The 72,089-nt window shown below is 44.1% G+C and overlaps 1 protein-coding gene across 1 annotated transcript; it reads left to right on the top strand.

The window, feature by feature from the left end:
• Nucleotides 1-29,479: 29,479 nt before the first annotated feature.
• On the top strand, nt 29,480-70,482 carry clmna (calmin a). Its single transcript, XM_080750334.1, has 13 exons — nt 29,480-29,542; nt 35,980-36,075; nt 36,487-36,570; nt 36,791-36,883; nt 43,516-43,706; nt 48,621-48,814; nt 51,300-51,382; nt 54,752-55,228; nt 55,725-57,665; nt 58,451-58,647; nt 62,064-62,151; nt 63,528-63,583; nt 69,763-70,482. Exons 2-13 carry the CDS (start codon nt 35,992-35,994, stop codon nt 69,899-69,901), a joined length of 3,627 nt encoding a protein of 1,208 aa, XP_080606460.1. The 5' UTR covers nt 29,480-29,542; nt 35,980-35,991; the 3' UTR covers nt 69,902-70,482.
• Nucleotides 70,483-72,089: the final 1,607 nt, after the last annotated feature.

Here is a 72,089-nt window from a genome sequence, read left to right as displayed (position 1 = left end):
GTTATATTGCAGTATTGTTACTTTTTACTTAAAGGGGTACTGTCACCTAAAGGGGTACTGTCACTTTAAAAAGTAATCTTAAAATATGAGTTAATATTTTTATGATGTCATTGTGGGAATGCTCAATTATAAGCCAATCAAATTAATTGACTGTACTTAGACTACTTACTGTACTGGTCAGCTGTTGTTGGGGAGCAAGGGGCAGATTACACTGTGACATGAGTTTCAGACTGTTTCAGACCGTTTTTAGAGAGACCATGTGACCTACTGTATCATACTATTATAATTTCGGGGCGTGTCAGCGGGCCTTTAAGTGAAACATATCAGTACGTTTTCTGACACGGCGGCAGAGCCATTGACAGAAGATCACTCATTGAGAGCGTAGGTTTTTATGGATGTGTGTTTGTATAGTAGTTCCCCCTCTGGGGGAATCATTTCCACCCTAATTATTTGCACACACTCCTACGGTGCCTCTCCCCGGCTCCACGCTTGTGAAATGTAATAAAACAGAGACGTGCTGTTAAACAGATTACTCACGTCCCTGTCAGAGACTCTCACGGCCATGCTGTATCAGTCAGTGGTGGAAGGTAACTTAAGTGCACTCACGTACGGACTGCGCTTAAGCACAATTTTGAGGTACTTCTGCTTCACCCGAGTATTTCTGTTTTTCGATCATTCCAAGTCTCAGAGGCAAGTTTTAATTAATTGATTATTAAATTAATGTGGAACTTTGTTTTCCTCACTCAACAGTAAGCAAACAAACATAAAGTTTAAGTGTATATAGGGCATCTGCACATTTCTAAAGTGTCAATTTAAGCACTTTTTAATAAAGTCTCTAAAAAAAGTTAAACATTGGTCAATTTGTCAAATATTAGATGCAGAAATTGTGAAAATAGCCGTTGCGAGGCATTGTGAGCATGTAGATCGGTTATTTTCACAATAGAACCGTGTTATACAAAATGTAATGCCTCAACTCTTAGTGCTCGTCAGGGTGGGTGGGGGGTCCCCAGTTAAAATATGATTATTTTGGGGGTCGCGGCCTGAAAAGGTTGAGAACCACTGTACTATGTGATGTCAGGGGAACCACTCTAACAGAATGGGTTTACCGCTCTGACATCACGCTCTGGCTTCACTGTGATGTCACACTAACAGAATTCCTTTTATGCCCATATATGGAGTTCCCTGATATTATCAATATTAAGCCCATCTAACAGGACTTCATATGGGAATGCCCATATATGGAGGCCACATCGCCCACATACCACACTAACAGAATCCATATATGGCCAAGACAGTGTGGCTGGTTCTACAGACAGGGCTCTCCATGTATGGGCATAAAAGGGTATGATGTACTTTTAACTACTTTAACACATCGGACGCCCACATGGTTTTGACGTCTTAATTTGCTGGTGCCCATGGCAACGCGTCATTTTACCTACCGGCGAGAGTACTGGCGAGAAAAGTAATCCGAGTAAATGTAATCCGAGTATGTCCTGTTTATTTCGCGAAAATCTTTTCTTTCAGTCAGGACCGTTTTTTATAATTTCTAAGCCACAGTGTTTGTTTTACGGCATGTAGAAGAGGCTGCCGTTTTGAGAAAAAAATTAAAAAAGGAAGAGAATCCGGAGAAAACAGCATTTTTGTGCAGCCGCTAAACAGGAAGTCAACGAGACACTAGGGCTGTAATCTAGCCCTGTTTTAGGGATTCGAACTTCGGGGGGATTTCCCGAACGGACCTTCGAACCTTAGATGGTTCGTTCAATTGAACAAAAACCGAACGTTCGAACGTTCGAACCTCCGATGGTTCTGTACATAAACCACCTGCATTCATTATAACCAGCTGCAATTCATTATAGAATCCTACGGGGGGCGACATTGCATAGTCTTATCGGTAAAAACGATTAGTTTCATAAGGATCAATTACACAAAATACACGTTTGCACAGGATTTATTGCACAGTCTGACAGTCAGGAGCAAAGTCGTTCTTAAATAGGCCTACAAGCAACTGAAGCAAGCAATGCAGATCAGATCAACAATAGCCTAATATCACAGGCTCACAGCACAGTATTTTCTAGGTCACTCTTTTTTTCTTTTTAAACTGTAAAACAATAAAATACACCATTAAATAAAAAACGGACACAATAAAAATAGTCAGACAAAGCGCACTCTATGTCCAATAGACAGACCTCTGCACAGGGCTACAACATTGCAAACAAACAGCTTCAATATAAGTATGCATGTAACCAAATAAACAAAGTTACAACGACTATTAGTGCAACCAAGCCAGGCTTGTAACAAAGCTCACCTCTGCGCCCTAAACCCTCTTCATATTGTGTGCCAAGAAAATCAGTTTGTCCACATTCTCAGGGAGGAGGCAGCTCCTCGTCTTGCTAACAATATTCCCTGCTTTGGAAAAGATACGTTCCGATGGCGTGGAAGTTGCTGGGATACAAAGACACCGTTTGGCTGCCAATGCAAGTTTTGGGTAGCGGTGGCAATGCATCTTCCACCATCCTAGTGGGCCCACTGGGTCGGATTTCTCTTTGGACTTTGACTTGTCGCCGCCGGATTTCTCTTTGGGCTCGGATTTTGGCACTTTGGACTTGTCGCGAAGGTAATTCTCCATCTCTTTTTGGGCACCGCCGTCACCTTCCTCCTCATCTTCATCACCCTGTAGCAACATTTCTAGGTCACGCTCTTTCTTTTTTTTTTGCGGTGGTCCCCCGTCCTCAGTCTCCTCTCCCAGTCCCTCCTCTTCCTCGCGTGCACCGTCTTCCTCGATTGTGGGTGTGTCACGCTCGTGTAAGTGGTCAGCGAGGTGAACAATCTGAAAATAATGTAATATTTTAGTAATAAATCAAATCGGAGAAAATGTTGAGCTGTTGCAGGCTAGTGAGGCTACACAGTACATATGTGTCATTAAGAGTTGTATAGTTAGTTAAGAATTTAGATTTAATATAGACTATATTAGTATAACTCTTATCTCGGTGTATACGTTGTCCCTCATCTCGTCATCGAGGAATTTGAGATGCTTATAGCGGGGATCCAGGGCAGCAGAAAGCAGATAGATACTGGTAGGCTCAAGCTTTTGTAGCTCCCATCTGTTGTCGATTTCGGTGACGAGGGACTTTTTCAGTTCTCTTATCGCAGGGCTGTCAGCCTCGTCTGGTGACAAGCTTTTCTTCAGGTTGGTTAACATCGGCACGGTTGCTGACAGAGACACTGTTAGGGGCCCTGGGGCTCCGGCCCGGGACCCCAAGAAAGTGGCACCCAGGCCCTTCAAGCCGTACCAGCATGACAACCGCCACAAGGACCGTCAGCACCAGGAGAAGCGCAGAGGGTCTGTGGGATCAGAGAGACAGCCATCTCCAACTCCTGCTGTTGCTGACAAGGCTGACCGCCAAGCCATGCCGCCACCTCCATCTCCACCAGTTGCCCAGGTGCCCGTGGGCATGCCACAACTTGCATATTATCCGATGCAAGCAATACAACCCCTATATCCAAACCCAGGCTGCCCCCAGCCAGCTCCAGCCCCAGCTCCCACTCCACCTGTGACCTCTGCCCCCCAGGAGGGCAAGAGTGGGAAGCGAAAGGAGAAACGACACTACACTTCTCGCCGCTAGAAGAAGAAGCCAAGTAAAGTTATGTCCTGATATAATCCTTATATGTTAGTGTGGAAAAAGGGCATAAATATATATTGAAATACTTGGTTTAGTAGTATAAAATGCATATATACATTGTTGTTTGTGTAGAAAAGTTCTCATCATTTTATAATACATGAGAAGTAGGTTTTTAGTCAAAAGAGCTGCTGTTTTTCTCATATACTGTATGTAATGTGTGTTTGCAACAAACATGGGACATTCTCACAAGCACGAAAGTATGCCTTGGCACACTGCCAACACAGCTGCATCTACAAGACGCTCTCTGTCTGGGAAACCAACCTGGGACTGAGCGTGAGTGAGACAGGTGCCCGTCCCTCCCTAACGTTCGGGCCGTGCTGTTATCTCTTATCCGAGATAAGAGATATGACATCCTGGGGGAGAGCGTGTTTCCCAGAGGCTTCTGAAACTAGGGCGGACACTCCCCAATCTCGAATGAATAGGGGAGCCCTAGCCTCACCTTGACCGTCTCCATTGCGTCAGGCTGTGCATGAGAGGGCATGTACGTGCACAGATGCGTGACAACGTGTGTGTGCTAAAATATGTTCTGTGTGTAAATCACGTCACTGTGACTGCAACGGACTACTGTTTAAAAGAGAATGCTCCGTGTCTATTGTTCAGTTGTTTTTTAGTTGAGTTGTTGCAGCTATCCCCGGCCCGTTAGGGGTCGGGGATGGACCTGTTTGTACTTAGTGCAATTTCTGCACCACTTGTTCCTGTACTTAGAGAGAGTTTGACTCTGTTTAGTTAAGTACACATACTGTACTTCTTTTTGATTTTCATTACCAATTACTGTATTGGTGGTTTTATATTTTGTAACTGTTTTTACCAGTAAAGCTTTTTATTATTCACTTTTATCTGGTGTCTGTCTGAACTCATTCTTTAAGAGTTTACAACTTTTTAAGGTTTGACTTTCTCTCCTTCCCTACGGGGAAGGCTGCACTCATGGGAGGAAGGTTTTGAACACCTTCAGGCACTCAAAGTAACTTCTGGCTGTGGAGCTGAGCTAGACTTTTGGTAAGAATCAACAAGTATATTTTCTTAATTTAAAAGTCTTTTCACCTTCTCAGAGACTGACACTGCGCGGGCAGGTGTCAGTTGGGTATGCTTGGCAGACAATAAAATACAAATTCCCAACCCTAACCGGACGGACAGTTTGTCCGCAGTGGGCTCTTTGTATTAAATAAGTCAAGCTGCTTCTCTCCATAAAACAGCCCTTGGTGAGATAGCTACAAGGATAACAGACTCATACTTTTCATTGTCTTTGTGGTTTTGCATTCTCCATTCAGACCTAAGGTCTACATTTCTAAAGTAAGGTGCATATCCTGGTCTCTAAAATAAATAGTCGCTGTAGAAAGTAATAATATTCACCAGTTAAAGAGGGTCTCATTGATAGCTCAGCTTTCATTCAGAGAAGTGTATTTATATTAGTGTTAAATAAGTATATGTAATGTATATATGTAAATATGTATATGTATATGTGTAATAGTAGGTTTACACAAACAAGGAAGGTTATTAAACCTGTTTGTGAACTTACATAGGTTTACACAAATGGGAAACTATTTGTGAACTTAGTACACCTACATAGGTTTACACAAATGGGAAACTGTTTGTGAACTTAATACACTTAATGGGTTTACACAAATGGGAAACTGTTTGTGAACTTAATACACTTAATGGGTTTACACAAATGAGAAATTGTTTGTGAACTTAAAGGTGTAGTGTAGTGACAGTGTTTCATTTTAAAAAGATCCGGTAACTTCTTGGGCTTAGGACCTGGGAAGGGTTCCGGGCGGCGTGAGGAGTACATTAAAAGGTGGAAGAGTACTCAGTAACTCAAGCTCATTACATGGCGTCCCTGGGTGGGCATTGATTGATTATTGATTATTGATTAGTAATTGATTAATTAAATTCGTGTCCACTGCCACATAAAGAATAGCCGAGAGACCCTTGGAATATAGTTATTTACTACGGAAGTAAAGGATAGTTAATATTATCAAGGCTTAAGTGTTTTTATTCACAGAACTCCCCAGAGCGTCGGAGATTTTGAACAGAGTGAAGTGGAGGTCTGTGAGCGCAGCAGACGGCCAGTAATCGGTATCTCCATCAGGAACTAGATAAACTAGCAGTTGAGAACATCTAATAATATTATAACGACTTTGCGACCAACCTAAGTTATTTGGGCATGGACTCCGCCAATCCCACCGCCGCAGACAACGCTCCCTCGGGAGCGGTCGGCGGGGCGAGCCCACATCGGCTCAGCTTAGGTTGGAGAACTCGGGAATAGTGCATATAGACCAAGTTCGCAAGACCAGGTGAGCACTGAGAAATGGCCGAAGCTTCGGGTTGTAAACCCCTAGTTAGGAATGGAGAGGTTACGCCAGACATGGGGCAGGTAACTGTTGGTTCTCGTAAGGAGATGCCCTTTGCCTTGGAGTTGCCAGACATGAAGTGTTGATCTGTGTAGCGCCAGGACGGTCCCCTCCAACTGGGGACAGTGGAGTTGGAAAGAGTGCCAGCGCCTGGTTAGGCGTATCCTATGGTGTGGTGAAGTTGGCCAGGGAAGGCTTCATGCAAGCCTCTCATTCGCCCTGGTGGCGAGGCCTTTACCTTTGGCCCCAAGGAGGGGCCCAGGGGATGTTGAGCATTGGTTTGCCCGCGGTGCTACGTCCTGTATGGACTGCATCGTCCTGGCAGCCTATCCTGTTATGGCCGCTGAAGCTGTGGTCAGATGTTCTTGCTCATGGTTGGGCATTGCCCTGGCCGAATGCAAATGCCAGAGGGGGTGTTAGGGGTCCTGACTGTGACCCCAAGAATATGGCCCCCCTGTCCTTTTAATCCATATGCACTATTTGTACTGCATAGAGAGAGAAATACATGCTTTTGCACACTGCTGACAAAGCTGATCTGTGTTCATGCATCCAGCTAGACAAGGTGGCCTTGAACTAGGGTGACACCTCAACACAGCTGGCCGGCACTAATGAGCTCTTATCTCTTATCTCTCAACGGGAGATATATTTCCCGTGGGAAGAGAGAGGAGGAACCCGGAGGGAGGGGCACCCGCTCCCTAGGGAGGAGCTATGGCCTGAGGCTCTGTATATAAGGAGCTCCTGAAGGCAAGCTCTCGTCACAAACGTCTGCTGACCATCATATGGGACACTTCTCAAACCTTCCTATTTCTTTGTGGAGAATTGGAACCTGACGACGACCTAGACATGGCCAGCGAAGGACAAGAGCAGATCATCTCCATTTGCCTGGACGACATGGATGATGACAATCTTCTTGCTAATAACTCTGGAGATACAGGCTGTCCAGGCTGTGTCAGCGGCTGCCCAGCCTGTCCAGATGAGCACATTATTGATTTGCATAATAGCAAACACCCGGAGAACCAGATCTCTGGATATCTCCCAGAGGAAGATCGGAGTGGTGCCTCCACCCCGGCTCCAGTGGATCAACCAGCGGAGTCCTCTGTGCCCATTGCGGGTGCTGTCTGGAAGGTGGTGTTTCCCTCACTTCTGGGGGACCTCGCTGACGATGAAGACTACGAGATGCCCAGGATGCAGCTATATGGCATCAAAGGCAACAAGATCAACGACGATGCCCTGAAGGTTCCTCAAGTTTGGGAGCAGATCGCGGGCATCAGACGAGGACACCTGTCCAACAGAGAGCCGTTCCTGACACCTACTTGGGAAGACTACGTGTTACTGAAAGGCTACTCCATCAAGAGATTGGTGAACTATTCCCGCCTGATAGGAGACAACTGGCGCTCTATCGTGCCTGCATGTGTAACCATCTACAGGGTGATGGTGAGTTCTCTGCGTTACCAGGCGGGCCAAGTGTGGGCCACCATTGAAACTCAGGGATCAGGGCAGAATCGCTTTGGTTGCCTGGAAGCCATTTTGGGAACTCGCATAGTTCGAGGAAAATGGGAGAATGGACAAGCAGGAATCCGGGATGCCTACCGAGATCCTGCCATATACCCATCTGATGCTGTCGCAGCTGCCATTGAGGCGAAAGCACGAGAGGGGAGCCAGGGTGCCAAAGGGGGTGTTAGGGGCCCTGGGGCTCCGGCCCGGGACCCCAAGAAAGTGGCACCCAGGCCCTTCAAGCCGTACCAGCATGACAACCGCCACAAGGACCGTCAGCACCAGGAGAAGCGCAGAGGGTCTGTGGGATCAGAGAGACAGCCATCTCCAACTCCTGCTGTTGCTGACAAGGCTGACCGCCAAGCCATGCCGCCACCTCCATCTCCACCAGTTGCCCAGGTGCCCGTGGGCATGCCACAACTTGCATATTATCCGATGCAAGCAATACAACCCCTATATCCAAACCCAGGCTGCCCCCAGCCAGCTCCAGCCCCAGCTCCCACTCCACCTGTGACCTCTGCCCCCCAGGAGGGCAAGAGTGGGAAGCGAAAGGAGAAACGACACTACACTTCTCGCCGCTAGAAGAAGAAGCCAAGTAAAGTTATGTCCTGATATAATCCTTATATGTTAGTGTGGAAAAAGGGCATAAATATATATTGAAATACTTGGTTTAGTAGTATAAAATGCATATATACATTGTTGTTTGTGTAGAAAAGTTCTCATCATTTTATAATACATGAGAAGTAGGTTTTTAGTCAAAAGAGCTGCTGTTTTTCTCATATACTGTATGTAATGTGTGTTTGCAACAAACATGGGACATTCTCACAAGCACGAAAGTATGCCTTGGCACACTGCCAACACAGCTGCATCTACAAGACGCTCTCTGTCTGGGAAACCAACCTGGGACTGAGCGTGAGTGAGACAGGTGCCCGTCCCTCCCTAACGTTCGGGCCGTGCTGTTATCTCTTATCCGAGATAAGAGATATGACATCCTGGGGGAGAGCGTGTTTCCCAGAGGCTTCTGAAACTAGGGCGGACACTCCCCAATCTCGAATGAATAGGGGAGCCCTAGCCTCACCTTGACCGTCTCCATTGCGTCAGGCTGTGCATGAGAGGGCATGTACGTGCACAGATGCGTGACAACGTGTGTGTGCTAAAATATGTTCTGTGTGTAAATCACGTCACTGTGACTGCAACGGACTACTGTTTAAAAGAGAATGCTCCGTGTCTATTGTTCAGTTGTTTTTTAGTTGAGTTGTTGCAGCTATCCCCGGCCCGTTAGGGGTCGGGGATGGACCTGTTTGTACTTAGTGCAATTTCTGCACCACTTGTTCCTGTACTTAGAGAGAGTTTGACTCTGTTTAGTTAAGTACACATACTGTACTTCTTTTTGATTTTCATTACCAATTTCTGTATTGGTGAGCTTATAATTTGTAACTGTTTTTACTTCACTAAAGCTTTTTATTCACTTTTGCTTGGTGTCTGTCTGAAATCATTTTCTAGAGTTTACAACTTTTAAGGTTTTGACTTTTTAACTTCCCTTCGGGGAAGTTCCGCTTCCATGGGAAAGAGGTGTTAGCATCTCAGGGCACTCAAAGCAACTTCTGGCTGTTGGAGCTGAGTTAGACTTTTGGTAAGAATCAACAAGTATATTTTCTTAATTTAAAAAGTCTTTCACCTTCTCAGTGACTGACACTGCGCGTGCAGGTGTCAGTAGGGTATGCTTGGCAGACAATAAAATACAAATTCCCAACCCTAACCGGAAGGACAGTTTGTCCGCAGTGGGCTCTTTTGTATCAAATAAGTCAAGCTGCTTTTCTCCAAAAAACAGTCCCTGGGAGAAAGCTACAAGTTCAGACTCACACTTTACACTGTCTTTGTGGTTTTGCATTCTCCATTCAGACCTAAGGTCTACATTTCTAAAGTAAGGTGCATATCTTGGTCTCTAAAATAAATAGTCGCTGTAGAAAGTAATAATATTCACCAGTTAAAGAGGGTCTCATTGATAGCTCAGCTTTCATTCAGAGAAGTGTATTTATATTAGTGTTAAATAAGTATATGTAATGTATATATGTAAATATGTATATGTATATGTGTAATAGTAGGTTTACACAAACAAGGAAGGTTATTAAACCTGTTTGTGAACTTACATAGGTTTACACAAATGGGAAACTATTTGTGAACTTAGTACACCTACATAGGTTTACACAAATGGGAAACTGTTTGTGAACTTAATACACTTAATGGGTTTACACAAATGGGAAACTGTTTGTGAACTTAATACACTTAATGGGTTTACACAAATGAGAAATTGTTTGTGAACTTAAAGGTGTAGTGTAGTGACAGTGTTTCATTTTAAAAAGATCCGGTAACTTCTTGGGCTTAGGACCTGGGAAGGGTTCCGGGCGGCGTGAGGAGTACATTAAAAGGTGGAAGAGTACTCAGTAACTCAAGCTCATTACAGACACGTTGTCTTCTTTAGAAAACAGTTCTGTCAGTGTCTCTAAAGGGTGGAGCACATCTGCAACATCGGCTGCCAGAGTCCACTGATCCGAAGTGAGGTCCAGTGAACGATCTGCCTTTTTGGTGACAGTGGAGTCGGACAGCACCGCAGTTATTGGCCATCGTTGCTCTACCAAGCGGTCCAGCATGTTTAGTGTCGAGTTCCAGTGAGTGGTTACGTCTGGGATTAGTTTGTGTTCAACGACACGTTGTGCAGCTTGTTTGGTTTTCAGAGCAGTTGTAGCTTTTTGGCTTTTTCTGAAATGCGACACCAGATTCCTGGCCGCTCCAACCATTTTGGTCACAGTGGGATGTTTTAGGGATGCATTAATACAGAGCTGCAGTGTGTGTCCGGAACAGTAGACCCCCTGAACCTTGCCCCAATGTTCTGGGTCCTGTTTCAGTGTTGCAGTGCAGAGCTTCATGTTACTAGCGTTGTCGTGTACAACAGCGATTCTCTTGTAGTTGGGTATGTTGTAAGCGTCAGCCACTTCACCGAGGCGCTGTGCTATGTTTGCTCCAGTGTGCACGACATCCAATTCTTTGGTTTCCAAGACGTATCCCTTTAGTTCCCAATCGATGGAAATAAAGTGAAGGGTGACCGCCATGTACGCCTCCATCACTATGGACGTCCAAGCGTCGGTTGTGAATGCTACAGCCGTAGCGCTGTCAATTTGAACCACAATCTTCTCCCGCACTTCACTGTGCTTTATAGCTAGGGCATCGGTGATGGTCTGTCAACATGGCACGGTGTAACCTGGCACCATCAGCTCAACCATCTTCTTAAACCCCTGGCCCTTTACCACACTAATGGGTCTCATGTCCATAGCTATAAATTCAACAATGCTGTTCAGAATCGCTTTCTTTCTCGTTTCAGTTAATGGCACGTTGAATGACAGCTTGGCCTGCTTTGTTCCCGTGGGCCCGACGTCCAGATCCATTTTGTGTACCTAAAATAAATGTGATAATCTATTAGCAAATATAATTTAACTTTTATTACGTTTATTTGAGGCCCAACTGCTTAATATGTGCGCAGCCTACCCTGCACATGGCTATAGTTCTAATATAGCGTTCATACTTACATTGGTTAAATGAGCGCTCAGATTTGTTGTGCCACCGTGGAATGCCAAGGATTTCTCGCATATTTGGCACAAAGCTTTAGTTTTATCCTCAGATAGTTTAAAGTGTTTCCACACTGGTGATTTCTTAGTGGCAGCTGCCATGATTGATTCATTTATGACCCCTCACCCCTCTTCACCTGACTCGTTGATTGTGTGGAGTGTGTCTGTCTGTGTATTCAGTGCGTGACTTTCCAATGATTTTGTTAAGACAAAGACAACATAGTATAGGCAGGTAGGCATGCTACAGCGAATAGGACTATCTATCACATTCTGATAATAGGCTATATTTAACATGGAAAAATATGTGTCCCAGCACCCCTGAGAGCCAGTCATCTCGGGGACTGTCATTATTCCCTGCAGCAAAAATGATTTTTTTTTTTTTTTGCTCTTTTTTTTTTTTAATGCCACAACAGCATCTCATAATATCTAGGCTACATTTCACTTAAACGCCAGAGCTTAACTCTGCATGTAAATAAGACTTTTTTTAATTAATGTGAGAGATCGGTACATAATTCTGTTAGTCCTCCCAGTTTATATTAGCTAAAATGCTAACTAGCCAGCCTTTGTTAGCCGTTTGTAGCCAAATACGGTAATATCGGGACTCCATTACTTAGCGAAGCAACCCACAGTATTTATCCCATTAATTTAATGCCACGTGTGTTCCAAATGAACAATTATTAACCACGTAATGTATGATTTTGTGTATTATTATTTATTATTCTTCCGCCGTTCTTCCGCTGTTTCTTCTTCTACGCTGGTGAAATGATCCGTTCCTGCCTGGAGGCGTCTGTGACGTATGCGTTTGTCTTCTGTGAAGCTCCGGTGCGGAAGCTTCCTTTGTCACTGAGTTAGCTTAGCATTGAATAGATCAGTGTCGTCCTAAACTATCTAATTCTAACGTTCAGGGTGTTTGTTTTTTTGGACAATAAATTGACAGCCAAGAAAACATGGATGGAATGCAATCGTTCACTCGCCGTCGGAAAGTTGACTTTAGAGTAGACTATTCTGGTTGACTGGCTATGAGTGGCTAACGGCTAACGCTAGCTAGCGTTAGCTAGCGCTAGCTGCAGCGCTAGCTGCAGGCTATAAACAAATAAAACGTGACCCAACTCTATTGTTGCTCTCTTCTACAAGCTCACAACGCGAGGCGGTTAAGCCTGTAGATTGTGTTTTATTATCAGGTCAAATAATCCTTCTGACTGAAGTTACACAAACACTGATTATGCTACATTTAGCACAGTTAGCCCTGTTGCACACGTAATAAATTCACTTCAACCTCGTGTTGAGCAGTTAATCCTATTTGCTACGTACGTCTACAAAAACCTTCATATTTCAAAGATAATGTGCTTACTGAAGTCTCACAGATGTCACAGTATGGTACGCTCAAGCAGAATTAGAGAGACAGCCGCTGATACGAACGACCTACGGCCTGGTCGCGACCTAGGCCACGACCTGGAGGTCGTAGGTCCCGGTTCTGGAGGTCGTAGTTCGCGGTACATACTTGTTAGGTCGCGGCCGGTCTAGTTTCGCGACCCCCGGCCGTGGTTGCGCCACCTCGGTCGTCCCCGGGCCGTTGTTGCGCGATCGGGCCGTTGTTCAGCGACCTGGGAAGTCCGCGGTCGTATTTAAAAGGTCTTTTTGCAGAATATTCTAGAGCAGCAGCGCTATTCAACCTTTTGAAGCTTGTGATTGGCTGAACCGGAGGTAGGAAGCGCTCCATTGTAGTCACTTGGACCGCGCGAGGTGCACCAAAACCTATCCTTAACCCTAACCCCAACTCTAACTCTAACCCTAACCTTAACCCTAACCCCAACTCTAACCCTAACCCTAACCCTAACCCTAACCCTAACCCTAACCTGCCGACACTGAGTAGCTAACCTGCCGACGCTGTTGAAAACGAGCGCTCCTTCCCTTAGCAAGCGTAGAGTTTCTAAACTCGCGTCCCTTCCCTTAGCAAGCGTAGAGTTTCGATCGCGGCGCTCCTTCCCTTAGCAAGCGTAGAGTTTCTAAACTCGCGTCCCTTCCCTTAGCAAGCGTAGAGTTTCGATCGCGGACTTCCCAGGTCGCTGAATTACGACCGAGATCGCGCAAAACCTCCAGAACCGGGACCTACGACCTCCAAGTCGTGGCCTAAGTCGCGACCAGGCCGTAGGTCGTTTGTATCAGCGGCTCTTGCTGCAGAATTACCCGTATCTTTCGTATTGTTTAATAAACTGCATTTTAATCCGATCAGATGCCATTTTCTGTTGTTTTTCAGCCATGCGACCCCATCGGTTGCGAGGTGTACTGCACTTAGATACATTAATACCTTTTTAAGGAAACGACGACCGATCGGATTAAAATGCTCCTCATTAAATAATACGATCATAACGGGACATTCTGCTGGAGCGTACCCTATGGTGACATCTGTGAGCCTTCACTAAGCAATTTATCTTTGTAATCTGACCGTTTGTGTAGACGTATGTAGCAAATTGGTTAAACTGCTTCACGGTTGGCGCACTGTAGCGTCTTTACATTTAGCCCAATAATGCTTGAGATGCTGTTGTGGCATTATCTTTTTAGAGAGCAATAACTAAAGTTTAAAACATACATAAACCACTTTAGCCCTATGTTATACCAAGGCTATTTGAAAATAGACGATCTACAAGCTCACAACGCATTGCGGTGCGACGCGTTGTGAGCTTGTAGATCTGCTATTTTCAAACATTTTGTACTTTTACTTTTGGTACTTTAAGTACATTTGGATACCAATACTTTTGTACTTTTACTCAAGTACATTTTTTATTCTGGACTTTTACTTGTAACAGAGTGATTCTACATTGCAGAATTGATACTTTACTTTATTATAAAATGTTGGTACTTTTTCCACCACTGTGTAAACGTTTGTGTTCTCATGCCAATAAAGCTTCTTTGAATTGAAGATTGAATTGAAGATTGCTCCCCATGTGGCGGAGTCAGGTCATTGCAGGTTAGAAATTTATTTAAAACTTGAATATCTCAAAGTACTATTTCAGCATGGCATCATTCTATAAGCCATATCTTCAAAACTGTTGGGTCAATCTCCACAACCAATATATCATTTTGTAGCTATGATCCCCAGCTTTCAAATGAAATGAAAACATGAAAATGAAAAAAATTGCAATGACTGGCTCTCAGGGAGATTGGGACACATATATATATATTTTTTTTTATTTATTTTTTTTCGTAAAAAAAAAAAAAAAAAAAAAAAAACCTGACCCATTATTTTCGAACTTCGATTGCCAACGTAACGAACGAACGTTCGAATCCCCGAACGTTCGCTTGCAGCCCTACGAGACACACAGCACGTCCGGGTGACGTAATTGTGCGCTGCATGTTGGGAAATGGAGTTTGTTTCATCACCGCGGTAGCCAAGTGCAGTAGCTACAGTACAGTATAGTTTACTGTACAACGCGTCAAACGCGTCGTGGGCCTCCAGCGACATCAAAGAAATTGACTTGTAGACACCACGTGGGCATCCGATGTGTAACACTTACCCTACCTTTAATTTGAGGCCAATTCTTTTGCACTTTCACTCGAGTAAAACTTGGCATACAGGCCTTTTATTTGTAACAAAGACGTTTTTCTTCTTCTTCTTTTTTCTTTTTTGAGCGGTGCTGTAGGGTCTCATTGGCCAAGCTTTGCGGGACGCTTGATGAAATTAACTCATGAATAGCAACGCTCACTTCACACTTTTCTTTTTTCTTTCTAAATCTTCTCTACTTTTACTTCTACGTTTAAGGACACAATCAGAGTACTTCTTCCACTGCTGGTTTCAGTCAGTTGAGTCTGCTGGCTTTGCATGGCAGGCAAATGACCTGCTGAACCTGCTGCCTGGCTTTATTGTATTTTACATATTTACTTTTACATACCTAGCTAATCCCAAGGGGGAACTTCAGTTTTCAACTTCAAACAGCTGAGTGCGGAGGGGGGAGCAGTTAGGATTTAAGTGTCTTGCTCAGGGACACTTCGACACATCGCTGGCCTGGCCTGGAATCGTACCTGCGACAACCAGGGGCTCTGGTTCCTCAGGCAGGCCCACTATCCACTCAGCTATGGCTGCTTTATCTCCAGGCAGCAGCAGCTAAAGGGGAACATACCCACACCGCAGGTGCGGCTATGTCGGCCTGATGGTGGCGCTAGACGAGGACCATGTGAGAAATGAGGGGTGGAGGTTGTGATTTGCCATCCAAGGAGTGTGTGCGCAAAGTTTGGCAGTGATAGGGACAACGGTGGCGTGACGTGACGGACAGACTGACTGACAGCCGGTGGAGCTTTTCATAGTAACTGCGACCTGACAGTCGCAATCATATAATGCAGTGTTTCTCAAACTTTTACATGTCAAGGTCTCCTCTTAACTCAGTGTACAAATGGAACCAAACGGACCCTAACAGGTCTGTTTGGTTCCATTTGTACACCGTCAGAGTTACATACTTGTGTGGGTCCATTTAGACCCCCCTAAAGTAACCCACACAGTCCCTGTGTCCTTTTTATAGCCTTTTTATAGCGCTTTTCTAAGCAAGTTGCGAACTCAAAGCGCTTATCAATGGTTTGTTCATTCATACATTGGGAGGTGAAGCGGCGAACAGTCGACGCCAGCGTCCTCACTTCCCACAGTCACACACCAATGGTGGCAGGCTAGGACTGACCGGCTGCTTGGAGGCAATGTGGGGATCAGTGTCTTGCCTAAGGACACTTGGGATTCCAACCGCCGACCCACGGACCGTTGGACAAACCTTCTCAACCTCCTGAGCCACAGCCGACCCATGATAAGATTTTTCGTCCCAGTCGAGTTTGTTTTTTTCTTATGTAAGACCAAAGCATGTTATATTGAGGCCGTGTAATCTCATTGCGTGTTCTGGTTCTGCAGCCTGAAAGCGGTAAGACATGGGACGCGTTTGTCACGTTCTGGTTGGGCCTCTTGTGAGCAGATGGCCTGTCTAGCCGTCGGTGTTGTCAGTGCAACAGCGAGCAGCCTGCTTTATGTTCAACACATTGCAGGGTAGCCCGGGTCAAACACTGTGTCGGATCGTTATGTCTAGGTGAGACGTGACCTTTGACACGATCTACACGTCTCAATAGAAGAGCAGGGAGACAAAATACAACAGCCCCGATTGTATAAGATAGATTGTAGATCTGCTATATCCACTACATTATACCAGTAAGATGCCTAAGGGTGAAAGCGCAGGACGGAATTCATTTGCCAGCGTGATTCGAGTTGCGGTTGGTTGTTGGACAAAATGTGTACAAAATATTTCCCCAAATATGGATATGAGTGACTTCTGACATCATAGATGTCTTATGTTATAGACCACATGAGACACACAATAATGTCCATATATGGGCATTCCAAGCTATGGGCTTAATATTGATGACATCAGGGATCTCTATATATGGGCATACAAGGGACAAGGACGGAATGTGATGTCACAACAGGTGGTGTCACAACAGGTCAGCCATAGACATTGAGGTCAGCTATAGACATTGAAGCGTTACTCACTGACAAGATACGGACAAGATGTGCCGGTTTTCATTGATAACCTACGGTCTCAATATAATTCTACTGCTATTACTACTACTACTACTACTAACAAGTAACACTCCCTAAGGTAGAGTAGTGACCACAGGGGGTACCATCTAATTTGACTATTTAGACTTTAGACATTTTTAGACATTTAAAAAAAATTGCAAAGAACAACATATATACATATGCATGTGAGACATGGTGGGGGTGGACATAATTGACGATAAATACTGTGTTCAGGCGAGCATAATTGCATGTAAACTTATAGGCAAAGGCTCACGTGAGGAGGAAAAGGGCAGAGGAGATCTGTACACTTTGAGACACTCAGCCAAACTGATCAGAGTTTCAGGTGTGCTGGACATCAATTGAGCTGATCTACCACAACTGAACAGCCTTAACACTGATTACAGGTCTAGTTACAGCAAGCACCTGTAGGAGATGTAAAAGAGTGTGTGGGTGTGACAGGCAAGAGTAACAGCTTAGAGTAACACAGTGTGACAGGCAAGGGTAACAGCTTAGCGTGACAGCGTGACACAACTGCTGCAGGTTTTCACACTAAACTGCTCCCTGCGGTTGCAATAATAATAATTATTATAATAATAATAATACAAATTAAAAAATCAACATGGAATGATTATGATGCTTATGCAAAAAATTATTGCGATGATCTCAAATAATTGCCTTTAGGACTAGGCGATGGGTTATGTAATAATTGTGACAGGCCTGGCTGTCGGTTAGACAGGGCAGAGACCCAAACACAACACTTAACACTTTGCAAGCCACAGGGAGCCCCTTAATATTAAAGGACCAGGTCACCTCTGGGACAACCAGATCTTATTTTATTGTTGTTTGGGACACGATCAACACAATCCTAAGTACCTTTTTGTGTTCAATCTGTGTTTTTAGATATTTTAGTATTTCAGCATGCTACAACTGGTCATATGATGCAAAATGCATCATATGACCAGTTGTAGCATGCTACAAGCATGCTGAAATCCTTTAAAAACAGAATATACCGGACATCTGAGCAAGGAGTCTCAGCCGCGCCGTCTTTTACCGTACTGGGTCATTAAAAACGAAATAAATTATTTTTATCCGAAAATCGGCGATCGTCTAACCTTCCCTAGTCACCACTCGTCCATCGATAGTGCATGTCTCGTCTGACATGAAGCAGAAGTGACGTCAGGTCCATTCCTTCCAGAGGCTTCCCACCAGCCGTCCATTTTCTGTTTATATGTTAGTTCTAGTATAGCAGGAGTGCTGGGGGCTATGTGAGCGAAAATGCTCATATCTACTCACACATGGATTATTTGAGCCGACATTTACGTGAACGGATTGCGCACGTGAAACGCACGGGGAGAAGATTGCTCGGCCAAAACTGCCACTCTATCCCAATGGAGATCCAGATAATCAACAGCCATTCTATTTCGGCTATAGCAAAGTAACAACAAGACATCATTGGTAGTAAACAGCAACAGCAGTCTAGACTAGGGGATCAGAATATGTCACCGGTCCGGATACACCCGTTCCTCAAGAAGTGACATCCAAGAAGCTAAGAAGAAGGAAATGTAGAATGTGAGAAAGAAAGAGAAATACAGGTGAAACAATGCGAGGAGCTGCACACTCGTCAGTGCCAACATACTTTGTCAGCGGACGAGAGAGAGAAATAAAAGCGGTGTTTGGGCAGCCACGCTCTGCCTCCCGCAGGGTGTCATGATCGATATGAACACAGTCTGCTTCAACAGGGGGGTCCGGTACCCCTAGGGGGTCCTCAGAGTTACTACAGGGGGTCCTCTAAATCTTTGTGTAATAGAAACTTTGTTCTCCTTTTTTATATTAACCACTTGAACCCTAGTGTCCAAATCCTGAGAACTTTAGCCAAAAGTTGCAGATCTACAAGCTCACAACGCCTCACGCTGCAAGGTGTTGTGAGCTTGTAGATCGGCTATTTTCGCCAAAGAGCTTTGGTGTAGAGGGTAAAAAGAGCAGACCAAGTACAGAGAAAAAGGTCAAGTTTATTAAGTATTGACGGTTCAAGTGGTTAAATATCTGAAAACACAAATTGACATGAATCCAAAATACACTGATGATTGTGCTGTCAAACAATGAAACTATATGGAATCTATGAACAGGTTGTGGGGGTCCCTGCTTCATCTCTCTCTCAACTAAGGGGTCCTTGGCCTGAAAATGTTGACGACCCCTGTGCTACAGTACATACAGCCTTTGATGTTTATCGGTGTACACACAGTAGTAGCTTGCCCATCCAGATTTTTCCTAGACCACAGACTAGAAAAGAAATGTACAGGTTTCCAGGCTTTGCATAAAGTGCCATATAAGTAAGATAGAGGCATTCCAGGAGACACTGAGTGAAAACATGTAGGTCCACTAAAAAGAAAAAGGACATGTCGTGTCAGCTGACGTTAAATGATATTGTGTAAGACAGGAGGCTCAACCTACCAAGCCCCCCGAGCACCTCATAAAAACACAAGGTCATTTTCATAAAGCTAAATCTTCTTCGCTCCCAGGGCACTACTACAGCAGTACCCACCTGAGCTTAACTGGCACTGGCATAAGAGTACATAGAGTTACAGTAAATCCCTTTTGGGATAAATCCCTCGAATGCTAGAAGTATTACCAGGCCCTGTACAGTGGTGGTTCTCAAACCATTTCAAGTCAGGGACACTCAAATTGATATGGATTTGTCTGCGGAATTTATTAAACATTTTTGATATACTTTTTCTTTTCTTTTTTGCAAATCAAAAGTAGGTGATGCGATGCGCTGTGAGCTTGTCCTTCTGCAATTTTTTTGAATAGCCAACATATAAATGTATAAAGTGGTTAAAGTGATTGTGTTGCTGTACTAGCTACTTTTGCTGGGGACCCCCCTGGAACCCCACCTGAAACACGTACATTCCCACTAGGCCGAGGAAGAAATGCCACCCTTTTCACATTGGCCTGACTCCTGTTATAGCGCAACCATGAGGACGATTTTTAGATTACTCCTAAAGATTATGTCCAAACATCACACAAATCGGTGAGTGTGAGCAAGATGGATCTGTCCGATTTTTCATATGCCATCCAGATTGGTGAATTCCAAACATTGATGGCTCACTATAGCCTACCTGACCTGGCGGAGACCTGTGCTCCGAGGAGCACTTGTTTGTGTCCGTTTAGGATAAACGGGGGATTAGCAACAGGTTTCACGAAGCACCATGTTTTCTTTATCTTGATAGTCAGTGTGACATTGTCCGTAGGAGTTACATAACAACCTTTTTTTCTTCTTCTTCTCTTCTTTAGAAATATTGTCTTTCACATCAGCATGTAGGCCTAATGATAATGATCATTACACATTAGCAATAAACCAACCATCTCCCAGACTCCCTCCCCAGTCAGATTTCAGAGTTTGAATCTAGACATATGTGCAGGATCATGTCATTTGTATTGTATATAGATGTGAGTTGACTTAATTTAACTGACTAAACATTATTATTATTTTAAATATATGTATTTGTTTTCTCTCACACTTATGCCATATCCTTTTTTTGCCCTCGGCAACCTCAAGTAGCTTTGCTGAGCATCAGGGCTGGCTGGGGTTCCCTTGGTGGTGTAATAGCTTGTGTGTTTGTAATGCTAACTTTTCGCACACCTTAGTTTGTTTAACAAAACCCCAGGAATAAAGCCCTGACCTCAAGCAGGGATTTCTAGTGTTACCTTAAACCAAGCCTCGCTGGAGGGTTGAAGTTGGTTTTGGATGAATAACTCATGGATTTGTTCTCAGTCAACTGAGCCACCACTGATTTCACTCATTTGGATACACTAGAAGCCAGTATGTCTTAGTTCTATGACAGGGGTCTTCAACCAAGGACCCCTTGAGAGAGAGATGAAGGACCCCCGCAACCTTTTTATAGATTCCATAGTTTCATCGTTTGACAGCACAGTCATCAGTGTATTTTGGATTTGGATCAATTTGTGTTTTCAGATACGTATTTAACGACTTGATCAGCCAATACTTACTGTAATAAACTTGGCATTCTTTTCCCCCTCTACACCAAACCTCTTTGCCGAAAATAGCACATCTACAAGCCTCGCAGCGTGAGGCGTTTGTGAGCTTGTAGATCTGCTATTTTTGTCTGAAGTTCTCAAAATACGGACATGGTTAAAAAGGAGAAAAAGGTTTCTATCACACAAAGATTTGGAGGACCCCCTGCAGTAACTCTGAGGACCCCGTGGGGGTCCCGGACCCCCTGTTGAAGACCCTTGTTCTATGGAAGCATGTTCATACCAAAAACAGATTATCTCAACGAACATTTTCAGTCGTGAGATTTTATTTTTGCTTTAATCCATGTCTGCTGCAGATCTCTGGAGAACAGTGCAGCGGCACAGTAAAAAAAATCAGCGATCCCATTTCGGTCTCACTCCGTCTTTTATCAATCTCTTTTTAACTCTCTATCAGCGTTCTGCTTGTTGTGAATGAGGTGGTTTTGGTCCTTTAGAGTTTGGAGTGATGATTCGGTGGAGTAGCTCCTCTGTAAGGATGCAAGCAGCAGAGCTCCAGCATGATGCCTCCAGGCAGCTTCTCAACACAACACAGTCAGACGCTACAGTGTGCATCTCAGGGGGCTTTGAGACGCTCTGAACCAAAGTCTGACAAACAAGTTCTGAACATTATTAAGTATAACACTCACACTGCGTAGCTGAGGTGGGCTGGAGGATATGAGTCATGAGAGAGAGAGAGAGAGAGACAGAGAGTAGGGAAGGACACGAACATACTGTTCTTTTCAAATCTGTTTTATTAAAGTACAGTGTCATAATGAGGCAGGTACATACATACACATATTGATGACATCCCAAGTCCCATTCCCATCACAGTAGTCATTGATATAAGTTAGCACGAGATCTGAGGCCATCACGGTACGTACACATTTAGTATAAAAAAAGAGGAACCCTGCCCATAGATGATAATAAAAGAAAACATTTTCTCCCCGCCATATACCCAATTTAGTGTTAAGCCAATTCCCCCATTCCCCATACTCTACGCTAGACCCATCCCTGCTAATCCCCATAGTACTCATTGGGAGGGTGAAGACAACAACGGGTCTCCTCCGATACCCGATCCGTCATGCCACCATCTTCTTTTCACCTGACATTAAGGAGCATCACCGGGGGGGCGTAACGCATGCGAAGGAACATACTGTTGGACATGCAGTCATGTGTTTAAAGCAGGGGTTTTCAATGTTTTCAGGCCAAAGACCCTTTAGTTGAGAGAGAGAGATGAAGCAGGGACCCTCTCTACATATTGTATAAATGTGTGATGCCGATTTTCATCGATTCCATAGATAGATTCATAGACTTGTTTGACAGCACTGTCATCAGTCCATGTTGGATTCATGTTTTTAGTTAACTTGACCTTTCACTCTGTACTTGGTCTGCTCTTTTTTTACCTCTATACCAAACCTATTTGCCCAAAATAGCCGATCTACAAGCTCTCAACGCCTCACGCTGCGAGGCGTTGAGAGCTTGTAGATCTGCTATTTTGGGCTAAAGTTCATCTCAGAATACGGATGTGAGGGTTCAAGTTGTTAATTTAAAAGAATGATCCTATCACAAAGATTTGGATGACCCGCTGTAGTAACTCTGAGGACCCCCTAGGGGTCCCTGACCCCCTGTTGAAGACCCCAAAGGACATTTATGCACACCCTTCTTACTTTAAATAAGCTTCATGAAACAGAAATAACAACTCGTACTTTAACAGTGACATCCCGTATGTTTGGGCCCATATACTGTAGTGTATACTTGATGAAAACAGAGTGCATGGCATCACAAGCGACAATCTCTCAGCCCCCTTTCTGCCTTTCACAGACTCTCTCTCCAATCTCGGTCCGTCTCTTTGTGATGTCTGCCTCTGGAGACTGTGACTTGGCTTCAGACAGAGTCTAGCGAGATCACTGGACCGTCTAGATCAGGGCTATTCAACTAAATTGTTTAGGAGGCCACATTGTCAGAAACCCAAGGGGCCGGGGGCCGGATTAACGGTCACAACTTTCTTCTAAATACATTGCAAAGTAGAATACTTCTCATGTAAATGTGCTTAATTTCTGTGCAACAACTGTAAACATGCTTTCTTGTTTAGAACCTACTAGTCACTAGTGATGGCCAACCACTTGGATTTGATGCTATCTTAGGATAGATGTCGACCTATTTGACACTGCAGACACATAATTGCCTTCTTTAGTGCGTTAACGATAACGAGGATCAGCTGGGTCACACTCTGCACAGTCTGCAGTGCTCTAAACTGAAGTGACTTGGAGTCATTTCATATCGCACAAACCAAAACTTTCACTTTTTTTTTAATTGCTCCAAGGGCCACATGGACGGGGCCCTCAGGCCGCCAGTTGAATACCCATGGTCTAGATCAAGGGTCTTCAACAGGGGGTCCGGGACCCCTAGGGGGTCCTCCAAATCTTTGTGTGATAGAAACTTTTTTTTTCTCCTTTTATTATATTAACACTAATAGTGCCTCTTAATCTGAAGGTTGCTTGGTGCCTCGGTGCCACGCCGTTTCCTCCATAGGCCGCCGCTATTATTTTGAAGGGCTGGAAGGGGGTTGTTTTAGTTTTTTTGGATTATCACTTGACGGCAACGATTACGTCATCTAGTCACATGACAGTGTGAGCCCAGAAGAGAACATGGCTGCGCCCAGCGTTTGTGTACAGTACTGGAGAGTGGAGACCATCCTTTGTATAAGAATGTCCCTTTTGGAGAAAATGAGGTCTCTTTATGGGCCTCTCAATGGATTTACTATGGAGGACGTTCACTTCGCGTGCACGCCCGACGTGCGTTGTAAACAAATCGCGGACATTACCGATGCGGGCGGGACCGGAGCGACGTACAGTAAGTAATAATATCTTTACTGTATATACAGTAAGATTGACAGTCCTCACCGTCAACGGCGCCATGGTATTAACCCTTTCAATGACGGTGAGCGCCGTCTACAGCAGCAGAACAGTTAAACACTTGAACCCTAGTGTCCATATTCCGAAAACTTTAGCCAAAAATAGCAGATCTACAAGCTCACAACGCCTCGCGCTGCAAAGGTTTGGTGTAGAGGGGAAAAAGAGCAGACAAAGTACAGAGTGAAAGGTCAAGTTTATTAAGTGTTGGCGGTTCAAGTGGTTAAATATCTGAAAACACAAATTGACATGAATCCAAAATACACTGATGATTGTGCTGTCAAACAATGACACAATATGGAATCTATGAACAGGTTGTGGTGGTCCCTGCTTCATCTCTCTCTCAAAGAAGGGGTCCTTGGCCTGAAAACGTTGAAGACGGTGTTTTTATGATGGGGCCCAATCACAGAGAGAGGGAATTGAATTGAATTGAGCGCTGGGGGCTCTTCAAAAAGGCATGGGTCTGTGCCTTCATCTAGTCCATTAATCAGCTCGCCTAATTGGTCCGTTTGGTCCAACTCGACTTTGTTTGTCGATGTTGTTTGTAGGTTACACACCTTCACGGCACGCTGAATTTAAATGTGCTACAAAATCTAATGAGCCTTTTGCAGTTTCACTGTAGGCTACAAGCCGCTTGTACTTAAACATGCTTTAATCTTTGAGACAAACATTTGCTGACAGGATCAACCAGGTAGTTGATGGACACATCTCTTATGAGCTCCATATTTATCCCATAAGCTTTCATTTCCAGCAGTTTGTGGAATCTAAGTTTACGAGGCTTTTCTCAACTTTCTAATCTCCTGAGATGAGATCGTACACAATGTTACAGATTAGTCAACCTAATCCTATGACTAACAGACGACTAAGAATGTATTTAGTCTGGGACAGCTCTGGTCTAATACGGCAAACCTGAGCTCACACAGTCAGTATCTGTTTGAGTAGTCAACATGCGTGGTTGGCTGCTTGCGTTCTTCTGTGGTTTGATTTATTTATTTAGTTGTGTCAACTACATCTACTGTAGGGCTGTCAAGTTATGACATTTTACATGACGATTAATTGTCACTCAAATAATTGCGATTAATAATTGTGATTAATAATTGTGTTTTTTGTCATTGGCAATTACATTTCTGTTTGGCTTTTAGTCTTTGAAGTTGCACATGGCAGATATGACAAACTAAATATACAAAGAAATGTTCTTAAAAAAGAACATTGATAGCCGATCTACAAGCTCACAAAGCATCGCATCTTGGCACGTTGTGAGCTTGTAGATCTGCTATTTCCACTATATTTGAAAATGTTTGAAAATATATGAACATTTTTCAACATGAATACGATTATGACGATTATGACAAAATAATTGCGATTATGTCAAATAATTGTGATTAGACGATTATGTAATAATTCTGACAGGCCTAAATACAGCTTGACCACACAGCATGCAGCGCTAGCAGTGCAGTTCCAGTCCAGCGAAACTCAGAATTAAACACACATAATTATAATTAGGAGTCGTCCCTTCATGTTGCTTCTGGCAGAGAATGTATTATCACAAATTAACATTGATAATACTACAGGGATACAACAGGGATTACAAGTGGATTTTTATTTTGCTTGAGAAACACTGTGTTCCCTTAAATGTTACTCTCATTTCTGCCACCCTTGTTTTTGAACAAAGATGTAGCCTTTCTGTAACAGACAGACAATACCCGTTGTGTGTCTCATTAGTTGAGTCAGAAAAGAAGCAAGGCTTATAAATTAAGTCGATTTAACCGACTTTCAACTTCAATGTTCACTTTCCATCTTGCGTCCTTGTATTGGGCATGTCATTATAAGTAAAAAAAAAAGTAGAAAATAAAAAAAATAGCTGATCTACAAGCTCACAACACATTGCATTGCGTCTCGCTGTGAGCTTGTAGCTCGGCTATTTTCACGCTTACACCATGTTGCCATCATACAGCAACTGTATACAACAGGGCTTACCGGTGAGCGGTTCAAATATAAGCCTAGTGTACCCATTAAACATAATGGTGTTTGACGTCCGTTGATGTCATTTTCCAGGTTTCTAATCCAAAGCGGAGCTCTGGTTTTCGTTAAAACCGGCTTCTTTCAGCCAGATTGTGACTCCCACCGCTGGCCGCGCGTTGTCTTACAAAGAGTTATGACGGTGACTGCAGAGTGTTTGACGCTTTTTATGAAAGATTAGGTCACAGCCTGCGGACGTACTATTCGGAGACACCTTTGCTGTATTTCCTGAATGAATGTGCTGCTTTGTTAACTCTGTGATTTAATGTGGTGTCGTCTTGGGCCAAGCTGCTTTGGACAGACACGCTGTACTGTAATGCATGATTCAACGCCTCCTTACCGTTGGTTGGCTGTTTTTGAGGAGGTGAGGGGGCAAGACAAGGTTTCTGCCATATGAACATACTGTAGGTGGGGAAACAACTGCAACTATTGTAACTCAGATGCGTTGCTTATATGTAGCCCCCATAGTTAGTATAGCCAAGACCCCCAGCTCACAACAGCCCTGCCAATCGGGCTCAGCCATATTGGCACAACAGGTTTGTGTTGGTCTTAGGGGTGGGCGATATGGTGATAATTACCGTTGAGACGATACAATGTCTCCACAATACTATGTCTCCACGATATGCCTTTTCAGAGGTATCGTATATATCGTGATACAATTGAGGGAGCCTTGTAAAAAATAGTTGGTCTTGGAGTGGGAGCCCCAGGTTCAATCCCTGCTTACTCCTGTTACAAGTAAAGTACTTGTCTTGTATTCAAAATAGTCGAATTACTATTACTAATAAAATTACTAGTGAAAGTACAAAAGTATTGTCATCAAATTCTACTTACTTTACAAAGTACATACAAAAGTAAAGGTACTAAAGTTGTTCAAAATTGGTCAATTTTCGAAAATAGCCGTCAAAGGCATATCCCCGACATGTTATGAACATATAGGTCTGTAATTTCTTTGTGTGACTGACAATTAAGCATGAATTGGACTTTGAAAGTGCTATTTATACTTGATTTGAATCTCCACACCCCCCTTTGTCTAGACACCTCCTTGTCTTGTCATCATTGTATATCCTCTCTCTCTCTTCCATCTATCATCATCCATCTCACTGTCTCTCCCCTCCATCTGTGATTCACACATTAAGAGGCTCAGCCAGAACCGTCTGGAATACCAATCCAACTTAGGTGTTGGGCGACATGACTTCAATATCAATATAGCAGAAACTTCTTATCTCTGTATTCTTACTTTTTGTGTTTTTTCGTGATGTAGCACCCCTGCTTTTTTATATACTGTATTGAGTAAAAAACATGTTACATTTCCTTTAAATATCCCATTTCATTATATATATATGTCCCTGTATTACAGACATTTTGACCCATTTATTGTTTTATTATTTTTTTGTACATGCGAAGACCTTCACCTACATGTTCTGTACAGTAGCGAACGGCACATTGAAAAGATATCAAAGCAGAGATCTCAGAGCTCCGCACAGAGACGCGCACATTTTGACAAAGCGGAGATCTCCGCTTTCGGCACTAAAGTGTGTTAACATCAGATTAAGGTAATGAAACAGCTAGTCCTGAATTCTCCTTTAACAGCGGTAGGTATAGAGGACATAATGTTCAAGCAGGCTTGGATCCATGCAGGGGAGGATGATGGTGTGTGCGTGCGTGTGTGCGTGCGTGCAGGCGTGCGTGGTTCTCTTAAGGTAATAAAACGGCTAGTCCCGAATTCTCCTTTAACAGCGGTAGGTATAGGGGACATAATGTACAGTTCAAGCAGGCTTGGATCCATGCAGGGGAGGATGATGGTGTATGCGTGCGTGTGTGCGTTCGTGCGTGGTTCCGTTAATGAGCTGCTTCAGCGGGGAGTCTTACACAACAACATGTGTCAGGTCCAGATGCCACCGCTCTATGACTGAGGATCACACGTCTCCTGGGAGCATTGGTGCTCCCAACATACTTTACTTGAGTAAAAGTATCAATACTGCAGTGTAGAAATACTCTGTCACATGTAAAAGTCTGGAATATTTTCCTTTTTTTACTTAAAGTGCAAAATTATTGGTATCAACATTGGAAAGTAGAAAATTCAGCTTTAAATAGCAGATCTACTTTGTGATGGGCAGATCGCTTGTAGATGGGCTATTTACAAATGGTAGAAAGTTTTACTTATAAAGGGCTGAAGTTGTTAATGTATGCTTTGTAATAATAATCAAAATCTACAAAGTAACAAGTAACTCAAGTTTTCAAATAATACTAGCGGAGTAAAAGTACAATATTTGCCTCAAAAAGACAAGTGATATATCTTTTCGCATTCCCCCACCCAGATCAACACCGACCGACCACTTCTCTTTTGGGTTGAAAATGGCCGATCTACAAGCTCACAATGCATTGCGAAGCCACACTTGTGAGCTTGTAGGTCTGCTATTTGCTGTGTGTGTGTGTGTGTGTGTGTGTGTGTGTGTGTGTGTGTGTGTGTGTGTGTGTGTGTGTGTGTGTGTGTGTGTGTGTGTGTGTGTGTGTGTGTGTGTGTGTGTGTGTGTGTGTGTGTGTGTGTGTGTGTGTGTGTGTGTGCGCGCGTGTGCGCACAGCAACTCCCTGCATACCCAGTGGATCCCACCAGTCACGTGCACACATAGACATCAAAGGGGGCCCGAGCCCCTTCCCTTTTATCCGTCTGTAAAAAGTGCCCTCTCCAGACTATGTATGCAGTTTTTACTATGGTGAAAGAAATGTCCTCTTTCCATGCCATACCTGAAGGCAGCATTCAAAGGAATTGCCTCCAAACTCTCCTGAACTTGAATGCAGCATCTTATGTTGACAGAATTGCCCTTTACGCTACATCTCCAGCATTGACTTTTTTATGCTTAGTTCAGTGTGGTATCACGCACTGAAAATAGCCGCCCTCCAAGCTCAGCGCTTGTGACGCGTTGTGAGCTTGGAGGTCGGCTATTTTCGATATTTTCACCAAAAGACACTTTTAGAAATGTCAGCCCCTGCCTCTCTAACATTCTGTGCACGTGCCTGGACCCCGCTATGGCGCGCTGGGTGACATGCTATACAGTATTGCCTTGGGCAGCAGGTGATTCATGGCCTGGTGGAGAATGGATGGTGTGTCTGTGACCACTCACAACTCATGTCCTCTAACCAGGGGGGGATAAGTGGGACTGAGTTACTAGGGCCCAAGGTGGAGGGGGCCTTAATTATTTGATACTTTAGCTATTGCAAAATAGCAGATATACAATACAAGCTCACAGTGCGGCACTGCGAGCTTGTAGATCTGCTATTTTTTAAAAGTCGTGAAAATGTTTATGTATTTTCTAAGCAAATATTTGTAACTTAAACTTTTCTTCTGGGGGGTCCTTGGAACTAGGCTAAATATTTTGATATGAGGGTCCGTGGCCAAATACATATCCTTCACAAGTTTGAGCACCACTGACATAGAAACATAGGTTTTTCATAAAACCTTTTGAAGGATTTGAAACATTCAAAGATTTTTCAAAAATAGCAGATCTACAAGCTCGCAGCGCGGCAGTCGGTGCCACCCTGTGAGCTTGTATATCCGCTATTTTTCAATAGTTAAAGCACACAATAATACGCAATAATGTGTTCCCAGTCTAAATGGGTTAAACCCCTTCCACCTATGAAGAACATTCATGGGGGGCCCTTAGTGAATCCTTGTACCCAGGGCCCAGAATTTGGTGTGACACCCCTGCCCCTAACCCCTGGATGCACATCTGTAACTCACTGCTTATGTCTGTCTGTCTCTCTCTCTCTCTCTCTCTCTCTCTCTCTCTCTCTCTCTCTCTCTCTCTCTCTCTCTCTCTCAGTTGAACGGGAGAACGTACAGAAGAGGACCTTCACCCGATGGATCAACCTTCACCTGGAGAAGGTTGGTGTCGACATTAGCGCTGGGAGGATGAACTGAAGGGATGATTTATAGAAATTGAACAGCTTCCAGCATCATATAAGCACACGTCTTTCTTTAAAGGTCCACTGTCAGCCCCGGACTTATAATAGTATGATACAGTAGTTCATGTGGTCTCTCTCCAGTGTGCATCCTGAAACAGTCTGAAACTGTCTCGGTGTAATCTGCCCAACAACAGCTGACCAGGACATCAAGTAGTCATACAGTCAGGCTAATCGGACAATTCATTTGATTGGCTTATAATTGTGCATCCCCACAATGACATCATAAAAATATTAACTTGTTTTTTAAGATGATTCTTAAAGTGACAGTAACCCTTTAGGTCACAGGCCCCCTTTAAAAAAGTTATGGCCAAAATAAGCCGATCTACAGAGAGCGCAAAGGGCGCGAGTCGATATGTTTATGCAATCAATACTTAACAGATACAGATTCAATTAATGTATTAAAAAAAAAATATATATATATATATATATATTTTTTTTTTTTATTAAATCATTACAATCAACGAAATGCTGTCCTGTGACATTTTGAAAATGTGCACTTAAAACAGCGGTTCTCAACTTTTTCAGGCCGTGACGAGCACTAAGAGTTGAGGCATTACATTGTGTATAACACGGTTCTATTGTGAAAATAGCAGATCCACATGCTCACAACGCCTCGCAACGCAAGCGTGTTGTGTCTGTTACAAAGGCCACGGTAACAGCACAGACACCCTGCAGCATGGCAGCGTACCGCCGTCAGGAAACCTCACTGTGCGCTTGTAAGTCTGCTAAATTTTTAAACAAAGCTAAAATCTAAAATGACCACGGGACACTTTCCTGGTTTTAATGGGTCAACACCTTGCATTGTTTGAGTATTTACAATAAACCCCACAGACAAATTTGACCACTTTCACTTTAAAATAAATGTTCTAAAATAGCCAAAGAATTGCCAGCAAACACGCTCGTGAGCTCATCGCGGGAGTACAAAGCTCCTTTTGGGCGACACTGTGTGTACATACAACAAAGTAAGACATTTAATTTGGAGAGGAAAAGCATGAAACATGGAGATACAAGGTTTTCTTTTTTTTACGACAGCCACAATAATGTATAGGAACCACAGTGTATAGTCCCTCTCATCCTCCCTGTAGCTACTGAATTATAGATGCGCGCTGTGCAGCAGGACTCGAGCATGGCATTAAAGATTCATCAGGTCTTAAAACGCAAATCTGAAGAGAACTGTGGGGGGAGATGGTATCTGTCTCTTGGTGCTGGAACTGGTCAGTTTCCTTATGTGGCTCAAAGTAGCTGACAGAGTACAGCATCTTGCAATGGGCCTCGTTCTCCTGCTTCACCATCAACATGTGGAACGCCCTCCCACAAGCCTTAAAGGAGAGCAAATCCCTAGCCTCCTTCAAAATCGGCATGAAAAGTCACCTTCAGACGGCTGCCACCCGTGACTTGTAAATAGACTAAGCCCCCATGCTCCCCCCGTCTGTCTTTCATTGTTATATGAGATACTTAAAGTGTGGTTCCTGTGGAAATAAGCCTCGGCTTTCTAGGATCTCCTTATAGTTGACCTTGTACCAGAATTTGTACTGTCGTGAAACTGTACTTTTTTCTATTGCAAACTTCTGATAAATTCTTCAATCAATCAATTCTTCAATCAATAGAAACACAGACCAGACCAGGTCAGTGTGCTATCTACCCGCTACAGCAGTGGTTCTCAACCTTTTCAAGCTGCGACCCCCTAAATAACCATATTTTAACTGGGGACCCCGCACCCTGATGAACACTAAGAGTTGAGGCATTACATTTTGTATAACACGGTTCTATTGTGAAAATAGCAGATCTACATGCTCACAACGCCTCGCAACGTGAGGCAATTTCTGCCTCTAATAGTTGACAATTTTGCCAACATTTAATTTCTCATTTTAGAGGTATTAAAATGTCCTTAAATTGTCACTTTAGAAATGTGCAGATACCCTCTATACACTTAAACTTTATGTTAGTTTGTTTACTGTTGATTGAGAAAAAAACATTGCACATTAAGTTAATCACCTGGGGACCCCCAAAAATAATTTGGGGACCCCCCTGGGGGTCTCTCTCAACCCATAGGTTGAGAACCACTGCACTACAGCACCGCTTCCCAAACAGTGGGTCGGGACCCATTTGTGGGTCATTGACACGTTTTTATGGGTCTCTTTACACACACACACACACACACACACACACACACACACACACACACACACACACACACACACACACACACACACACACACACTCACATATGCGTACACATGCGCGCACACACACACCCATGTGTTATCTCATTTTGTGAGTTCTCACACTAAAACGATAGCGCCGCTGTTTGCGCTGTTACTCCATTGTTTGCATAGGGGGCTCGCCCTATGTATAACCTCTTTAATAGGTTTCGGTCCGCAGGCTATACTTACTGCCTTATCTCGGTCACCCCCGGCCCGGTCCTCCCCTCCTATCCCATCCCATCCCATCTCTGGACTTGTCCCGGGGATTGCAGCAGTGATGATGATGATGTCGATGACGATGATGCGCCAACGTGATCAAAGCACGTTTTGTTTTGTCACAACGCACACAATGAGCCTCTCTTCTGTTGCTCACCGTTTGGCGCGCCGTCAAGTCCCTGACCCAATCAAAGCCCACAATCACACGTTTGTCTTGAACTGCCGTCTCAGAAAGTTCCAGTCAGGGGTGTCCAAATTCTGGGCCCTGGGTACAAGGATTCACTGCGGGCCCCCCATGAATGTTCTTCATAGGGAGAGAGGGTTTAAACCATTTAGACTGGGAACGCATTATTATGCATTATTTTGTATTTTAGCCATTGAAAAATTGCAGATATACAAGCTCACAGCGTGGCACAGAGTGCCGCGCTGCTTTATTTTTTTTGGGAAAAAGCTATGTTTCTATGTCAGTGGTGCACACATTTTTTCATGTGAAGGACCTACAGCAGATCTACAAGCTTGCAGCGCGGCACTCGGTGCCGTGCTGTGAGCTTGTATATCTGATATTTTTTCAATAGCTAAAGTATAAAATAATGAAGGCCCCCCCCCCCCCCTCCACCTTGGGCCCCTAGTAACTCAGTCCCACTTTTTCCCCCTTGTGACGCCCCAGTCTTGCTCCAGTCTTGCTCCTGCCACCGCCTCGCTGTGGGCACATGACTTCATAGATGGAGAGATACTGTAGACCTGCATTGATCTCACAAGGGGGAATTCTGTGTTTTTATGGCCGTGCCGCAGTTATGACACACATCAGGACACACTGATAAAGAGATACAGCTATATGGGAGTAAAACAAAAACGCACGTGCACGCATGCATGCATGCACGCATGCACGCACGCACGCACGCACGCACGCACGCACGCACGCACACACACACACACACACACACACACACACAGGGATTAGGAATAAAATACTACCAGAAATCAAAGTAGATGAATGTTCTAGTTCTAGAAGAAGAATGTGATTGTGAAGTGTTAGGTGCTTGTAGGTCTGCTGTTTTCAAAAGTGTTTCTCTTTATTTTCCCCCCCCCTTTTTTCAATATGATAACTTGTGCAACGAGACATTCTTGCATTAACAACTATTTTAAATGTCGGTACTTTTAAGTACAGTTTGATGCCAGTGCTGTTGTGCGTTCATTCAAGTACATGAACAGACTTTTACTTGTAGCAATTGAGCTAGTAAATCGAGTTATTTCTACATTGCAGTAGTAGCTACTTTTACTTTTTTTCTTTTTTTCTTTACCATTTCCACCACTGCAGTTACGTAGAGAGTACGTTTTCACCAACAGAACCCTTAAATTTCCCAAACAGGTCAAAGTAAGAGGAATGAAAGAGGAGTACAGTAGTGTTTACCTCCACCCTTCTCAAAATAGCCTCTCCTGTATAGTCTGCAGTGTAATGAGAGGATAGTCTTACTACTTACCTTTGTTTGCTTTGTTGGGAGAGGAAGGCAGTGGTGGAGAAACGTACTCACATGTTGTACTTAAGTAAACGTATCAATGCTGCTATGTAGAAATACTCTGTTGAAAGTAAAAGTACGCCGGGGACGCTGTGGGCGCTGGGTAGCGTGTTCTCTCCTCCGTGTCATCAGTGCCCACACCATAGGTGGGATTGGCAAAAGGGTCTTTCTCGAGTCCCTTTCTTTGTGGAGTTTGCATGTTCATTCTCCTTGGGTATAGGTAGCCTCACAAAAAACATGCAGTAATCTTGGTCTCTATAATGAGATGGAGGGTAAAGGAACTGGTTGGAATAACGTGTTCCTTCCACGTGCTACGTCCAACCGGGGAAACTCCCCCCTGTCAGATGAAAAGAAGCAACTTGGACTCCTCATGCATAGAAGGAAGCATGAGGTCAGTCCGTTGCTCACCCCGAAATGTATGCAGGGCTGAAGACAAGTGGGTAACGTATGTTTTGCAATAATTATCCAAACCTACAAAGTAACTAGTAACTAAAGTAATATTTGGATCCGAGGTGTAGTGGAGTTATTGGAAATACTCCAGTAAAGTAACCTCACAGTTGTACTCTTAAGAAGTACAGTACTTCAGTAAATGCACTTGGTTACTTTACACCACTGCATACTACTTACCTTTGTTGGCAGGATCGGAGCTTGGGGGGGGGGGGGGGGTCTTGTCAGCTGGATTTATTACAGGAAGAAACTCCCAGATCCATATCATCTGTTATAAACATTCTTCATTTCAGAACGTACCCAGAATATAAACCTCAAGTGGTCTCTCGCACGTCTTCCAACGCAAGCTATATAGTGACTCACCGGAGAGTGTTGAGAGAATCTGACCTGGGTTTATGACTTTTTATGACATAGGAATATACAGTCAAATGGCTGTACATAAATATAATATGATGGGGTTTGATTTGGAATGGGGATTTCGGCACGTGATATGTCTTGAAAATAGATAGTACCGGTAGATCAGGGGCCTTCAACGTTTTCAGGCCAAGGACCTCTCTAGTTGAGAGAGAGATGAAGCAGGGACCCCCCACAACCTGTTCATAGATTCCATATAGTTGACAGCACAATTATCAGCGCATTTTGGATTCATGTCAATTTGAGTTTTCAGATATTTAACCACTTGAGCCGTCAATACTTAATAAACTTGACCTTTCACTTGCCGAAAATAGCCGATCTACAAGCTCACAACGCCTCGCAGCTTGTAGATCTGCTATTTTTGGCTAAAGTTCTCAGAATATGGACTCTAGGGTTCAAGTGCATGCATATAAAAAAGGAGAAAAAAGGTTTCTATCACTCAAAGATTTGGAGGACCCCCTGTAGTAACTCTGAGGACCCGCTAGGGGTCCCGGACCCCCTGTTGAAGACCCTTGTAGTAGATTATTATTGTTGTTAGATTGATCACCGTGGGTTTGTGATGTCGCTGCATTATGTCTCTGTGTAACTACTATGACACGTTTACTCAGCACATGGATCTAAAGTCTGAGTGCAATGGCCTTTTTGGTCATTTTGTTTTCAAGGTTAAAGGACAACTTTGCTTTTTTTACAGCAAGGGTTCATATTTTAGATTGTAATTTCAGAAAAGAAAAGATGAGAGTGAAAATGTTTTCATTTACTGCTTTCTATTGTTTTAGCGATTTTAATGATGTTGATTTCAGTGTGTGGCTAAATAGTATTTTTTAGACAGAATACGCCCATTCCCAAGATGCACTGCAATCTTTCATGGGCAGATGTGACTTACAGTATAGCCAGTGGATGGTAGTGTTACTGTAAATAGTAATAAAGAAATCACTGGCTTATTGTGTCTAAAAAATACATATTTAGCCACTTGTACGCATGCCCCCACCCACTGAAATCAAAACAGTAAAATGATACAAAGCAGTAAATTAAAACATTTGAACACTCATCTTTTCTTTCCTCTAATTACAATATAAAATATGAACCCTTGTTGTAAAAAAAAAACCAAAGTTGTCCTTTACCTCAACCTGGTCTCAACCAGTCAGAAGGTCCCTTGGACTCTCATCCCTTCAGGCTATGGGACATTGCAGTCTGAATCACTGCACCTGTGGTGTGTGTTTACAAGGGAGAGAAGAGAGGGCCAGCTAAGCATGTCTGCTGCTTCGTGGCTTATTTCTAACCTGTAATGTTTTCAGATACACGTTTCAGTGTGCATCTTGAATGAGATTCAAAACGGAGTAGTCCAGTAATTAAAATGAGCTGTGTTTGAAGGAACGTGCAGATATGGGAATCAAACAGGTGGATGTAATCAAGATTCCTTTATATTCAAGAAATCGGTGGTGGTGCGTCGTCATCACGACTGGCTTTTTATGGACTTTTGATTTAAAAATACACAAATATGTATCTATCTCTCTCTCTCTCTCTCTCTCTCTCTCTCTCTCTCTCTCTCTCTCTCTCAGTGTGACCCTCCAATGGAGGTCCAGGACCTTTTCCGGGACATCCAAGATGGACGCATCCTCATGGCCTTGCTGGAGGAGCTCTCTGGCTGCAAACTGGTCAGTTTGTGCACAAATACATACACACACACACACACACACACACACACACACACACACACACACACACACACACACACACACTCCAACTCATAGAAGATAAGACTAAAAAAGTTGCAGCTTCAATCCGAGAAAAGATCTGAGCAGTGTTGGGCAACCTGCACTGCTTCCTATCAGCACATGCACGGAGCGTGTGCATGGAGCGCCTGATGCGAATGTAGTTGACGTGTGCTATTTGCTAATTGTGTTCGCATGCTTGGATCATTGTAGTGATGGTGGATTTTGGCGTCACCCAGGCCATAGACTGGACAGAACGGATAGACGTGTAGACAGCGATTTCTTGTGGTTGTGAAGAAACACTGAAATAGGGTGGCATTAAAAGTGTTAATGCTCCTATGAATGCTCTTCCAGCTGCATGGTTTCAAGAAGTCCTCCCATCGCATCTTCAGACTCAACAACATCGCCAAGGTGCTGTCCTTCCTGGAGGAGAGGAACGTAAGTGTCACCACGCCAGTTAATTAATGTCACCGCTAATTAGTAAAAAGAAGCATTTTATCTGTCTGCTTTGCTGACTATATATACACACACATATATAATTATGTTTCAATAATCGATAGAATCAGTTTAACAATACATTTCGATTAACCGCTGCATCCATTTTTTGGTGTGTGTGCACGTGCTGTGCGTGTGCGTGTGTGTGCGTGCTCGCGCGCAGGTGAAGCTGGTGAGCATCGATGCCTCTGACGTGGCAGACGGGAACTCCTCCATCGTGCTGGGACTCATCTGGAACATCATCCTCTTCTTCCAGGTTCATACCTCTCTCTCTCTCTCTCTCTCTCTCTCTCTCTCTCTCTCTCTCTCTCTCTCTCTCTCTCTCTATCTATCTCTCTCTCTTCTTCTCTCCCACCTATCCCCTATCACCTTCTGCTTTCGTTTTCATCCCCCCCCACCCCGGAAATGAGATCGGGTCGTGGACTACCTCTGCACATTTCCATTCACGGCCGGCGAGTGGAAAAAGGTTGGGGTGGTGGTGTGTTGTCATCGTCACATAGCAGAGGCAGCAGATTGCTTTATGTAATCCACGCTGCACTCGAGGCGCCTGAGAAGCATGAGGAAGCCATTAACTCGGCAGCTCACTCAGGCTGTCGCCCCCCGTACCGCTAGAGGGCTTTCCTGCTGCATTATATTGTCACTGTCTGGGCAGAAACCTTGTATCTCCAAGTTTCAAACGTGGACGTTTCTTCGTATAGTAAAGCCCTGCTTCGTCACGCAAGACTGTCGCACAAGACTAGTGAAAATAGCCGATCTACAAGCACACAACGCCTCGCGGTGCGAGGCGTTGTGTGCTTGTAGATCGTCTATTATCACTATTTTAAATTGTTTTTGAAATAATAACCAAAAAAAAAGGAAGGTTGTGGACATATAATGTTTTCCGTTCAACAACGACCATATGCTCCTGTCACAACGTGGTGAACCCTACCTGGGGGCCGGGGGGGCCCCTGGTGGGCCGTGAGGGTATTGCAAGCCGGCCCTCCCCCAAGGAATTGGCAAAACACTGAGATTTTATTGATAATATAACAACATTAAACGTAGCGTAGGTGATATTCTTTGGTTAAAACACTATATTCTGATAGTAATCGTTGCAATATTTCGATTCGATTTCGGTTAGATTCCCGCCGGGGGACGCTGGGGGCGTTTTCCTCCCTCCGCGTCATCAGCACCCACACCCTAGGTGGGGTTGGCGATAGGGCCTTTCTGTGTGGAGTTTCTGTATGTTCTCCCCGTGTCTCCTAGGGTAGATGCCCTCACAAAAACATGCAGTAGTCCTGGTTTCTATACTACCTACCCCTAGCCAGCCGGGTGCTCCCCAATTCCCCTGGCGTGGCAGGGGGAGAGTGGAAACCAGGACTACAGGTTCGGTAGTTGGCACTGGGTGAGAAAACGGGTTGCAAAAAACGTGGGATAAAAATTATAAAAATAAATTTAAAAAAAAGTAATCGTTGCAATAGAGTGTATGTAACAGAAGTCTCTGTGTCTCTCCAGCACTTAAATAAGCAGAAAATATATTTTCAGGCAGGTGACAAATGTTCAGCCAATCAGGAGAGAGTACTCGTTTATCATATTGTGTTTGCCAGACCCATGAAATGGGTAGGCCTACATAAGCAAATGTCGGTCTGTCTGTCCGGGTTTTCTATATAAAGGGTATATATGATGATGACATGATGATGACATGCCTACAAAAGGCATGATGTCATAAATGATGATGACAGACAGGGGGTCTGGCACAACCAGGTTGACCTGGTCTAGTTTTTTGAGAGGTGCTAACCGCTCCTATAGACCGCTTTTTTACCAAAACTATGATGTCACAAATGATGATGACATGAGTTCGCTAGACCAATGAAACACTTCGATTCTGTTGATCTGTCCATGATGTCATAGTCACAGAGGCACCCGATTGGTTAACCCTGATTTAGAACGCGTTTAGGCCGCGTAAAATACGTCATAACGCGTTTAGGCCGCGTAAAAACTTCAAATTATTGAGCGGTGCTAACCGAGAATTTCAAAATTGTATTAGATGAATATCACTTATAAGCGATAAAATAACCACACTTTTAGACAGACTGTGGAAAATCTTACAGGTTATAAATGATAGGCAGCTAATACAAGTTTAAAATACAAATGAACAGACTTTGAAAAACTAAAGTATTCATCTTCTGGCCTCTTCTCGCCTCTCTGGAGGCCTCTCTGGAGGTAAATAAGGTCACTTATCATTACACTACGACACTCTTACAAGTTACAATCCGTAGCTTGGTCAACTAACTGATGAGAAATGACGATAAAGACTTATATAGTCTGAGCAGACCTCTAGACTGACATCATACACAACAAAAACAATATTGCCATCATGCCATGCATGCCTATCAACACTGATTCGCGCAGGAATTAGTTTGCACCGCTCACTTCGCACGGGTGCGATTTTTTTATAGTGTTCTGGTTCCAATCGTCTCCGCTCGTTTATCTGTGTCATCACTTTAAATTGCACTTGTTTAATCTGTATCCTGACTCAGTTCTCTATTCTGATTGGATAAGATTGGTATCCCGACCTGACAGTGCATTTCCTGTTTAATAAAGAGCTTGAGAGACATGGAGACTCCTGTTACTGAACAAACACTGTACTCACTATAGACAAGATCACTGTCTATAGATCAGGGTTCCCCAATTAGTTTTCCCCAAGGGCCGAATCATTTTTAGGGTACCAAGCCGAGGGCCACAGCATTGCAGGGGGAGACGGTGGCATTCCCACTACTCCAGTGACAGTTCAGATATCGTCGTTGTCGGGTGAAAATCTTTAGTTCGTTTTGTATTTATCATTTTAAAAATGATTTATACTAGTGAAAACAGCCGATCTACAAGCACACAACGCCTCGAGGCGTTGTGTGCTTGTAGATCTGCTGTTTTCACTACTTTTGTGAGACGGCCTTGAATGATGAAGCAGGGCTTTACTTTGCGAAAGAACGTACACATTTGGAGATACGAGGTTTCCACCCGACAACGACGATATACTAGTGTTGTTGCTGCTCTTATACCACCATTATTACTGGGGCTGGTGGGGGCCAGACAGTAGCCCCCTATTGGGGAACCCTGGTCTATAGTGAAACAAGGCAAACAAGGACAATGTCGCGGGAACCATGCTTGCCTCACCCCCCCCCCCCCCCCCCCCCCCCCCTCCACAAAGTTATGTAATTCAATCCAATCCACTTTATTTATAGAGTGCTTTTAAAAACAACAGCGTTGAACCAGAGTGCTGCACTCTCAGTAAAAAATAGAATACATCTGGATACCTTGTATGGCTCGTCATTTCACAGAGTTCACACTGTGATGAACTTTTCAGCACAGCTTCACCGTTGGTTTCAGAGACACAGAATGTCAGCTATGGAGGGGACGATATGAACATTTCAAGTCACGATTATTGTGACCAAATAAATGGCAATTTACGATATTATCGCCATAATCGAAATATCCCCAACATCGCAGCTTGTAGCAGATCTACAGGCTCACAATGCGTCGCGCTGCACCGCGTTGTGAGCTTCAAGATCAGCTAGTGCCATTTGGGCCTCCAGGGTGTTGCCTTGGCACCCATTTCTGAGCATTTAGAAAAAAAGAAGTAAGTCTCTAGCCCATTCCTGTCAAAAGTTAAGATTTTTTAAAGAATTAACCAACTGCTCACTGGATTCTAGGTTTCACACAGAGACCAGGTGGCGACAATTGAGTTGATTGATTGGAATGTTAAGTGGTCTGCTCTCTATCTCTGGTTGTCTGGCTATGAATATACCTGTACATACCTGCATTATCCGAACTATACTCAAAGATTACTTATACCAGTAAGACTCCCTAATCGGGAGATAAGCGACCGTAGGTCACATGTATACACAAAGAGTAGGGAGCAGTGTCCCCAAAAAATGTGGACGGATCCATGTTGATGACATGAGTGTAGACATACTGTGTAGCAATTTGCGTGATTTTAGGGCAAAAATTGGAGGAGCAGTGTCCAAAAATGTGCTTTCAAAAATCGGCCTGAAGGTGGCGCTAGAAGAGGGCCATGTGAGAAATGAGGGGTGGGGTCTCCGCGCCGCCGAGGCGGACGAATAGGTACCGGCCCCGGCTCTCCCGGTCGCTCCTTGCCCAAGTTACGGCATTTTATATGCGCTGCAGTGGCAGGGGGTCCTCCACTGGGGGCGCCACCACTTTTGCATCCGTTCTGGAGCACAAGGAGTCGGTGGTCCCCGGGAATTCCCCGTGAGCAGCCCCGTTGGGGTGGTCATTTGGTCATTTTTGCACATTTGGACATTTTTTACATCTGGGGGTCCCCCAGGGACCTGGGGGTCCCTGGAGCTCCGGGGGTCCTTGGAGGTTTTAGTTTGGCAGGTAAGGAGTGTGTGTGCAAAATCTGGCATGGATCGGGGCAACGGTTGCGGAGATATGAGCAGGGCAAAAGTGTGACGTGTGACGTGTGACGGACTGACGCACGGACACCTGGTGGAGCTTTCTGTAGTAAGTGCGACCTACGGTCGCAATTAGGCTTGAAAATTAATTATGTTATTTTTTCAAAATTTTGAAAAATAATAAATAAAAAGGTGATTAGAATGTAAAAATATCAATTTTAAGTATTAGGCTATTCACTGATATTCCCTTATTGTTATTGAAATAATTATTGTCCAGCATCAAACAAAATGTTTTGTAGCCATTTAGAAATTATAGCAGAGATTATCAAATGATTTGTTGTTATTGGCACTTCTTAAACAAATATCTCTCGTACTAAATTTCTTGCTGCAACTGTGTTACCAATAATGAAAGGGCAAATGTCGAACTAAGCCTATGGGAGTATTAAAAAATAATATAAAAACTGTGTGTTTTGCTGCATGCCAAATAGTAACTAATTACTATTTGGCATGCAGCAAAACACACAGTTTTTATATTATTGAGCGGTGGTCACAACGCTCCTATACGTGGCCGTGTGTGTGGGTCTGTCTGTCTGTCTGTTTGTCTGTTTGTCTGTCTGTTTGTCTCCGTGTCCGTAGCCTGCACTCCTGCAGTAACCTTTTCTGACCACACATGTTAAAGGAGGGGCGCTGTTGCACACACACACACACACACACACACACACACACACACACACACACACACACACTCACTCACTCACTCACTCACTCACTCACTCACTCACTCACTCACTCACTCACTCACTCACTCACTCACTCACTCACTCACTCACACACACCACCGCTCAGTTCACACGAGTGTGATTTTTTTTACTATACAGCTATCTGCATCTCCTTGTTAGACTGTTGTGTGGGGAATAAACACCCGAAACTGAAATAAAAAACTTTTCATTTTTCACGCGCGTGGACAAACTACATTCCTTGCAACACCCTAGATATTGGTCAAATTACGCCTCTGGCTAGCGCAACGCGTTGTGAGCTTGTAGATCAGCATTTTTTTGGCAAAAGATTTGGTAGAGAGTGGCTATTTCCATCCAAAGAGTGGAAATAGCGATTGATTTCAGTGGGTGGAGGCATGCGTACAAGTGTCTAAAATGTATTTTTAGACACAATAAGCCAGCGATTTCTTTATTACTATTTACAGTAACTCTACTACCATGATAGATCGCGGTGCATCTTGGGAATGGGCTTATTGTGTCTAAAAATACATATTTAACCACTTGCATGCATGCCCCCCCCCCCCCCCCCCCCCCCCCCCCCCCCCCACCCACTGAAATCAAAATCATTAAAATCACCAAAACGATAGAAAGCAGTAAAAACGCTCATATTTTCTTTTCTCTAATTACAATCTAAAATATGAACCCTAGTTGTCCTTTAATGCACTCTTTCCCAAACTGTGTGTGTTGCAGACACAATGTTATGGGTGCCCTTGGTTTTTGTTTCCTACATTGTGTTTTCTTTTGGGTCCCGGGCAAACGTCTAATCTCTCTTTTGGGTCTGGAGCTAAAAAAAGGTTTGTGAACCACTGCTTTAATGGATGGCGTCAGGGCATGTTTTCCTCCACATTTCGCTGGCAGACCGAGAGTAGAATGAGAATTCTTCCCACGTTTATTTATGTTCTAACACAGGGGTTTTCACTTTTTTGACTCGGGTCACCCCTGTAAATAACTTTTTCCCCTTCAAAACCTCCACCAGCTGTCCTTCAGTCCGTCTGTCTGTTTGTCCGTCACGTCACGTCACACTTTTGCCCTACTCATATCTCCGCCACCATATCTCCGTCAGTCACATGTCACAGGTCACACTTTTCCCCTTCTCATATCTCAGTCACCGTTGCCCCTATCCATGCCAAACTTTGCACACACACTCCTTGGCTGCCAAACCACAACCTCCATGTGTCTACAGTCATGTCATCAACATGGATCTGTCCCATTTAGCGTCACCATTAGGCCGATTTTTACATGCGACCTGACGGTCGCTTATCTCCCGATTAGGGAGTCTTACTGTTATTTTTTTAGGATCTTATATCCTATTACGTGATGTAAATATGCACATCTTTCCACCTGAGATACAGAGTAGACTATGTAACAGAGAAAATCAGTTTCCATCAGAACTGACTGAAAATAACTTTAAACTTGACCTCTAACGACTTGAACCCCAGCATGCCTATTCTGGGAGGAAGGTTCACCAAAAATAGCAGAGCTTGTAGATCGGCTATATTTGGTGAAGAGAGTTAGCTGTAGATGGAAAAAGAACTCATCAAGTACAGTGCAAATCAGGCCTGTTTTACTAAGCATAGTGAAGTGATATTGATGAATCCTAAATATTATCAGATTATTCTGCGGCACCCCTGGACTGGCATCACTGCGGCACCCTAGGGTGCCACAGCACCCACTTTTGGGAAGCCCGGGTCTAAAATCTAGATCCCTCCCTCTGTGTTCAGATCAAGGAGCTGACGGGGAACATCCGGAGCCAGTACCCGTCCTCCTCCAGCCTGTCGTCCATCCCCACCAGCTCCGACTCGGACGCCTCCCTCTGCAGCACCCCCGGAGGCTCGGAGGACCGCCGCGCGCCCGCCTCCGACGGCCGCGCCATCAAGAAGCTGCTCCAGTGGGTGCAGAAGCGCACGCGCAAGTGAGTCACCGCTGTACACAGAACAGAGGTTTTCAACCCTTTTCATGGCAAGGTCTGTTATTTATTGGGCATTTGAGCCAGGGGCCAACCATGAGATATAAGGAGATATAAGGCAGACACTTTTAATCCAAAGCGACTTATAATAAGCAGGTTATACATCACTATAATAAGCAAGATAATATGTCAGTACATCAACAACAATACATCAAATGCATAGGAATATCAATCTAGAAAAACAATAACCATGCACCTAAATCAGTACAAAAACCTTTCTAAAACCTAAAAATGCTATCTAGCTTCATGTATGGTCATTGAGGGAAGGGGGAGTGAGTCTGTAGTTCTGAGTGTGACAGGGAGTTTATTCCCCACTTTGGGGACCATACAGGCAGGCTTTATTTTTGGCCATGCTAAACTCCTTATCCCTAAAAGTCTAAAAAAAAAAAAAGACAGAGAAGTTTAGGGATAAGGGCTTTAGCATGGACGTAAATCAGGTACCATAGGAGAGATGACATGTTTTCTTTTTTTTCTTTCTTTTATATATAACCATTGCACCCTAGTGTCACTACTCTCATGGGAACATTCGCGTCTGTGAGCTTGTAGATCTGCTATTTTCAGTTTGAGGTAGAGGTTTGGTGTAGGGGGTGTGGTGGAATTCAAGTTTCTGTCAACAAGACGTAAGTAAAGGAGTGTCAGAGGCAAGTGTTGGTTGTGGTGGTGGTTTAATACAATGAGTCGTACAAGTGATTGTGTACATAGGAGTACCACAGGCCAAGCACAGGAAATCAAACCTCAGTTATACTGACATTGCAAGGACAGGCTGTAACATAAACCATATCGATCAGACCTAGGAAAGACATCTTGACTCTTACAGTACATCATGTAATCTGTAATGTATGATACGGCATAATCTACTGTTACTAACATCACTCATAATCAATCATGATAAATATAATATCTACTACAGGGGGAAACAAAGCAGACCGAGTACAAGTTGTCTAAGTATATGAGGGTTTAATTGAATGACTGAACATTTTTTGTAGTGCGCTGCGGGTCCCTGCTTCATCTCTCTCTCAGCTAAGGGGTCCCTGCATCATCTCTCTCTCAGCTAAGGGGTCCCTGTTTCATCTCTCTCTCAGCTAAGGGGTCCCTGCTTCACCTCTCTCTCAGCTAAGGGGTCCCTGCTTCATCTCTCTCTCAGCTAAGGGGTCACTGCTTCATCTCTCTCGGCTAAGGGGTCCCTGCTTCATCTCTCTCTCAGCTAAGCGGTCCCTGCTTCATCTCTCTCTCAGCTAAGGGGTCCCCGCTTCATCTCTCTCTCAGCTAAGGGGTCCCCGCTTCATCTCTCTCTCAGCTAAGGGGTCCCTGCTTCATCTCTCTCTCAGCTAAGGGGTCCCTGCTTCATCTCTCTCTCAGCTAAGGGGTCCCTGTTTCATCTCTCTCTCAGCTAAGGGGTCCCTGCTTCATCTCTCTCTCTCAGCTAAGGGGTCCCTGTTTCATCTCTCTCTCAGCTAAGGGGTCCCTGCTTCATCTCTCTCTCTCAGCTAAGGGGTCCCTGTTTCATCTCTCTCTCAGCTAAGGGGTCCCTGCTTCATCTCCCTCTCAGCTAAGGGGTCCCTGCTTCATCTCTCTCTCAGCTAAATGGTCCCTGCTTCATCTCTCTCTCAGCTAAGCGGTCCCTGCTTCATCTCTCTCAGCTAAGCGGTCCCTGCTTCATCTCTCTCTCAGCTAAGGGGTCCCTGCTTCATCGCTCTCTCAGCTAAGGGGTCCCTGCTTCACCTCTCTCTCAGCTAGGGGGTTCCTGCTTCACCTCTCTCTCAGCTAAGGGGTCCCCGCTTCATCTCTCTCTCAGCTAAGGGGTCCCTGCTTCATCTCTCTCTCTCAGCTGAGGGGTTCCTGCTTCATCTCTCTCTCAGCTAAGGGGTCCCTGCTTCATCTCTCTCTCAGCTAAGCGGTCCCTGCTTCATCTCTCTCTCAGCTAGGGGGTTCCTGCTTCATCTCTCTCTCAGCTAAGGGGTCCCTGCTTCATCTCTCTCTCAGCTAAGGGGTCCCCGCTTCATCTCTCTCTCAGCTAAGGGGTCCCCGCTTCATCTCTCTCTCAGCTAAGGGGTCCCTGCTTCATCTCTCTCTCAGCTAAGGGGTCCCTGCTTCATCTCTCTCTCAGCTAAGGGGTCCCTGTTTCATCTCTCTCTCAGCTAAGGGGTCCCTGCTTCATCTCTCTCTCTCAGCTAAGGGGTCCCTGTTTCATCTCTCTCTCAGCTAAGGGGTCCCTGCTTCATCTCTCTCTCTCAGCTAAGGGGTCCCTGTTTCATCTCTCTCTCAGCTAAGGGGTCCCTGCTTCATCTCTCTCTCAGCTAAGGGGTCCCTGCTTCATCTCTCTCTCAGCTAAATGGTCCCTGCTTCATCTCTCTCTCAGCTAAGCGGTCCCTGCTTCATCTCTCTCAGCTAAGCGGTCCCTGCTTCATCTCTCTCTCAGCTAAGGGGTCCCTGCTTCATCGCTCTCTCAGCTAAGGGGTCCCTGCTTCACCTCTCTCTCAGCTAGGGGGTTCCTGCTTCACCTCTCTCTCAGCTAAGGGGTCCCCGCTTCATCTCTCTCGCAGCTAAGGGGTCCCTGCTTCATCTCTCTCTCAGTTAAGGGGTCCCTGCTTCATCTCTCTCTCAGCTAAGGGGTCCCTGCTTCATCTCTCTCTCAGCTAAGGGGTCCCTGCTTCATCTCTCTCTCAGCTAAGGGGTCCCTGCTTCATCTCTCTCAGCTAAGGGGTCCCTGCTTCATCTCTCTCTCAGCTAAGGGGTCCCTGCTTCATCTCTCTCTCAGCTAAGAGGTCCATGGCCTGAAAAACATGGGAGACACCAGTATTAAGAAGCAACTTGATAGAACTTTAAACTTTAAAGTATTTAAAAAATGCATAAGCTACTGTAGCTTTAGGCATGTCATTCATAAGTGAAGGCACCCTTGCAGCAAGACCCTGTCACCGTCCATTGTGTACTTGACGTCTTTGAAAAAGAGAACACGCTGTCATCGGTGTGTGAATCGCCCATTCAGCTCACACTCTGAGTTACGTGATTACAATAAGAAGAGCTTTCTATGGTGTGTGTCAGCTATATTGTTGGCTTTGAATGCAAGTGAACTGAACATTCCGACTGGCCTCTGGGTTCTAAGAATGGTTAGAATAACAGCATGCGACGGAGGAGGGCGACAACACAAGACTAAAGACATGCGGAAAGTGTCGACTAGTGCTTCAATAGCAGCTCTATAGTCTACTAGCCGGACCGATTGTCTTGGTTGTTCACCACTCAAAACAATCTGAATTTGAATGGAATTTGAATATTAATTTGAGAGGCAAAAGCAAAGTCCTCTGTTTGTTTATCGCAGACACAATATCGAATCCCAGTGGTGTAAAGTAACTAGTATATTTACTAAGTACATTTACTTGTACTTAAGTACAATTTTGAGGTATTTGTATTTTACTTGAGTATTTCCAAATTCCAATACATTTACTTCTACTCCACTACATCTCGGATCCAAATATTGTGCTTTTACTTCACTATATTTACAAGAAAACTTTAGTTACGAGTTACTTTGCTGATTTAAATTATAATATGTTAAAACATACACAAACAACTTTAGCACTATTTTATACCTGGGCTATATGCGACACGTTGTGAGCTTGTAGATTTGCTATTTTCAAACATTTTGTACTTTTACTTTTAGTACTTTAAGGACATTTTGTGGCCAATACTTTCGTACTTTTACTCAAGTAATTTTTTTAATTCTGGACTTCTACTTGTAAATACAATGCAGTATCGATGATTTTACTTAAGTAGAAAATGTGAGTACTTTTTCCACCACTGTCGAATCCGTCAAATGAATCACAACCCCTTTGCCTTACGACTACTACTTTAACACATTAAATGTTGGCATTTGCTATTCAAAGATAGCATATATACAAGCTCACATCGCATCACTTTTTGCCTCGCTGTGAGCTTGTATATCTGCTATTTTTGGATATTCATGTTTAAAAGTTTGAGAACCACTATTTTAGAAGGCATTTGTAGAATGTGGGCGGCAGTGGCTCAGGGGTAGAGTAGAACCGGATAGCCATGCTCATTCTTTGATCATTCTTTTGGTGATAAGATGTTTTAATTGGCGCTATAGTGAAGAAAATCAGAAGAACCCAAAAATATGAAAGGGAGGTCTCTCCTCCCTTTCATATTTTTGGGTTGTTTTCTGAGTTAAGGCAAGAGAGTGACTCCTGAATCTGCTCTCTCCAGAGCAGTGTATAAACCAGGCCATGTTGTTCATTCATGCTCCCCAAAGAGAGAATTTGAATACATTTGCATGCTTGTGCCAAGAAAAGTCTCCAGAGTTGTTGGTGTGCTATGTGACTGTTTCTGGGGCTGGAACTCATGCGTTGTGTCGTCAAGTCAAGTTGGGCTGCAAATATTGAATGTTGTTTCCTGTTTTTGTCTGATAAGAGCCCCCTGCCCTTTATCGGTCTGTAAAAATAGTTTTCACTACGGTGAAAGAAACTCAAATGCCCTCTTTCCGTGCCATACCTGATGTCCAAACTCTCCTGAACTTGAATGCAGCATTTTATGTTGAAAGAATCACCCTCTGTGTAGGAATCCGCCACATCTCCAGTATTGACTTGATATAATTTCTAGATTGATATTCCTATGCATTTGTTATATTGTTGTTGATGTACTGACATATTACCTTGTTTATTATAGTGATGTATTACCTGCTTATTGTAAGTCGCTTTGGCTTAAAAGCGTCTGCTAAATGCCTAAACTGTAAACTGTATCAAGCGCCTGCGACGCGTTGTGAGCTTGGAGGTCTTCTATTTTTGATATTTCCACCCTTTTAGATGTCAGCCCCTGCCTCTCTAACATTCTCTGCGCGTCCCTGCTATCCAGGTACGGCGTGGCGGTGAAGGACTTTGGGAAGAGCTGGACCAGCGGCCTGGCCTTCCTGGCCGTCATCAAGGCCATCGACCCCAGCCTGGTGGACATGAGGAGGGCCATGCTGAGGACCCCCCGCGAGAACCTGGAGGAGGCCTTCAGGACGGCTCACTACAGCCTGGGCATCGCACGGCTGCTGGAGCCAGAGGGTAGGAAACACTGACTAAAGGTCTTTGCACACTGCTGCGTTTTTCGTATTTATTTTCGGACCAGGGTTGATTTTTTCCGATTTTCGCAGCTGTCGCACTGAGTCCCTTGCTCTCTCTCTCTTTCCTCTCTCTCTCCCTGGCCTACGGTTTTCGGATTTCCAAAACGCAACGAAAACACGCAGTGCAGTGTGCAACCAGCTTTAGGCCTGTCACAATTATTACACAATCGTCTAATCGCAATTAGTTGACGCAATCGCAAATCGTTTTGTCGTAATCGTCATGATCGTCTCCATGTTGAAAAATGCTCATATATTTTCAAACATGGGGCGCCCGCTGGCCTAGTGGTTAAGGCGCATACCACATACTAGGCTATGATGCCTGCTGGCGTCGCCGGTTTGCCACATGTCATTCCCCATCTCTCTCCCCATTTCCTGTCAGTCTACTATCCTATCAAATAAAGGCATAAAAAGCCCAAAAACAAATCTTAAAAAAAAAAATATATATATATATATATATATATATATATATTTTTTTTTTTTTTTTTTTTTTCAAACATTTTCAATAATAGTGGGAACGTGTTGAGATGCGACGCATTCTGAGTTTGTTTATCGGCTATTTCCACTATCGATGTTCTTTTTTGAAGTATTAAGTTGTCAAATATGTTTCTAATCCAAACAGAAAAATGTAATTGTCAACGACAAAAACACAATTAAATTGTTAATCGCAGACTGTTTTGATCTTATAGGGCTGTCACGAATATATTTTTACATGACAATTAATTGATTGTCATGCAAATAATTTGCAATTAACGAATAGACTAGGGGAAATAGCAGATCTACAAGCTAAAGACGCGTTCTGTTACCTTGAAGATCCGCTGTTTCAACTGTTCTTTTTTTTTTTACATTTATGTTTGAAAATATAAGCGAGAATAATTCCACTCTAGTCTAGTGGAATTATTCTCGCTTCTGGTACTAGACCGGCAAATTGCGATCTCTCTCCCTTTGCATTTTGAAGTTTCAGTCTTCTTTTTCATCCCCGCCCCCCAGTTACTTGTCAGACAAAGCATGTGCGACGCTGACTCAAAACTCTCCTATACGTGGCCGTGTGTGTGGGTATGTGTGTGTGTGTGTGCGTGTCTGTCTGTCTGTATGTAGCCTGCAATACCTTTTCTGACCACACATGTTAAGGGAGGGGCGCTGTTGTTCAGGCCGGGCCAGGCACACTCACATTCACACACACACATACACGCACGCACGCACGCACGCACACACACACACACACGCAGCCTCCACCGCTCAGTTCACACGAGTGTGATTTTTATTCAAAGCATTGTCACGTTGGCAGTCCCTGCAGTAATAATGAGGGCTAATTCTGCTAACAGCCTGCTGTGTCTGAAGAACAAAGTCTAGACATGTGTTTATTTTCTCCTTCTTCTACTCAGCGGGACATGTGTCTGTTTGAAAGAGAACCGAGACATGAAGGAATAGAAACTTGATCAGGGTCTTCCTGCTGTTGTTTAGTTCTGTGTCTCTCAAAATGTCTGAGAAAGTGGCAAAAAATGTATGATGTTTAATAATAAAACACTGACAAATGTTGCGTGAACCTGCTGATATGTAAAGTGTCAAACCAAACCCATTCAGGCCGGGAACACATTTTAGTTTATGGGAGGGGCTTACAGTACATGTACAGTATGTAGCAACATAATTGTTTTCGTTGGCTAATTTCTGATTTAGGCCTAACTATAGGTTAGGCCTAAATGGGTTAAATCAAAAACTGTTATTGAGTAGAAGTAGAAAGCAATACTTACTTGCAATTATGCTGTTGATTGGAATCAATTATGTCCAGACTCAGAATCTACTCTTATTTATTTTTTTACATTTCTTAACCCATAATTATTGAATGCTTTAACCAGTGAAAAATAGCAGATATACAAGCTCACAGCTTGTAGATCTGCTATTTTTGAAAAAGTCGTGAAAATGTGTGCAAATCTTTGAATATATGTATTTTCAAAGCGAACGTTTGTAACTCAAATTTTGCTTCTGGGGGTACGTCCCTGGAACTAGATATTTTGAAATGGGGATCCATGGCCAAATAAATATCATTTTGGGGGTCCTTCACATGAAAAGGTTTGAGAACCACTGACATAGTAGTCTCTCAAGAACAGACTAACTGAGCCCCAGTTAAGTGAAAAGGACCTTTTTTTTGACGATGGCTGGCCAGATTGCTGACATAGAAACATAGGTTTTTTTTCCAAAAATCTTAGACGGATTCAAGACACTTATAGAATCGGGTCAAAATTCAAATTTCATGATTTTTCTAAAATAGCAGATCTACAAGCTCGCAGTGAGCTTGTAGATCGCTGTGAGCTTGTATATCTGCTATTTTTTTATATTTAAAGCATAAAATATTGCGTCATAATGTGTTCAGGCCTAAATGGGTTAAAATAAAAATAAAAATATATTGTATATAAATATGTTTCTCCTAGATGTGACGATCAACCCCCCAGACGAGCAGTCCATCATGACCTACGTGTCCCAGTTTCTGGAACACTTCCCCGGCAACGAGGAGGTGAGCAACACTGCACACTAGTGATGGGTCCATATGAAAATGTCATATCACGATTATTGTGACAAAATAAATCGCGATTTACAATTTTATCGGGATAATCAAAATCCATTATCCTGGGGCGGAACATTTGCCAAAAAATAGCCGATCTACAAGCTCACAACGCGTCGCGTTGCGATGCGTTGTGAGCTTGTAGATCAGCTATTTTTTGGCAAAGACATTTGTGACTGAACACAGCTGAGGGCTAGTCATTGAATTTTTTTTTCAGTTTCATTTTTTCATTTCATTTGAAAGCTGGGAATCATAGCTACAAAATGATATATTGGTTGTCCCAACAGTTTTGTAGATATAGCTTATAGAGTTATGCCATGCAGAAATACTAGATCTGAGAAATTCAGCCTTTTAGATAAAATGTAACCTGCAAAATGTGAGGTTTCTCTTCACATTAATTAAAAAAAGTCTTATTTACATGCAGAGTTAAGCTCTGGCGTTTAAGTGAAATGTAGCCTGATATGCTTTTGTGGCTTTATCACATTTTAGAAAAAAAAAAAAAGAACAAAGTAATTTCAGGGCTGGTCTAAAGCTGTGCTTTCCGAAATGACTGCCCCTCTGCTATGCTGGGACACATTTGATAGAGTGAAAAAAAGACTACTAGTAAGACACCCAAGGGTGGAATGCGACCTCAGGGTGACATGCAACCTCGCCCTAAAGGGCGAGGTCGCGCCAATTCTTGACAATCTGGCCAACCACAGCGTTTCTCTGACGATTCTAGTTGTTGTCATTCTGGGGGGAGTTTGTTCATGTTTTTGTGAAGGTATCAACCCTAGGAGCTCAGCACACTCACAGAATCATGGCACACTCACAGAATCAATGTTATGCCCATACATGGAGTTCCCTGACTATGTTATGTCAAAACATGCCCATATGTGGACATTACCAAATATGGGCATTTCCAGATATGTCCTTAATATTGATAACATTGGGACAGGGATCTCCATATATGGGCATGAAACATATGTTAATTAGTAAAGCCAAGCTTAGGTTTGATGCCTTGGGATTTCTATATTTGGACATAAGTGTGTACCCAATAGGTCATCATCTGGAAAGGTAGGGTGTAAATCAGAGTAAAGCAGGCTTTTGAGCTAGTTAGGGCCAGAGATTGATGACATCAGAAATCCCCATATATGGGCATGAAGGGATTTTGCTTTTGGGAATGCCCATCTATGGCATTTTTATTTTATTTTATCCTTTATTAATAAAAATACATGTATGTATCCATATACATATGGAGTTCAATATTGATGTTTTTGGAGAAGGTATGTTGTAAATGTATGCTACTTAGTAAGGGGCCTCGGGTTAGATACTCTTTGTATGGCCTCTGGAGGTCCTTGGCGTCGGTTAGTAGTATGCCCAGCACATAAGATGTGGGACGTCACAAAGCCTGCGGCCATGTATCATTTTCCATCAGGCCTGTTGGTTTTCACGCTCCAGTGCGGCGTTCATGCGCTGCAAGTCAATGGCAGACTTGGCAGTCAGACAGACAGCCATTGACTCCGGCCTAACAATGGCTACTTTCTATGACGGTAGTCCCATATGACATGATGGACTGGACTATCTCCATATATAGTGTTATCCACATTTCGTGTAGCTGCCCTGTACAGGAAGTGATGTCACAACTCGCTGACATCACACTGACATCACAGAGGCTTCGGAAGGACGGTCACGAGGCTTCGGACACTCAAGCGACACGATTCTTCAGAGTATATGCGACCTTCGGTCGCAATCAATTACATAGATTATAAGTACCTTTTGGTATATGCAACTCGGCAAATAAAAGGTGAATTGATCCCAGTGCACGACGGAGGACGATATCACGATAAATTAAATCTCCACGATGCGAATATCTTGAGTGTTTTTTATCACGATAAACAATAATATTGCGTGTAGTCCCATCCCTACTACACACTAAACACTGCACACTAAACACTGCACACTGCACACTGCACATTGTGACATTTATTTGGAAGGGGCAGTGCCTAAAGAACACCAAACATACAATTCTGTTCCCATAAAGAAGACAAGAAACAATACAAAAAGAGCACATTACACTACTAAAAGTGTACAAACAGCAGTAAAATACACTCAATTTTCATTTACTTTGCTCCATCAACACATAGAGTGACTCATAAATGTTGTTAAGCAACGTACTGTATAAGCCAGACAGAAGGAATAAAGCACTGGAGCTTCTCAGACGATTAAATGCCTTCTTATTTACAAGGTACTAGGTATACAGTGGACTGTGCCAAGTGTTTTGATGCCAAGTCCAGCTTCATTAAGGCCAATACACAGTTCCTCTGACGTCGAACATCTTCCGGTTCGCAAGAACTATAGTTTGGAAAGTTCTACTGTAGTTCATAAGACATCTGGAGGTGCACAGGTCTTTGGGAAAAGTTCTGAGACCGCCTTTCCCAAGCTCAGAATGACGTCAGCTTGTAGTTACAGTATATGACCTCCCTTTCAGAAGGGAATTTTGAACGTCGGAAAGAGTGTGTATTGCGCTTTAATTCAGGGGTCTTCAACGTTTTCAGGCCAAGGACCCCTTAGCTGAGAGAGAGATGAAACAGGGACCCCCTCTCCATATCATATCAATGTGTGATGCAGATTTTCATCGATATCATAGATAGATTCATAGACTTGTTTGACATCACCGTCCTCAGTCTATGTTGGATTCATGTTAACCACATAAATCGTCGAGATTTTGTTAACTTGACCTTTCACTGTTTACTTGGTCTGCTCTTTTTGACCTCTACACCAAACCTATTTGCCCAAAATAGCCGGTCTACAAGCTCTCAACGCCTCGTTGAGAACTTGTAGATCGGATATTTTTTGGCCAAAGTTCTCCTCGGAATAGGGATGCGAGGATTCAAGTTGTTAATTTAAAAGAATTATCCTATCACACAACGATTTGGCGGCCCCCCTGTAGTAACTCTGAGGACCCCCAAGGGGTCCCGGACCCCCTGTAGAAGACCCCTGCTTTAGAGTCATCATTACTGCAAAAAAAATATTATTAATTGCTCTTCTTTGTATTTTTTACTCCATGACCATACATGAAGCTAGTTAGCATTTGTTTTTAGGTTTTTTAGAACCTTTTTTTCTTGACTGATTATATTGTTTTCTAGATAGATATTCATTTGCATTTGTTATATTGCTGTTGATGTACTGACATATTATCTTGTTTATTATAGTGATGTATTACCTGCTTATTGTAAGTCGCTTTGGATTAAAATGCCTAAAGTGTAAACTGTAACTGTAAACTTTGTGTCCGTCTGTCTTTCTGTCCGTGGTTCTGTGTCTCTGCCTCCCTCTGCGCAGCCCGCCGAGGAGCCCAGCCAGGTGATCGAGCGCAGCGTGTCCATGGGTCGCCTCAGTGCCCACGACAGCGAGTCGGACATGCGGAGGAACGGCGTCCACCGCAGCCGCCTGAAGGAGAGGCCCTACCCGCCGGCCCACAACGACCGCGCCCAGCCGCCGCCGCCCAAGATCTTCATCTCCGTGCTGGGGGACCGGAGAGGGGGAGGCCGGTCCCTCGCCTCCCTGCCGTCCCGGACCCGTGCCTGGGCCAGCGAGGACTCGCTGGTGGACCCCGCTCCGGGGGGAGACGGCGACGTCGTGATCGCGGAGGAGGAGGAGCCCACCGATGCCCGGCGGCGGTCGGGGGTCTTCACCGTGGTCGGCTCCGAGTCCCCCCGCTCCTCCTACGTGGAGTCGGTGGTCGGCTCCTCGGAGACCGAGTCGTCGCCCGCCGTCGACTCTGCGGTCGGCTCGCCGGACTCCTGGCTGGGGAGCGAGGTGGGCGATACGGTGATGAATATCGTTGAGATGACGATACAATGTCTCCTCGAGATATCGTATAATACTGTATCATGATACAATGAGGGAGCCTTATTCAAAAATCCTGTTGAGTTGTTAATAGAGATTCATTGCTTTAAAATGTCTCCCCTTAACTCTGACAGTATACAAATGAAACCAAATGGACCCTTAAGGGTCCATTTGGTTTCATTTGTATACTGTTAGAGTTACATACTTGTAAGGGTCAATTTAGACCTCCCAAAAGGAACCCAGAGAGTCCCTGGACCCCACTTTGAGGACCACTGGTCTAAATGGTCTGTTACTCCTTTTTCTTGTACTTTGTGTTACCTTGTACTGTAAGTGGTTGTGCTGTTAATTAACTTGAAAAACAACCATAAAAACCAACATGAAAAAAGAATCGTGATAAGATCGTGTATTGTGATACCGCTTGGAAAAACATCACAACATTGTATTTTTCCATATCGCCCGCCACTAGGTGCTGGAGGCGGCGACGGCGCCCGAGAGGTTCGGCGAGAGCCGGAGCGACGGCTCGCTGTGCGACAGCGGCGTGGCGTGGGACGTGGGCGCGCCCTCGTCGGCCGACACCCCCGAGGACGTCGGCGCTCTCGGCGAGGGGCAGGAGGCGGCGACAACGGGCAAACCCCAGGACAGGTCGCTCCCCGAGCTGTTCATCGACGAGGGCGTCTACTCGCTGAGCTCCATGGAGAGCACCCAGGACCGGATCCAGGAGTGTTCTGAGAGAGAAGACGAGGCGGAAGACCCTCCGCACGCCCAGGACCTCGGTCGTGACCAGAGTGAATGTGTGAACGAGGGAGAAATGGACTCCGAACGAGTGGACGCGAGGAGGCCACTCCGCAAAGATCCCATGTCCGACGAGAAGCAGGCTTCTTTGGGCATCTCCGAAGTGCCGCGGCAGCCCGACTCTGGGGTCGGGCACTCTCTGCTAGGGCCCGAGGGAACTAACCGGGCGCAAGCAGGCTTCGGCGATAAACCGCCGGCCGGGGATATCTGTGAAGAAGCGGAGATGCAGGACGGCGTTGCGGGGAGCACCGACAGAGCATCAGAATGTGTAAAAGAAAGGGTGGAGCTCAGTGGAGGCTCGGCGGACAATGAAGGACGGTCGCATGTTGAGAATGAGAGTGTGGATGAGAGACAAGGTTTGGTGGCGTTTGAGATGAACACTGTATGTCAGAGGAAGGAGTCCGTTTCAGACGTGGAAATGGAGGAGTTTGAAGGACTTTTGAAGGACATGAACGAAGACGCCACAGAAAGTGTGAAAAGTGAAAACGAGACGAGCCACGGGGCGCTCAACGGGCACCTGCGTGTTCAAGAAAACGCTGGCTATGAAATTACAGACGCCGGTGCAGAGATCGACAAAGTCGTAGGAGACGACGCACTTCCGGAAGCTTCTTTAGCTGCTGAACGTCCCTCGGCTGATGAAGACGGAGCTTCTCAGTCACACCCGGGCCCAACCGGGTCTGTGGCCGGCGGTGACGCAGCCGACCGAGGCAACGGCAGGACGACCGGCCCTGAGAGAGAAGCTCGGGCCGGGGGTGAAGACCTAGAACTGAGCGGGTTCTCTGGAAGTCACGGCTATGACCTAGACTTAAACGGCGCCGAAAGCCTTAGTGAAATCCACAGCAAATCCATCAAGTGCGCCCTCTGCCGCCACGGAGGTCCGATGGCAGAGAATGTCCCGCAGCAGACGGGGGGGATAGAAAACGGTCATTTGCGGTCGGTTGGCGACGCTAACCCACACGCTACCGAGCACGCGGCAGCGACAGGTTCGTTTGTGTCTGAAGCCATAGATGTTGGAATAAACAAAACCCAACAGAAATGTGATGACCGTGCGACAAGTGACATCGGTGACGACGTTAGGGTGCCGCCGCCGGGCCTAGAAAGCCGCGGCCTCCATTCTGACCAGGAAACGACGGCAAACCGCACGACCGATCTGCTTTACGGTTGCAGCGACGCCCTGGACGACGCCGCCTCTTCTTCTACCGATGAGCCTAGTGAAAACGCAGACCTCGGATCCCCGCCGGCCGAAGCGCAGACCGGCGACCACAGAACCGGAACGGCGGGTCGTTACGAACCGGAACAAAGCGGGGAGGACGAAGTGGTGGACACGTTCTATCTGACCAACCCCGACGGGTCCAGCTCCCTGCTGGACGAGCTGGACCCCATGGACCTGTTCTACCCCGACGACGGGGTGGCCGCGTTCGCCGACCGGCCGCCGGACCGTGTCTTCAGCGTGCTGGCCCTCCAGCCGGCGCCGGCCTCCTCGGAGACCCTGCCGGACGCGGACCTCCTCCAAGAGGCGCTCCTGGACGACCACGCCCCGACGGGAGGAGAGACGCCCGGTGAACTGGCCGAGGGCGGCGGCGGGAATACGCCGGCTTCGCCGACGCGGCGGCAGGTGAGTGCAGAACGTTGTTGTTGTTTCGGCCTCGTAAAGGTTCTGAGCCGGTGCACTTTTTATTAACCCATTTAGAGCGGTACACATTATTGTGTATCATTATTTTATGCTTTAATTATTGAAAAATAGCAGATATACAAGCTCACAGCGTGGCACCGAGTGCCGCACTGTGAGCTTGTAGATCTGCTATTTTAGAAAAGTCGTGAAAATTAGAATTTTGACACGATTCTATAAGTGTCTTTTGAATCCTTCGAAGGTTTTTTGAAAAACCCTATGTTTCTATGTCAGCAATCTGGCTATAGCCATCGTCAAAGAAAAGGTCCTTTTCACTTCAACTGGAGCTCAGTTAGTTTGTTCTTGAGAGACTACTATGTCAGTGGTTCTCAAACCTTTTCATGTGAAGGACCCCCAAAATATGTATTTGGCCACGGACCCCCATCTCAAAATATCTAGTTCCAGGGACCACCCGGAAGCAAAATTTTAGTTACAAACGTTCGCTTTAAAAATACATGTATTCAAAGATTTGCACACATTTTCACGACTTTTTCAAAAAAAGCAGATCTACAAGCTCGCAGCGCGGCACTCGATGCCGCGCTGTGAGCTTGTATATCTGCTATTTTTCACTGGTTAAAGCAGTCAATAATTCTAGGCCTTTAAAGTATCATATCATATCGTCTCTGGCGGGTGGAAACCTCATATGGCCAAAACTGTGACTTTTCATGCTTCCCTCTCTCTCTCCCTCCCTCCCTCCCCTGTCGCTCTCCTGCTGTCTCTAACCCTCTCAGATCACGGGAGGTGTTCGGCGAGAGGAAGAAGAAGAACCGTGGGAAGGCTCCCTGTCGCCCCCCGGAGGAGTGGAGTTCACAGCGGGGAAGAACAGCATGGAGCCAGAGAGCCGCCAGCTCCTACAGGCTGACCTCCCTCCCCTCGGTGCTGAGACGGAGGGCCGGGAGGACGCCAGAGCAAACACTGAGGCTATGAGGTAAGGCTGTTCTGTTCTCCGCTATCAACTGAGAAACAACAGGGTACTACCTCACAACTGGGCAATAGTGTTATTGTAATGGGTGAGAGGCAGGGGTGGGAAAAGTACTCACGTTCTTAACTTAAAGAAGTGGTGCCATGATTTTTTTCCCCCTCTAAAACATGTATATCAGGTATTATGATTATACTAGGAGGAAGATTTTTTTCCAAAAAAAGTGTACAGAAAGAGTTAAAATTATGTTTTTTATGTGGCCACACCCACCAGTTCATTGGTATGCGTGGTTGTCATGGTGTGTGGTGACCCAGCTGAAGTTAGCCACACCCACATATGTTGGGTGAATGGTAATTAGGGGAGGGGTTGATTCTGTGATGTAATAAGTATGTGTGTTTTTGGACCGGCACGTTTGACCCCACAAGGTGGCAGCCTACAGCTAAAAACCAAATAGAAAGGCAATACATAATTGCTCATAACAACCACACCAGGGGGTCTAATGAAGTACTGTCAACCTCCTAGACACATGAAAACCAGAAAAAGTAAAGGATTACTTCACCACTTTTCAATCTACCGGTATCTTCATATAATTGGTCCTCACTAATTAATAAAATAGCATAATTTTTTTCTAGTTGGCCTGTGTCTCAGAAACCCATCGTCTTGTGACATCATCGATGGAGAATCCAAGTAAATGCAGGCTTTCTATTCCTGAGTTGGAAGCCATTGTTCTCGCGCTAATACAAATCTAAATATTCTTTGCAAAAGTATTGTTTTAAAAGAAATCTGTCAAACGATGATGACACAAGACTATGGATTTCTGAACTTCCCACAGCTTGGACCAAGGAGATTTTTATTTTTGCTATTTTATTGTGAATATTAGTGCGGAAGATATGTTGAAAAGTGGCTAAGTATCAATACTGCAACTTAAAGTACCGAAAGTAGAAAGTGCTCATTATGCAGAATGTCCGTTGTACATAGGGCTGAAATTGGTATTAATAAGTCTTGTTACAAGTTGTGTTGTAATAATTATCCCAATCTGCAAAGTAACTAGTAACTAAAGTGTTAAATTAATTGTTGTGGAGTAAAAGTACAATATTTGCCTCTGAGATGTCGTAGAGTAGAACATTGTAAATACTCCAGTACAGTAACAAAAGCCCTGTACTTTAGTTACTTTACACCACTGAGGCGAGGTCCCGATTATGGCCTTAAATACCCTCTGCACAGTGGGGCCTGTTCATAGAAGCATGTCCCCCTGTTGTGTCTGGGAACCTGTTCATAGAAGCACGTCCCCCCCTGGTGTGTCTGGGAGGCTGTGGAACCGGCTAACGACCTGCACGTGAGCTTGTTGACCAGGCCAACAAGCTCACTATTGCGACATGATGTGAGCTCGTAGATCGTCTATTTTCATGGCAAAGAGATTTGGTGAGGAGGATATGTCCTCCTCATGGAAGAGTTTGAGAAGCCCTGATTTAGATCAGCGCAAATAGTCACATCCCACTTAAATCAGATTATTTGTGAGTAATTTTTTTCCATTATTGCGACCGTAGGTCGCATTTACTATCAAAAGCTCCACGGGCTGTCTGTCAGTCAGTCAGTCAGTCAGTCAGTCAGTCAGTCAGTGAGTCAGTGAGTCACACTTTTGCCCTGCTCATATCTCCACAACCGTTGCCCCGATCCATGCCAAAATTTCCACACAAACTCCTTGCCTGCCAAACTACAACCTCCAAGGACCCCCGGAGTTCCAGGGACCCCCAGGTCCCTGGGGGACCCCCAGGTGTAAAAACATTACCACATACACGTCATACTTTCCCCCTACTCATATCTCGGCCACCGTTGGCCCGATCCATGCCAAAATTTCCACACAAACTCCTTGCCTGCCAAACTACAACCTCCAAGGACCCCCGGAGTTCCAGGACCCTGGGGGACCCCCAGGTGTAAAAAAAATACCAAATGTGCAAAAATGACCAAATGACCACCCCCACGGGGCTGCTCATGGGGAATTCCCGGGGACCACCCACTCCTGGTACTCCAGAACGGATGCAAAAGTGGTGGCTCCCCCAGTGGAGGACCCCCTCCACTGCAGCTCACATAAAATGCCCTAACTCGGCCTAGGAGCGTCCGGGAGAGCCGGGGCCGGTACCTATTCGTCCGCCAAGGCAACGCGGAGACCCCACCCCTCATTTCTCACATGGCCCTCTTCTAGCGAGACCTACGGTCGCTTATCTCCCGATTAGGGAGTCTTACTGGTAGTATAGTAAGTGATTGAGACCCAGAATTACCCTAGCTGTCAAAGATTCTCCTAGGTATGTTAAATTTCAAACTTTGTCAGATATGTTACTAGACACATTTACGAACACATTGGTGAGGAAATCGTTTGGTAAGGAATTTATTCCCAGGTTGTATTAATACCCCTGACTTACAATGAGCTCTAAAAGCACACGTAGAGCAAACTTATATTTTTATTGTATTTTATTGTTTCATTTTGGCATCCTAATTTGGATTTTAGCGATAGATCAACAGTTACAGAAAAGAAACACCCTTTTTGTACTTGGTAGAGACGCTTTAGCTGCTGAAATGATTTACAGGGATTTGCAATTTTCTTCCATTAAAGGTGTAGTTCACCCCCAAAATGTATTTTTTTCTATTGATTACTCACGCCATGGAGACTTGAGTTCAATAATATTTTTTTGTATATATCGCATTCCTAAGACAAGAACGTGATGATGGTTAAATTTACCCCCATTGATTCCGGATGGGGACCCAAATGTATTCGGGTCCCCATCCGGAATCAATGGGGGTAAATTTATTGTAATAAAGCTTTTGTCTTAGGAAAGCGACAAAAAACAAAATTTTTTATTGAACTCAAGTCTCCATGGTGTGAGTAATCAATAGAACTACTCCTTTAAGTATGTGATGCTAAAAAAAGGAGTCTAAAGGAATTGCGAAGCAGTGACTTATAGTCGGCTATAGTTGTAGATTTTCTTTCCATTGCACTTGAAGACAGTCGAGCCAGTGTTTAGCAAGACATAACCCAAATCAAAGGAAAACAGCTAAATGGAAATGGGGCTTTCTTGTGTCTCTATCCTCTGTAATGTCTGTGTTTGGAAGTGGCATTGTGCTCTTTCTTTGATCACCAAGTAAAATCAATCAATCAATCGATCAATCAATCTATCAGTCAGTCAGAAAAAACAAAAACATTTGTATTATTCTGTAAGAGCTTTGGTTCAGATCCTGATGATAACACAGCAGTCAAGAATGGGCAGCTGCCCATTGTTTTATGCTTTCTTATTCTCATTCGGGATTTACTGTGTATCCTGAATATGCATTCCGATTCAGGCTGCATTTTTCCTTCCTATATTGCCCCATGGTCCAGTGTCATTGTCATGAAACTATACTAACAGGCGCGTTTCCTTTTCATCGCACAGCGGAGCCATAAGCGCCAGTGGAGTGGACGAAGGCCTGACCGGTATGGTTCTCCGTCGCAGGAAGGTGACGACATCTACTGAGCTCAAGGTTGGTTTGAAAAGACATTTAACTCTTACCCTGCCAAAAAGACAATTTCTATAATAAAATCGTCTTTTTAACTATGGCCTTCCCTGGCAATCGCCTTTTTATCGTCTTTAAAAAAAAGAAAATCAAAAATGTTTTTTGGACCTCCAACAGTGTACTAGGCATGATCGCGATCGCGAAATTGCATGTTTAACCCCTATACCAACCCCATCTTTCAAACATGGCAGCCATGTTTGTTTACATTTGAAGAAAACATAAGGGCTGCTATCTCCTGAATGCCTGAACGGATTTCCAAGCAGATTTTTTTGTTTGAAAGCTGTGAAAAGCGTGCACATGCATAGTGCATGATCTGTGCACGAATTCGTGCACCAGCGTGCACACTATTTTTTTTAACCCTTTGGTGGCGAAACAGCAATATAAGAGGTCCCACTTTACATATGGCACCGACTGAGTTAAAGTGTTTTACAGCTAGAAGATCCTGGGTTCGATTCCCGCCGGGGACACTCGAAATTATAACGAGTCGAGCTGAAGCGGGCGATTCATTTGGTAGTGAAGGCAGACTGTTTACGACGAGACTTGACCACCAGAAAACACGATGTAAAAACTATGCATGGATTCTTGTCTCTAACAGTAAAAAATCCTCCACGTCACATTTTTCCTGTAACTTACCTTTATTTGATTTAACCCATTTAGGCATAGAATTGTTGAATGCTTTAACCAGTGAAAAATAGCAGATCTACAAGCTTTTTTTTTAAGTCGTGAAAATGTGTGCAAATCTTTGACTATATGTATTTTCAAAGCGAACGTTTGTAACTCAAATTTTGCTTCTGGGTGGTCCCTGGAACGAAATATTTTGAGATGGGGGTCCGTGGCCAAATAAATATCAGTTTGGGGGTCCTTCACATGAAAAGGTTTGAGAACCACTGACATAGTAGTCTCTCAAGAACAGACTAACTGAGCTCCATTTAAGTGAAAAGGACCTTTTCTTTGACGATGGCCGGCCAGATTGCTGACATATAGAAACATAGGTTTTTAAAAAAACCTTAGAAGGATTCAAAAGACACTTATAGAATCGGGTCAAAATTCAAATTTTCACGATTTTTCAAAAATAGCAGATCTACAAGCTCGCAGCGCGGCACTCGGTGCCGCGCTGTGAGCTTGTATATCTGCTATTTTTCAATAGTTAAAGCATAAAATAATGATACACAATAAGGTGTACCCGTTCTAAATGGGTTAAACCAAAAAACGCCCGCATAACTGCCCGTTTCATGTCGTGGTAAATATCGTTTCCAACTTCCATCACAGCATAATGAGCGCGACGTTGGTTTTCTACTATCGAGTCATAAATGTTTTTTAAATCATATTTTTTCTCCACGTAGGACAATCAGAGGGACGCGTCGACCAGCAAAGTGCACAGCAACGGCTCTGATCCCAGGTAAGAAGTGCTGCCAGTTTGTGGAGCAAATTCTGCAATAACATCAATATATCGTCACTGTCGGTCAGAAACCTCGTATCTCCAAGTTTCAAATTTGTACTTTTTTCACCAAGCAAAGCCCTGCTTCATCATACAAAGGCTGTTGCACAAATGTAATGAAAACAGCCGATCTACAAGCACACAACGCCTCGCACCCGCGAGGCGTTGTGTGCTTGTAGATCGGCTGTTTTCACTAGTTTAGTTCATTTTTAAAATGATAAATGCAAAACGAACTTGGACATACAAGGTTTCCACCCGACAACGACCATATTATGTTCTTCCCCCTGTAACTTCTGTTAGTCAGAAGTCCAAACTCAGCAATAGGTTCAAGGATTTATTGTCACATACAGTACGTACTTTTCCATACCGCTATGTTAACATTGCAGGGCAGGCTGAGCCTCCTCAACAGTGTGGACTAGAATAAAACATGAGTTCTAACTGTTCTAATGCCATGGGGATCTAAACCGTCCCCCAGCCTGCTACACTGACTGGGCCCAGAGGCTCCAGCACCAGTTTCCATTTTAATTCGGAACGAGGTCGACTTCTTACTGCAAACGAAAGCACCGACCTGTATGAAAGAGGCATCGGCTATTATGTAAGGGATATCGTCTGGCTCAGCCGTCGTTATCGAGAAATAAAGATCACGACGGGCTCATAACTGATTTTTAAAATGGGTTACTCGAGGGGGTTCCAAATGGTTACAGGACTGTAACTCTGAGAGTGTACACAATGGAAGCGAATTAGTTATAGTGGTCCTTGAAATTGAAACATTTGAGAATCACCATTATTTTAAGTCTATATACTGTATACTTTAGTGTAGATAAAACCGGTTCCCAAAAAACGGTTCTAAAAGTGATGGATCTGGTTCCTCCGGTTCCGGATCCCAACCCAAAAAGACGCTCGCAGACGTCTTACCTGGTTACCATGGTTACCAGGTTAAACAAACTACGTATCCCATGATGCAAAGCGGCCATATGCTGCTATCGACTAATAGCTCATTACATCCTCGCGGGTGGATTTTTATTATCCACGTGAAAGAAGACATATGCGCCTGAATGGCAGCGGTCGCGCGCACAATGGACAGGGTTCCCATGGTCATGAAATTCCTGGAAATATTTTGAAATTAGAAAAATATTTTTCCAGTACTGGAAAAGTTTTGGAATTTATCAAGGGTCCTGGAAGGTCCTGTAAAAAATAGCTATGCATTGTCTTTGGTTATTGATTTTGTTAATACCTCTGAAATTACAAATTAAACATGGGCCAAATTGTCAAATATTAGAGGCAGAAATTGTGAAAATAGCTGCTATTTTCACAATAGAACCTTGTTATACAAAATTCCTCAACTCTTAGTGCTCGTCAGGGTGCCGGGGTCCCCAGTTAAAACATGATTATTTCGGGGGTCACGGCCTGAAAAGGTTAAGAACCACTGGCATACACTACCTGTCTTTGGGCATTGCGCATAGGAGTAAGCGACCTGTTATTGAGCTGAATTATTGTTATATAGTCCTGGAAATTGGGTTAAATATTCTGGAAAAGTTTTGGAAATGAATTGGTAAAAATGTGTGGGAACCCTGAATGGACACGTGCAGCGCGCACGGGGCGATCGAGAAGCAGGTGGTAGTCATTCAGGGAGATGGCTCTTGTTTGCTCAGGTACAGCAACAATGGTGGGACTTTTTGAAACGTGCAGGGACACTTACACACAGGAACAAAAGAGAGGTTACCAAAGTGTCTGTGGGAAGACATCTGCCAGCTGCTGTTGTGACTCAACTTCAGCCTAGTAGTAGTTTTATTTTTTTCTTTCGACGACATTCTGGCGCACGAAACAACAACAAACATCGAGGTGCACTGTTGGGTTCCGTAGATAAGGACGTGTAACGAAATGGACAGGTCAAGGTATATGTCAAATATCAATATTTTTACCTGTACTAATATGTTGTGAGTCTGTGTGTCTCAGATAGTATCTTTACAAGTCAGAGTTGTCTTGCCTTGGGGTGGTAGGCGTGACACAGGTGCCAGTAATTAGCCTGCTGTCTCTCGTGGGAAGACGACTGAATGGACCTTTGTTCACCTGGCCATACCGTAGCTTGTGTGAGTGCACTTGTGCTCCAAACTCTCCTGAACTTGAATGCAGCATCTTATGTTGAAAGAACTGCCCTCTCTGTGTAGAAATCCATGCCGTTACGCCACATCTCCAGTATTGACTTGATTATGCTTAGTTTAGTCAAGCTCCGAAAATAGCTGACCTCGAAGCTCCGCTTGAAGGTCTGCTATTTTCAATATCTTCACCATAAGGCCCTTTTAGAAATGTCAGACCCTGCTTCTCTAACATTCTCTGCACGTCCCTGCTACCTAACGTAGTTGGCCTTTAAAAAATACTAATAAAAGTGTTTTCATCCTTATGGCCCCTTCAGGCCTATCCCTTGAGCTGCCTGCACTAGTAAGGCAGTGTAACGCAGGGGTCTTCAACAGGGGGTCCGGGACCCCTATAGGGAGTCCTCAGAGTTACTACAGGGGGTCCTCCAAATCTTTGGGTGATTTGAGTGGAAATGTTTTTTTCTCCTTTTTTATATTGACAACTTGAACCCTACTGTCCATATTCTGAGAACTCTAGCCAAAAATAGCAGATCTATAAGCTCAACAACACCTTGCGCTGCGAGGCGTTGTGAGCTTGTAGATCGGCTATTTTCGGCAAAGAGCTTTGGTGTAGAGGGGAAAAAGAGCAGACTAAAGTACAGAGTAAAAGGTCAAGTATTGACGGTTAAAGTGATTAAATATCTGAAAACACAAATTGACATGAATCCAAATTACACTGCTGATTGTGCTATCAAACAATGAAACTATATGGAATCTATGAAAAGGTTGTGGGGGTCCCTGCTTCATCTCTCTCTCAACTAAGGTGTCCTTGGCCTTGAAAACGTTGAAGACCCCTGGTGTAATCCAAAAAAAAAAGAAAAAAAGATTTAAGAGGAAACACAAACAAACAAATGAACATCATTCATAATACATAATGTGTTGATATTATTCTCCCTCCTGTTTTAATTCAGAATGCTGGCCTATTTTCCCCCCACACATTAAAATACAATTTTCAATGTGAACCTTTTGTGACCTTAACACACTCGAAGACATTTCACTGTGAAATTAACTACTTTAATACTTTATAGTGTGGATAATGCGTTGGTATATTATTTTCCTTCTGTTATAATCCAGAACGCAGGTCTATTTTCCCCAAAACATCAAAAGAAAATGTGCAATGTGAAATTGTGAACCTTTTGTGACCTTTACCCAATTGAACATTGTGAAATAACCATAGCCTCCTCCGGTTAAGATTAGCAGGTCTTTTTCCCCCCGCAAATGTTAAAATAGAAATGTGCAATGTGAACCTTTGGTGACCTTTTCACAATTCACGCCAAACCAGTTATTTATGTAAGAACCCTATCATCCAATTGCAGAATGGTAAAAGATAAACATATATCCTTAATTCTTTCTACCATCATCACTCAGTCCAAACTGTAGGGCTTCAGCTCACGGTTGATATTGTGGGTCCGTTAACACCTTCTAAGCCTGGTCGTACTCCCTCGGACTTCCTACTGGGTCCAATCAGCCACACGTCTATTCCCGGACTTTTGATATAAATGATAATAATCCAAAAAAAAAACATCGGCCCTTCTTCTCTGTGTCTTTTTGGAGCTATCTGAAATGGTTAATATCCTCTCACACTCATTTTCTGGGGCTGGGTGTGATACTCGTAATATCCAGCAGGCCGCGCCGTTGACTCACATTCTGGATGGATGGGTGTCCAGGAGTGGCCTCATACTCTCCACGTTGTTGAAACTCGACAAGAAGGACAAACAAGATGGCTGGTCTTTGTCTCTGTTCGTGGATCGCGGTTTCAATCACGTTCGGGCGCCGCTTCTCTATCGCTCCTTTCCCTGCTTCGCCGCACGTAAACGAATGGAATTGATCTCCCCTCCGCCTCGCCAAAGTAAGATCGCCGACCTCTGCAGGATGAATATGTACGCTGTATCGAGCACTCCATTACGTGTTGTTATCATGTGGGCTTTGTTTTTTTAAAACATGTTTGTAAATAAATGGCTTATTTCTTCGGCGCTACCTCTGTTCAGAGGGTTCTGCCGCGGCTTGCAACGTGTTGGAGTAGTTCACCCCCAAAATGACTTTTTTTCTATTGATTACTCATGCCATGGAGACTAGAGTTCAATAATATTTTTTGGTTTTTGTCACATTCCTAAGACAAAAATTAGTAAATAGTAAATTTACCCCCATTGATTCCGGATGGTGACCCGTTTCGAAACGGGTCACCATCCGGAACGAATGGGGGTAAATGTATTGTTATCAAATTTTTGTCTTAGGAATGCGACAAAAAACAAAAAATATTATTGAACTCTAGTCTCCATGGCATGAGTAATCAATAGAAAAAATGTCATTTTGGGGGTGAACTACTCCTTTAATGTGATTCAAGTGGGCACATTTTTATTGTCCTCTTTGCTATTTCAGGCAAACAGGATACACACACCAACAACATGGCTTTTGTTCCAGTCTTAGGATAATTGTGTAGAGACTCTAAAGTTGTTATTTTTGCTCTATAGTTCTGTTCTGACCTCGATATGAACTGGCGCCTCCGCGCTTTCTGTGTGGGCATGATGGTGTGTTGTTTATGTGTGCATTTGTTTGCGTGGGTGAATATGACATTACTGTACCTGCGTATGTACTGTATGTGCACACTTGTCTCCTCGATGCATGCCGGATCTGTCGGGTAGAAACCCTATACGTAGTTTCTGTCTGTGTGTTTGTGCGTGCGTGCGCACTGCGCAGGCACGTGCACACATAAACATCAAAGGGAGCTTGAGCCCCTGCCCTTTTTATACGTTTGTAAAAAGTGCCCTCTCCAGACCATGGTTGCTGTGGTGATGGAAATGCAAATGTTCTCTTTCCATGCCATACCTGAAGGCAGCATTCAAAATAATTGCCTTGTCCAAACTCTCATGAACTTGAATGCAGCATCTTATGTTGAAAGAACTGCCCTCCCTGTGTAGAAATCCATGCCGTTACTCCACATCTCCAGGATTCACTCTTTGACAATTCCCGCTCGTCGTCCCGCCCCTCTTTGCACCCATTGCTGTGTCTTGGTGGGACAAAAGTCCTTTCTCTCCATCCACTACCATTGAAATTCAGTTGCTTCTTCTTGTTATTCGGCATGTTTTTAAATGTTTTTATTTATTACAAAATTATGTTTTAGCAAATTCAACATAAAAAAAAAGGCGGAACCAGGGCGGGATGAGACGGATGGAGGTTGTTCAGTCAATTCAATTCAATTCAAAGGAGCTTTATTGGCATGAGAAAACATACGTTTACATTGCCCAAGCAAGTGTCACAAATAAAATAAAGACAGTTGCAAATGGGGAACATATATACAGTTGGAGGGGGTACCGCATTGTGTAAACAGAGCTATGTCGCATTGTGACATTTTATATATACTAGACCTTACCCGTTTGAATATATGTGCTGCAAACTCTCCTTTCTTTTCTTTTTGTTGTGGAATGATTCCGCCCTCTACTGGGCTGTATTGGTCACTGCAGTATAATGCATTTTGTGACTGAGTGACTGAGTGACTGACCTCATCTCTAAAATTATATGTAGGATACAGGGTATAAAGCTTTTGGAACTTTAAAAAAAGCTTTTCTCAAAATGCATTTAATCCATGGTTTGTAGTCCTTAGGGTGGTTGTGTTTCTAGCCTTCTTTTGTCGCAACAGTTCACAAATCTTGCTGCTGTGTCAAGGACCAATTAGAAGGCTGACAAATGGTGAATTGACTTGATTATGCTTGGTTCAGTGTGGTTACGCACCGAAAATAGCAGACCTCCAAGCTCACTGGAGGTCTGCTATTTTCGATATGTCCACCAAAAGGCCCTTTTTGAAATGTCAGTCCCTGCGTCTCTAACATTCTCTGCACGTCCCTGTGTGTGTGTGTGTGTGTGTGTGTGTGTGTGTGTGTGTGTGTGTGTGTGTGTGTGTGTGTGTGTGTGTGTGTGTGTGTGTGTGTGTGTGTGTGTGTGTGTGTGTGTGTGTGTGTGTGTGTGTGTGTGTGTGTGTGTGTGTGCGTGCGTGTGTGTACTGTGTAGGCGGCGAGGCGGTGTCCCAGACTCCTCCAGTGAGCTGTACGTGCTGCTACTGCTGTGGATGCTGCTCTACTGCGCCTGGCTGCTGCCTCAGATGGACCTGCAAGCACTGCCTAGCATGCTGTTCAACATGGAGCACTGAGCACATGCACACACACACACACACACACACACACACACACACACACACACACACATGCATGCACACTATACTAGGGCATTCACGAATATTTTTAGTATTCGAATTATTCGACCTCAATGTATTCGAATAGTCGAATATTCGACAGGCTTGGCCTAACTGTCAAATATTAAAGCTATACTATGGAAGTTGCTCAACTACTGGTCAGTAGCGGTATTGCTTTTTTCTGCCGTTTTTCGCCCAGAGTCGCCGCGGACCACCAGAACGGGTTCGCAAACCACCGCGACCGCCTCTAATCCGTAGAGCCATCTCCCGTCATTTTTAGACCAGGATTGGGGGAGATTCCTTCACCAGTGTAAACACTGTTGCTGACGGAAGCTACTTCCTGAAGAGACGGCAAGACGCGCTGTGATTGGCCGGTAGTGTATGATCCGCGCTGTGATTGGCCAACGATGCAGATGACGTAATTTTGCCGGGAAATCCGGTCCCCGGCCAGGATCATAGAAAACATATTTACAGAGGGCTTTATAGGGGCTGAAATTAACAGAGTTGGGGTTACATAGTATGGCTTTAAGTAAGCAAGAGGCGAACATTGTGAAAATAGCCGATCTACATGCTCACAACGCCTCGCAACGCGAGGCGTTGTGAGCATGTAGATCGGCTATTTTCACAATATTTAAATGAGGAAACCGAGTCACATTAAATGTAATACCTACAATTCCAAGTGCTTGTCAGGGTGGGGGTCTCCAGTTCAAATATGTTTATTTTGGGGGTCACGGCCTAAAAAGGTTTGAGAACCCCTCGGATGGAGCTTTAACAAATTCATCCACCAGGGGCATTGACAACTCATTATTATGACTTCCTATCTAGCCAAGTTTTATAAACTATACATTTTTTAAAGAGAAAACAATTAAAAATAATAAGCGAATATTCGACTTCGGTGAAAAACGTCAAATAGTGACTTTGATATTCGAATATTCGGTGAATGCCCTAGCGCACACACACACACGCACGCACACGCGCAGCGGTCTGTTTTACTATGCTTGTGAGGACATTTTAAGAGAGCGATTTTACGAATGGCATTTTATTTATTGTCATTTTTAACCATAAGCCTAGAGCTTAGAAAAGAAAATGCAGATCCACAAGCCCGACATCTACCGAGTTGTGGGGCTTGTAGATCAGCTATTTTATTTTTTTGTTTTCGGTACTTGACTTCAGTGTGAATCAGGCATACGCTCTAACCTCAAAACCCTAAACAAAACGTGTAAATCTCCTAGTGCTAAAGCTAATCCCAACATTTTTTTTTTCTCCACACAACTCCTCCAAGGTATATACAGTAAATGACATAGTTCAATGTTGAAAATGGGTGGTTCTCCCCTTTAAAACTAAAACCAAAAATAACCCTAGGTGACTATTTGTTGCGACACCGACACAGCGTTACGTACTGTATAAATCAATCCTAATTACGACCCTATGCCCTAAACATAACCTCTAAGTTGAGTAAGACACACACACACACATGCACACACACATACACACGCGCACACGCACACAAAGTGCGCATTATAAGAAAAGAACTGCGACTTTTTACACACGCATTTAATACACGTCCATTATTGTGCACTTTCACTGAAGAAAGCTCCGTCGCACGCGAGTAAAATCACGCGTGTCAGAGGGAAGCTTCGCTCGACGACGTGACACGCGCCGTTTCGCTGAGAAATACACAGAAGACATAGGGTATTTCTTTTGCCATATTATATTATTATTCTCCACATCTCAGAGTAAAGATTTAAAAAAAAGAAAGAAAGAAAAAGGAATAAATGAAAACTGAGGATGTTACTATGTACATAAGGGTCCACAGGCAGAACGACTATCGTTTTGTTTGTTTTGTTTTTGCAACACAATTCCTAACAAGTTAAATGATAGAAAAGAGAATTAATAGAGCGTTTAACCCATTCAGAACGGGTACACATTATTGTGTATCATTATTTTATGCTTTAACTATTGAAAAATAGCAGATATACAAGCTCACAGCGATCTTGTAGATCTGCTATTTTTGAAAAATCGTGAAAATTAGAATTTTGACCCGATTCTATAAGTGTCTTTTGAATCCTTCTAAGACTTTTTGAAAAACCTATGTTTCTATGTCAGCAATCTGGCCAGCCATCGTCAAAGTAAAGGTCCTTTTCAC

Source organism: Nannobrachium achirus (assembly GCF_963921795.1).
Source record: "Nannobrachium achirus genome assembly, chromosome: 20".
Taxonomy (NCBI): Eukaryota; Metazoa; Chordata; class Actinopteri; order Myctophiformes; family Myctophidae; genus Nannobrachium; species Nannobrachium achirus.
The sequence above is the reverse complement of the archived record's forward strand: the minus strand, read 5'-3'. Positions and strand labels throughout refer to the sequence as shown.

Bases quoted from the DNA above. Each gene is read 5' to 3' on its own strand.
- clmna (XM_080750334.1), top strand. From the start codon at position 35,992: ATGGAGGTCCAGGACCTTTTCCGGGACATCCAAGATGGACGCATCCTC. The intron at 58,648-62,063 runs GTAAGGCTGTTC...TTCATCGCACAG, and splicing joins GCAAACACTGAGGCTATGAG to CGGAGCCATAAGCGCCAGTG. The intron at 63,584-69,762 runs GTAAGAAGTGCT...TGTACTGTGTAG, and splicing joins AGCAACGGCTCTGATCCCAG to GCGGCGAGGCGGTGTCCCAG.